At 31.4% G+C, this 72,089-nt stretch overlaps 1 protein-coding gene across 1 annotated transcript; it reads right to left on the bottom strand.

Moving 5' to 3' along the window:
* Nucleotides 1-23,555: 23,555 nt before the first annotated feature.
* LOC106717143 (glutamate receptor 1) lies at nt 23,556-71,651 on the bottom strand. The gene is made up of 18 exons (XM_014510868.2): nt 71,483-71,651; nt 65,098-65,250; nt 61,218-61,345; nt 59,804-59,933; nt 42,784-43,037; nt 42,235-42,384; nt 39,042-39,248; nt 37,501-37,608; nt 36,326-36,557; nt 36,073-36,161; nt 32,922-33,089; nt 31,729-31,860; nt 31,475-31,563; nt 30,761-30,914; nt 30,116-30,291; nt 25,505-25,619; nt 25,151-25,417; nt 23,556-23,851 (listed from the first exon to the last, which is right to left on the bottom strand). Exons 1-18 carry the CDS (start codon nt 71,580-71,582, stop codon nt 23,786-23,788), a joined length of 2,718 nt encoding a protein of 905 aa, XP_014366354.2. The 5' UTR covers nt 71,583-71,651; the 3' UTR covers nt 23,556-23,785.
* Nucleotides 71,652-72,089: the final 438 nt, after the last annotated feature.

Raw genomic sequence — 72,089 nt, 5'->3', positions numbered from 1 at the left:
TAAAAAAGTCTGCAATAATGAACGTTGAAAACGTGAAAGGCATGTCATTAACTTGAAAAAATTAAAGTGCAGTTGTTTCTTTCAGAAAACTGCTATGACTGTATCATCAAGGATATTGTTAAAGTTCACATGAATGTTTGAAAAGGTATACGATTATCTTATTTTTAAAAGCAGCAGTTACGTGCGGGCTTTATAGTGTCAATTTGCTAAAGTGGCTTTTGTATGTTTAGTTAAAGAGAGGATAACGTTTAAAAATATTCCTACCGAAAGGTTTAAACGATAATCAATTCGCCTTCGAATACAAAATGTTCATACAATAACAAGTTCCTTAGGAATAAACTCGTGAGCAATTTCATATGGTATGTAAAATAAAAGTCTTTTATCACTGAATTTTCGCTATTAAAATTTGCAAGTCACATCCCTTGCCAAGGCGTCTGGCTAAGAATGTCTACTTAGTAAATAATTTCTCTTTTCACAACGACGGAATTGCACGTGCCAGATTTTTTGTGCTCAAGTTAAGGTGACAAATGAGAATTCGGTCCACTTGCACTGAAAACGTTTTTTTCTATATTATAAATAATTATTAATGTTACATGCATTTAATGGTAATATATATTTTTTAATGTGATGAACTGAAAGCTTTTGTTTAGCTTCACCTGGTCCGATGTTTGTCAACAAATAAAAATTACAACAACATAACTCACGCCTGTAACCTTGTTAGACAAAGACGGTTTGGCGCGGTACTGACACACCTCTCTCGCTTCTTGTTGTCATCAAATCTTGCAAATTCAATTTGATCCATTACCCAGTTACAGATTGAGCTGAAACTTTACAAACATGTTGTAAATGCATGACAATGCACTATTGTGATGACATGGCGCTGATCTTATGTTGAAGCTGGAAGGTGGTTCTAGGAACTGCACAATTTATAAATTTATAGTACGATGAACACTGTTTTAATGCACTAATGGAACTGCCGCACTTAAATTCTTTGGCGTGATTAACAGAGTCGGCTAGATTGTATTTATTTCTAGCTGTCGACCTCGACTCCATTTGCACGGAAATTAACAGAAAACTTAAATAGTAGCCTATGTGTACTTCAAGACTACGAGTATCTAAACCAAATTTCAGCGAAATCAGTTAAGTTCATGTGGAGAGGCTCAACAAATAAAATACATCAAATCATCCATCAAAATATTTATAATATATAGCATTTATAATGTTACTAGCTGTCGCTCTCAACTCATTTCGCGCGAAATAAAAAAAAACTTAATGTGTTGCTTGTGTTCTTCATATATATCTATGTTCTACATATATTCCAAATTTCGTAATAACATTTCGTTTTCAAAAGGTTCCAAAATGTTAAATTAATACAGTTTAGACTTAATTACTATCTGGTGTAGAATAGCTGCAGTTAAACTAAATTGATGCGGTGTACCGCAAGACTGAGATTCAGTGAATGGCCCATTCTGTGTGTAATTCCGTCATCTGTGGCGACCCAGCACCTCAGAAATTCACGGAGGTTTGCCTTATAACACGCACTACTCGGTGAATGCAGTAAGGCGCTTGGTGTAATTTATTACCTACAGTTGTTGGTAATATCATTAACGATGCGTTTCCAATACTGAAATAATTGTACAAAAACTTTTTTGTCTGTATGCGGGCTCATTTTCAATAAGAATGAAATGCATGTTGAAAATAAAATACATTCAAAATTAAAAACAATTAATTAAATTACTCCAAAATTTGCTGGTTAATGTAGTTAGGATAAATATTTGAAATTAAATAAGTGGCAAACTGAAATAATAAATCAATAAGGACATAGTTTTTCTATAACATTTTCATACTTGTAATCCTTTGAAAGGCGTCAGTAGAATTACGGATTATAATTTTTAGAGATTATTGTGTGAAGTCTTACATCGCAACGCAAAAGTTTATTGCGCAGCATCTCACTTTAGTTTGCGTCTCACCGTTGCATGTATCGCCTAAGTTATAGTAACAAATGTTTAAATGAAAACGATTTATATGTTCTTATATACTTACATTATACTCATACTCTTGTATTCAATAAAAGTTTCTTATTTTGTAGTCAAATAAAAATAATTATTGTCGAAAAAAATATTTATGAATACTTATTTTTATTTTTCTATTGTTCATAATATACGCTTTAAAATAATGTCCAATAATATGAATTTATAAAAACAGATTTTGAAAGAACAACAATGAGCGAATATTTTCAACGTTATTTTATGGACGTTAATGTCATCATTCACCGAATACTTAATTAATTTGTTATCCCAGTAAATGAACTGGAACTTGATCGAGTATATAAATAGTCGGGTGTGCGCTCATGTGTCATGATGCTCATGTGTATAGGTTGAATTTGTATTTTCATTATAAATTGACGTCGTTAATTTAAAAATATAAAATATTGTCAAGGAAATTATCAATCCATTTTTACATTTGTCTTCAGATGTAAAAAATAGCGGCCACCCACTACTTCAGTCGCGTAGAAATAAAAAGAAAACTGAATAGCGTCTACGCTATCCCTTCTTGTAAACTTTTCTTCAAAAGTTCACTAAGAACTGCCCTTCTGGAGTTACGTGGTAACAATTATCCATCCATCCATACTTTTGCGTTTATATTAGTAAAATTATATCTACGTAGACACCGTAACTAACAATATTGTTTTAAATATTTATAATGATTCACAAAACACTTTATTTTACCTTTGATGTTCTTTTTCGCAATCCCTTTGCTACTTGTTCTCTTAATTCGTAGTCTCTCACTTTGGTTTGCACAACCTTTTCGATGCAGTTTGCTAAGAAGCTTAACTGCCTTTGTTCTTCGTTCTCCGCTTTTGAACTTTCAGACTTGTTCAAATATAAACTAAGTCAAGCATATTCGTATATAAATATTTCACCTAAAATTTATTTTGTTTATTATATTTTGTAATGTTCGGGTGGTCTGAAGGGGTTGGTAAAATGACAACCGGCAGTGAATGAAGAATTTAGTTATTTATTATTATTTTACACACAACTGAGTACAACAATTTACTAAAGTAATGTAACCTGGCTGGCCTTACTACCGCACTACTTCTTTCTGTGGTTACTACCGGACTACTTATATCGATGGTTACTACCGGACTACTTCTATCGATGGTTACTACCGGACTACTTCTATCGATGGTTACTATCGGACTAACTAACATTTTCGGGTGAAGGAGTTTATATTCAAAAATAATTAGAGATATGACATGAGAATTGTAAACAGTCCATTTGGCTTCTATAATAATAACATAAACAACACATTAAGTGAGCTAACAATTTAAGGACTTCGGATTGTACACTCATTACTAATTAGTGATAGTGCAAATAAGATGTAAATAAAAATAGTGAAAATATTACAGTTTATTAGAAATTTAATTTTTGTAAACCAAATTTAATTATTTTAAATTTCTCGGTGTTAATATTAAATAAGGAATTCGACAATAATTTGATAATTCTTCGGGATTTTTTAAACAACATAGATAGGTAAACAGAGACGATATATTAGTTCCTTTAAGAGGTTTTATGAAAGATATCAGTGCCAAAACTTAACAATATTTAGTACCTAGATTCGATAATCATACATTTTTAGAAGTTTTAATAGGAGAAAACTACAAAGACTATACAATAAATTAAAAGTAATTATTTTTAATTATTTCACTAAAACGTTTATTCCTTCACAATTGATCTAGTGACATTTATCGGAAAGAGTAAAAATAAATCCATTTTACGTTGATACACATGTTAAGGTAATTGGCGTCAGACTTAATAGTGTACAGTGTAAAAGGTTCAATTACACCGATTTATAGACCACGTAACAAATTGTCGAATGGATTGTTAATGTAAACACTCGCCGGCTGCACTTCGTTGTTTACTAAGTGAATTCTTTATGTGACAGGTTTTATATCGGATTATTTACGACTACTCTTTAAGACTTCAGATCACATAATGTTGAGAGAATAAAAGCTTCTTAAGATGTTCTTGTTCTTGTTTATAAGAATAAATCTAGGGCACGTTATACTATTATGGCACACAAAGACATTGGCGAAGTTCCTGCAATGGACTGATACATGCTGATAACTACAACGTTATAATAGTAGGAGGTAACTAAGGTTTCCACAACTCTGCAACTGACGCGAAATTTGGGTTGTAATATACTTATATTGTAAGAATGGGAGTGTATTCAAATACAACGGCTAATAGAATACAAAGGCAAGGAGTTCACGATATGCTCATCACAGGCTGTATAGAAAACTTTTTATGACAGAATAACCACAATCAACAAATTATGTCGTCAATGTAATAACTTACGTATTCATAGAAAAGTATTTTTTTTAAAATTAGAAATGCAAACGCCGCAACTTGTTAGTTAATGGATAACTCACGAAGTTGTAGAGAAGTCTATACTTACTTTCGTTCATTTACCGTGCTAAACAAGGAGTGTTTATTAAATAGTCGAAGTTTGCGGGTATTATCCGACATTTATTGCAAGTATCTGAACTTGTTTTCATCCTTCATTAATTTACACTTTAAGTAAGAAAGTCGACAGTAATAAGTCAATCATAAGTAATAAAATTATCTCAATAACCAAAAAAGTTGTCAAATGTTTAAAGATGTTATATACATATGTAACTGGTAAATTCGGATAAATCTTCGGATTAATCTTTTAAGTTATGCTCTTTTCTATAAATTTTTTAAAGTTATGATCGTGTCGTAATGCAATGTGTACAAAAAACTTTAGATTTATCCAAGATATAGAATGTTATACCAGAAAGAGCTCTTGTTCTTAACATATAGTCTTGTGTGCTCGTTTTTTAAACTGACGGCACATGGGGAATTTAATCCCAGTCCTTTATTCTCATCTTGTCTTGCAGTACAATGCAGGCGCAAATGAAAACTAATATTGTACAGATACTTTTACCTTACGTGAGTAAAATCCCTAAGAAAATGTATCAGGATTTATTATTTTGCTGGTATGGGATAAATGAGAATTTATGGAAAACATGTACAAACTATACATAACAAGGATTCAGCATAAATAGGTCAGCGTTGAAAAATCTGCAGTCTTCGTCTGCCATACACGGACCACAGTTTGTAGCCGCTACAAATGTACGTTCGCTTATCGCTGCAGAAACCTTGCAGCCGTCCGTGTAAGGAACTTACGATTAGAGTAATAACTATTTTCAGAGATAATAAAAAATATACGTAACCCTTTATCGAATACCAGTATTGTACAAAATACAATTATACGTATATTAAAACATATAGATTATGACATACCTATACATTGTATTATATACAAGTCATTAAAATTGTGTAATGTTCAAACGGCCAAGACAAACGAGTAAAAATTATTATTTAGCAATTTATTATTAGTTCTAGTTAGTTTTAATACTACTAGTTCGCTAAGACGTATATTATATTTAGGGCCACAAAAAGTTCCATGGTTATGGATTAATGACTATTTTGCTTGCGGTCAATGTTATGTCAAGTAAAACTTTGAAAAATTGAAGAGACTTAAACTTATATTTGGCGGACAACAAGATAAGTGTGAGAAATTAATATTTGTCATAGTGACACGGAGAGATCTATATTAGGGGCGAGTTTCTCTTCTTGTTCGTCATGTCAGGCGACGCGACGTCAGAAGTTTGAAATCTCTCAGTTAATAAAGTTTTAAAAGACCAATGCAAGACGATTATCAAGAATAAAGAGGTGGTTAAGAATAACAGTATATGAAGTATATGGTGATCATTAACTACTAGCGACAAGCGCTTAAAGTTTTTCTATTTATATTGTTTTCTTACTCAATTTTATTTTTGGTGAATTATATTGAATTTTAACTAATTCCTCCCAAATAGGGTTGGCGACATGCAGGCGGTCGGCTGTAAAAACTTAAGCCAAAACTTTAAGATTTATAAAACCTTATGTGCCGACCCCACGTGAGTGGTAATAGGCCAGATAAATTATATATTTGTTTGTGCAAAGTTTAAACTAAAACAATGTGGTAGATCTTAGCTTAGTTACTTCAGACTATCTAGTTAGGATTATTATGTTCACTAATGGTGTCTTAATAGAACAATATTACATCAGACAGTTAACATTGATATAATAGGCAATAATGGTGTCAATAAGCCAACATTAATTACTATTTTAGATTAGTGCCGTCCGATTATTATGCAAGCTTTCGATTATAATTGCTTTGTATTGTAACACGTTAATTAGCAATAATAATAGAGTATTTCCAAACATAACTAGTTCTCTGAAATTTCAAACGTTAGATAGATAAGATAATGTTCTTGTATGCAAATATAAAGTTATTTGTTAACCTTTGGAAAGGTTAAGCAGTTTTTTTAAGATTATCACTACAAAATATTTTCCAATAAACATCTCGTTTATTTGTTTATTTGGAACAAATTAAATTACTCTCTGAGATTTTTAGCATTGCATTCCAAATATGGTGCTATTTTTTTCAGTATTAAAATAATAAAGTCTTTAAAACTGCATCACTATTTGAAAAACAACATAAAAAAGCATAAATGAATAAACTCGCAAAACCCCAATTAACTGTAGCCTAGTTATTTTTGCAATAAAGCTCAAAAGTACCGACAATATTGCATTTCCTGGTATAAAGGGTTAAAAAAACAGGGTAACATATCCAATACGTTACTTTATACTTTTATCGATAACACGTCACACAAAAATACCTGTGCGCGACATACCCCCAGCGAGGCGATCGGGAAATAAAAAAAAATAAAACTGCTGCGAGCCTGCGGCGGAGAAGCGTTAGTCTGCGGAAAAGTCGATTGAGCTTTTTGATTTATTTTACGTCCTCGTATTGGCGAAAGTAGAGAATGTGATTTTTCTATTGCAATTTTTTACACATTGCAATAACCTGTTACGTGTTGAATTATAATACGATTGTTTTAAAATGGATAACATTTCATTCAGTATAAAGTTTTTATAAATTTTTACACATCTAACATTTAAATTATTAGCCGCATATTGGTATCTGAGGGACATAAGTTCTTTTGTAGTATCCTAAGTAGTTTTATAGCTTCTCGTATGAATTTTAACGGTTATGTTTCCGGTAAATTTAAGCGCATTTTTAATAGATACATCACAAACAGCACTTTCAATAAAAGCCTTTAAATGATTAATGTTAAATGTCTTAAAACATTAGCAACATATAAAAGATGTATAAATTAAAACTCCAAAATTTATTAATAAATTAATTAAGAACAGCTTAACTCACGTATGTTTGTCCGGTGACGGCACCGACTAGTTTCGGACCCGTCGGGGGTCCATCTTCAGGGCGAGTGTTTATTTTGAGCACTTCGCGGTCGCGTCACGTCTCGTACGTCACCGTTGTTAATTAATTTATTATTATTTCTCACAAAATTTTAAACAATTCAATTCAAAATTCATTCTTTCATATTTTATAATTTACTAGCTTTTACCCGCGACTCCGTCCGCGCGGAATAAAAAATAGAAAAAAAATTATCCTATGTCCGTTTCCTGGTTCTAAGCTACCTGCCCACCAATTTTCAGTCAAATCAATTCAGCCGTTCTTGAGTTATAAATAGTGTAACTAACACGACTTTCTTTTATATATATAGAAGATTATCGTTGATGCAAATACTTTTGAAATTGTCAGTTTATAGAACATAAGCACCTCTGTTTACAACAAGTGTAAGCATGAGGTGATTTAGTACGTAAAAGTGGTTCTTCCGTGGTTATTTAAAAGTCGCATTGCGGTATTTATCGTAGTGAAGTTTCACAACGTGCCAGAATTCGCTTGGGTCATAAATAGCGGTTCAAAAATGTAGAGCCGGTCTTATGTTTTGAATTAAACACACAATTCACCAACACATAATAAGCCAGCGCTATCAATAATATATTGTCTGTTACACTTGGTGTTTATTTTTTAAAAGTTGTGTTTTTCTTTAAGTAATTAGTTTTATATTGCACTGAATGGAATCCACGATATGAATATTTTTTTTAAATATATACTAAAAAAATTCAAATCACTCACATCTCAGGAAAAATATCTCGATTTATTATAAAAATAAATACGAAGGCTTATAATGAAAGTATTTCAGTGAACATCTCTCTTATAATGAAGTAGTGGTAAAATGCAGTCGCGTGGAAAATGAACCACTGTCTCTAGGGGTTTAGTAAAAATTGCAGTCTGCAATATTCGCCTTAGGGACCTTTATAACATAGCTCTATAGAGTTTGTTAATAATATTAAAAGTTTTTCCAAAAATGCCTAAATAAACTTTAAAACGAATTTTGCACGGTAGGATATTTAAAAACCTTTTTATCCGAGTGAACTAAATTTCCTGGATCGAGAAGTAATAATATTGTTTCTTTATTAACCTAAATAAAAGTATCTAAAGTGTAGATTTAAGGATTTTAAAAATAATACAAGTTGTTAAAGAATTAATGATATACACTTAATACACAATAAGACTTTCCAGTAACCTCTTATTATTGATTTTTATCTAAATTTTATTACAACATTTGAATTCTTAATATACCCGTGAATACTATGTGTACATATTGATACTGGTATTATTTGAATGCTGCTGCAGTAAATTTAGGTTAAAATAGAAAATTCTGTTTTGTCTGAAACTAAATTATCAAATAACATCCTTGTTCCATTATGGTTCGGTGTCCGAGTGATTTCAGAGAACTATTTTAAGCCACTGAAACAAACGTCCATTGTTGTGATGCAAAGCGTCGAGTACAATGCATTAACTGAGGAGCACGGATTATTTGTCAACAAAACAACAAAAGGCACTTCTTGTTTGTGTGCTTATTTATATCAAGTCATATTTAATTAAATTCTTTAGATTGCTTTATAGCAGTACTTGAATAAAGGCTTTCAATAAGGGTGTATTGTCTTTAGCGAGTATGAAATATTCAAAGAGCAAAAGAATTCGATTTTGAGCTAACTATCTATTAGGCTATTTTTAAATAATAATAAATCCTAGTCGGTTTCCAGTCGCCCTTTAAAGTTTTAATATAACAATTCTCGTTTTAGAGGCAGGCTAGTAATATTAGAAGTAGTTTTGGAGGAATCTATCTCTATTCATTTATGAGGTATATCGAAGCAAGTTCATTTTCATATAACTAAGTTTCATATTTGAAACACATTAGTTCTCTCTTCAAAACATAATTCGGTTCACCGCTGATTTTGAAGACGATTGAAATTTCGGTACAATTTGTACGAAGTATGCTTACGACAGGTTTGATTTGTTACGGATTGAAAACGGAACGAGTTGTTGTCGATATTTATTTTGTTCTCGAAAATAAGTCTAAAACCAAAATAAAATGTAAATGCATCTTAATGATAAGTGAGAAAAACGTTTCTTTGTTTCGTTAAAACGACGTCGCCATAAAATCCCCTTTAAGAAATAATCTTATTTCTTTGAGCGAAAAATCTTTTCGAACTCAAGTAAGATTCTTCATAAAAGAGACGCGGAATCGTTCGCAAGTAGAAAAAAAAATATTAATAAAGATGCTTTTATATGAAATATGGCTAAAATATTTACTTTGTTTTCTAAAGTAGAAACTATTTTAAAATTACACAGTAAAATGAATATCAAATAAAGACTACTTTTGATCATTTAAATATTAAAAGGACTAAAGTTTTAAGTGAACAGTAGTTAATGGGAAAATTGTTCAACTCAAACGTCATTACTATGTGAATTTTATAGTAGACAGAAGAAATCTTGAGTGCCACTTACCTCGGTAATTGTCTAAACCTAATATAAAATGCTAAATCATATATAGTTAGGCAGTTGAGCTTCCGATTCTCGTCTACGATGTCTAACTCTTGACATGCAATAGAGAATAGTTAATAAACCATTTAAGTACTTCTACTTACGTACATAAAAGCTATATTATTTGATTGTTTCTGTTGAAGGGTTTTTATTTTTATTATCAGATATTTATTAAAATAACCAGTAATATTTAGTTCTAGAAATAACAAACATAGGTTTATGTAGGTAAAGAAAACTTGTAAAATTGAATTTTGTTACATACATATTATTCAATTACTTTATATTGTCCAGTCATTCAATTATCATAACATTATAAATTACGAGGTCGAATCTTAGTAGTTTAGTGGCGGCGTGTTCGCCACAAACTTCGTAATACGTGACAAACTTTAATATCACTCTTGATGCATGCTCCAATCAAATTTCCAACTTCAGTTAGAAGTTCAACATGTACATACTTCAAGTTGTACTTCGAACTGATAAAATAAATGTCGTAAATCTTTGGTATTAACAAATATTTATCACTTACATATATTACATTTTTTAATGTTCCTGTACCATATTTTTTTAGACAAAGGTTTGAGGGTAAAATTTTTGGCGATCATATAAGTATGTATAAATGCCCCATTCGACCTGTGATAATTTGATGTTGTTACGTTTTTTTTATATTATGAGGTGTCAAAAGAACTAGCGGGCACTTGAATTCGCCGAAATAGAGAAGGGAATGCTGCCCATGGATATCCGCAACTGCAGACGCCTTTAATTAACGTAGGAGGGGAACATGGAAAGAAAGAAAAATCCTACCTATGCATCCCCTCTTTCGCGCTATAACCTTACCAATCAAAACCAATGATAACCGATATTCGGTTACTGGGTAACAACCATGTATTTTGGCACGTTACATTCTATCAGTTTGGCATCGCCCCAATTAGAGGACTAAGTTAAGTAATTTATTTGTAGCTTTATGTACTTATGCATATTATAATGAAGATTTTTTCGACTAAAAAATAGCAGCACACCGACTGTTCGAGGTTGAATGCTTGAAGCTATCCGTATACGGAAATTCTTATAAGTTTTAAACGTTACACCATAAAGCTTGACTAGTATTCATTTCAAGTTTCAAGCAGGTAATAAATAATTAATATACAAACCTAAAACAACACTTGTAATGTATGAAGATGCATTTAGTTTGAGTAAAAGCTTACATCACAATTATGTAGGTTGGGTAATATCGTATTTAGGTTAGGGACATTTTTTAGTATACCATAATTCCGCGACCTACAAAAATAATTTGTCGTAAGCTTGCGTCAATCTTGAGGAATAATAATGGCCGTGATTCATTTAATCACTTGATCGTGTTATTTATACTGAAGAGCAACCATTAAACATTAATTAAACAGACGAATTAATTGCGATGACAAAATAAAAGTAACCTTTTTCATTTCATTGCCAAGAACTTTTAGTTTATATTTTTTAGACCAAATTGGAATGTAAAAACTTCTGGGTTGAAAAAAGTAAAGCTGATTGATTCAAATCAATTTAATTATGTAAAAATTAGATGTAAACATGAAAATAATGTTAAACTTTAGTAGGGATCATTTTAACACATAATTTCTATAAGCTAAGATTTAAATATAAAGAGTAAAGAAAAAATAAATATAAAAATCTAAGATATAAATCAAAATTACCAGCACAGCATAATAACAAATTAATGTCTTGCTAACATTTCCGATAAGGTAGCTTGAAGCATATCGGTTCGTAGAACGCCAACCAAATTTACCTAAGGATTTTAATTACTGTCGACAAGATATGAGATTACTTAATCAGACTTTAAATTAGGTAGTTGTTTAAGAAAAATCATATTTATATGGAAAATTTCTAGAATGGTATTACGACTAATCTTCGAATATAACACGGAGTTAAACAGTTTTACACTACTAATTAATATTTAATTGTAATAATAAAGCAAAACATTTAGATTAATACATCTCTAAGTAAACATAAAATTTTACCATCTTCATTTTTCATTAACTAATAATCGAACATACAATCCACAACATTACTACAAACTTAGAGTCAAGACGTGAGATCCTCTTAACTAGTCTACTTTATAATAAATTCAAATATCAAACTTGTTGCCAAAACTGTGAATAAAGTTGCCTGTAGTTACTAACTTGAATTCGCTGCGGCTTTATTAGACGTAACTTTAACTAGTCTCATTTGAGATCTTCGTATTTTTGTTTATTTTAATTACTTGCTAAACCTTTTAAGCATTGTAATGACAAAGTCAAAATTCGATCACAATTATTTTACTAATTTACTATATTTTTCATTGAAACATATTATATTATGATTATTATTAAAGTAAAACAAAACAGATCATCATCTCCCTGGCCTTTTCCCCCTCACGTAGGGTCGGCACACAACGTTTTACAAACCTTAAAGTTTTGGCTTAATTTTTTACGGCCGGTCGCCTTTCTGTCGCCAACCTTACTTGGGAGGAATATTTATTTTATTTTTTATTTTTTATTAAACTCCACTTATAATATGTACAATATAATCTTATTTTACTTTGGGTTCTTAAACTGGTAGGTTTGTAAGAACCCTGCACATTCTCTATAGTTGGGTAGTTTACAATATTTTTGTTTACATAGTACGAATACGTCTTACACATTGTGATTCTAGTAACTGTGGACTTGAGCCAAGACAATGAAATATAAATATATTTATATATTTTTTCTATACATACATACATACTTTAATATATTGTTATAAATTTAAGTTAGTTAATTTATCAATAAAAAAAGTCTTTAATTTCGATTTTATATTTTTGTCGTTTAAAGAGTCTCTTATATTTTGTGGTATTTCGTTTATCAGTGTTGGTGTCAGGTACTGTGTTGTTCTTTTTCCATAGAAGTTTTTAGCTCGTGGTACACACAGTTTGTTATTTGCAACACTTCGTGTGACGATTTTGTTATTGCAATAATTAATTATTTCATGTTTAGAAAAATTTTCCACTAGAAAACTGTATTTAATTTTATCGTGAATAGGTATTATTTTGCAATATCTAAATATTTCAGTATTATCCGGTAACTGTGATTTTAAATTTTGTGGTAATATTGTTTTTAATATTCTTATTTGTAAGTTTAATATTCGATCTATATAGCTTTTGAAGGTCCGACCGTAGCTAGTTATCCCGTAGGTTATTATAGATTCTGCGAGAACTGTGTACATGTTTAGTAAAATTTTAAAAGGAATTTTATTTTTCACAAGGTAAAATTTAGTAAGAATGGTTCGTAATTTATCGCACACGTTTTCGATATGATTTATCCATGTAAATCGGTTGTCAATAATTAATCCTAGATAGGTGTGTTGTTTCACTACCTCAATTTTACTGCACTTACAATCAGAGCGTATCTTGTGGAGGCAGGAGTGACACTGGGCAGTGATTTCGATCTGTATATTATTTTTAATATGGCTAGAATGTACGTGAATAATCTTGGTTTTTTCTGTGTTGATTTTCAATCCTATGTCATGAGCCCACATGTTCATTAGTGAAAAGTCACTTTGTAACTGTCCTACAGCGATATTTAAGTTACAGCTAGCTGATAACAAGCATGTATCATCTGCATATTGATAAAGCGAACAATTTTTTATAATGTTATATCTTAAAATAAAACATAACATAAACTAAATAATTACAGATAAATAGCTAATTTAAAAGATAATTCAAAATTGCTCCTAAAAACACTATAAAACTGAATAAAAATGTTATAAGTAGAACAAAACTAACCTTTTGTCGCTAGGTATTTCATATACCTATATACTTCAGTGGTTTTTATTTATTTTTTTTATAAGAGAAGGGGGCAAACGAGCAGCGGGATCACCAAGGTGTTCATCGACGCCCATGGACATCTGCAATACCAGAGGAATCAGGTATTTTTATTTTTTACCACCTCTATATTCTTGTATTGATCTTTCGAAACTTCATACATAAAATAGATATTTTAGATTTTTTTCGAGATTCGAGAAGCTTTAACTTATCCTGTTGTCTGACGAATATAGGTTAAAGAGTAATCTTCAATGGCGAATGACCAATCGTTGGCTGGGATCGTTGCGGAAGGCAGTAGCTTTTGTAGCACCAAAAGGCAAGTCAATGCAAAAAATATAAATCCTTATTAGTTGCGCCTGTTTCCAATAATTTACACGTCCTAATACATTTTAAAACTGTTTTTATAATTTTTAAAGATTTTAGTTTTATGGTTTTATTTGATATGTCATTGATATCTGCCCAAAAAAACAACACAGATCCAAAATATATTTTACACAAAGTTAAAAGAAACACCAAAAAAATATTCATTACGTTGAAAAATTATAAACGTAACAATTTAACAGTAGTAGATCCCACAGCAACGATATTTGTTGGGTGCACGAATGGGCCGGGTCGACCGGTGAAATACCACGACCACACAGAAGACACGCGTGAAGTGGAAGCAATTCCGCGTTTAATCTGATGAGTGGTGCCGAAGGCCTAATATTAGTACTCTTTCCCTTCCCACCCTTTTCTTATTAGGAAAGGATGGGATAGAGAAGTGGATTTGTCGGAAGAGGGGACGCATAATAAAGGGATATATCCTCTTTCGGTGCATCACCTTATCCGTTGATTAAAGGTAGGCAACGCATCTGCATTTGCAGATGTCTATGGGTCAACGGTCGCCTCGCTATTTCGGCGAATCCAGTTGGCCGTCTGTTCCGTTTGCCACCAATTGATTTAAAAAAAAAAACTTTTTTTTACATTGAAACGATCAGTTCTGTCAGCTAGGCACGTTTTGCTCACCCGTCGCATTTCCCTTGGAGCACGTTTTGTCAACAAAACTGTTTATTTTCTATATGATTTAATTTATCTCGACTAATAGAAATCGCAGTTGTTTCCGTTGTTGCCCCGTCAACTCTGCAATCCTTTGTACAAATAAACGATCCAATTTGTTAATTGTTTGCTCATTGGCAGACACAATCGAATAAAGCCTTGATATATAGGAACAGCAAAGCTACGTAATAAGTAAACGGATTACGAGTTAAACATAACTTTGTTTTTCTAATAATGAATAAATTCTTAATATTGATGCATGTTATAAAAATTCTGCACCCAAAATGAAGCTAAATTATGTGCTTCCAAATATAACATATTGCGTATAGCAGAACAGTTATTATACTCGTTAACTGAATAATTAAGATGAATTAAAAAATTATTTAAAAAAACCTAGTGTTTGTCTGTGTGCATACAATTTTTATCATAGACGGAAGTGTACAGTTGTGATTGAGAATATCTTGTTTCCAGTCTGATGCGCTTAAAATGTTACTTCCGATGTTTCCGTGAGCGTAGTATTCGATATACTCTCTATATTTTTAAAAATACAAACAAGTTCTAGCAGTCTTGTCTTCCAATTTATTTAGTTATTTTGTGGAAATTGTTTCATTTTATTATTTTTGCTATAACCGTTTTAATACTCATATTAACGAAGTGAGTCAAAGCTATATTAATTATCATCATCATCGTCTGAGGCGCTACAGCCGCGGGTGAGCCTGGGCCTGGTCAAGTAAATTTCTCCACACTGGTCTACTTTGTGCTTTTGCGTCCAGCTCTTAATGCCGATATTTTAAGATCGGGCTTGACGTCATCTCAACTTCAGCCTACCATGTGCTCTACGTCCATCCGGTTTACTCTCCAACAGGTATATTAATTATATCAAAGAAAAAAACTAAATTTTAAAAATATATTTTACTAATAATCTACAATGCTAATCTTATACAAAATATGTGTTAGGACACTTCATATTCCTGAGAGCTTTCACCAAATGTCACTCAAAAAGTTATAACTGCACCAAATTACTTATTAGTATTTTTCCCGAAAAATATTGTTGTTTTTCAATAATGATTATACTGAAAGCTTATTTGAAGTTTATCAATTAATTCAGTACTGTTAAATTTTGAATGGCATTTTGAACACACAAAGGCAATGGCGATGTTTAATTTTCATCAATAACACACGTACCCGAATTTACCGTAGCGGTTATGTTAAATTTGGGAAACGTGTTATTTGTGAGGATTATGCACGGTAATTTCGAATATATCGGCAGTAATAACTATGTACCTCACTGAATCACGTACGTTTAAATACGCCTTCATACCAGTTACATATATGCATGCAATTACAATCAATCAAACAATTTATTACGAATTATTTGGTCGATTAAAAAATGGATCTGGTTATTCACTGTCGTATATTTCTTATTGCCCATTCTTATCAAAATACGTAAGCGACATAAGTACGATATAACATTGTGTAACCGGATTGCGCTTTTCATTTACAAATCTATATTTATATATGTAAAAGAAAGTCGTGTTAGTTACACTATTTATTACTCAAGAACGGCTGAATCGATTTGACTGAAAATTGGTGGGCAGGTAGCTTAGAACCAGGAAACGGACATAGGATAATTTTTACCCCGTTTTCTATTTTTTATGGCGCGCGGACGGAGTCGCGGGTAAAAGCTAGTCTATATATATAAAAGAAAGTCGTATTAGTTACACTATTTATAACTCAAGATCGGTCGAACTGATTTAGCTGAAAATTGATGGGGAGGTAGCTTAGAACTAGGAGACGGACATAGGAACTTTTTTATTTTGTGTACATTATTGCATATTGTGTGCATTTTTTTTTATTCCGCGCGGACGAAGTCGCGGATATAAGCTAGTTCATTATAATTCCTTAGCGTAATTTCTCAGTTTGTTTTAAAGGCAGTAAGAGATTACTATATTTGTCATTATAGTATATAGTATATACTAGACTTCTCTTACTGAAGTCGAAGCCTACAATAATAATGCTCACTAATCGTTCTTCATCGTTCATGAATTCGCGCTGCTATCGTACTTTAATCTGAACAGGGAGTGAACAAACGTGTTACATCACTACATAGATTAAATGCAGTGTACGCTATCATGTGTCTTACTATATGAGTCTTTTGTCACTATTGATTTTCTATTTGTTGGTCAATGGCTCGTACAGGATTTATGCATATTCACCTGTTATCCAGGACATTAAAAATATTTAATCTATATTTAATTTTACAATTTTATTTAAATTAAATAAATATTTTCTTTGTAAAATTGTATTCAATGAGCAAATAAAATTTAAATTCGTAATTCTTTTACAGTATGACTTACAGTGTAAATCAAACATAAAGAATTTTGCATCCTTTGTGTATTCTGCACCACGAGTATTCGGAATTATTAGAATCTTGTTAACTTACTAGATATCTCCAGAATTGCTGTATAAAACTCGATGAAGATGTACAATACAATCTGGAGGAACAGATAGGCTAACTAAGATCCCGGAAATGTGTACACTTCCTGCGGGATACGTTTGATTTACATATTTACTCAAAACTCCTCAACGGTTCAACGCATCTTATTCAATTTGGTATAGATATAGAACACAGTCTCGACTTACACATGACATACATTTCACCCTTTTTTTAATTCTGCGCAGACGAAGTCGCGGACAAAAGATATAATACACAAGACGGAAATATTAAAGCTAGAGTTAGAAAACCTATTGTTAAAGTTACCTTCTCACAACAACAGGTAAGCTGTTACCGCTTATCAATTTAAAATTAAATAAAATGTATTATTATTGCCGAAGATACTTCTACACCTAAAAAAAATCATAAACAAACGTATATGTAATATGCCATTTTTTTGAATAACATTAAATCGAAAGTCCTCGACTAAAGTGGTTTTGAACTGTATTTATGGTTATGGGTTCGTTTTGTCGAAAGAAATAATTATTACCTGTAATTTCGTTTTGGTGACTAAACACTATTATGATATTCAAAGTTTAATTACGAACTATTAAACCTTTTGTAACATGTAGAAGGTAGTTTATTAGAAAGTTTATAAGCGCTGTTAAACTAGATGGCACACTATGGTTACAGTTGCCGGCTTTCCTCAAACTTTACAAACTGTTTGAACAATTCTGTAATGTGCTACTGTATTATCAGATTTTGTTTATTTGTAAACTCTATGTCTACTCGTGTAGAATTAAAGAACTTACGAATAATGCTCATTACCGTTTACTAAATATAAATGTTTGTAATATATTAATGTTAAATTATTGAAAATTGAGACAAACGTGAGACATTATTTTTAACTAATATACTAAACTTGAACAGCAACGCCAATGACGCTTTGGTGTTAATCTCGTCGTCGACGTCGCTGAATTGCGCCCTAAGAGCGTAGATGCGCAGTGAGCGACGGGTCGCGTCCGCGAAATAATACCAGTCCCACTCACCCTGATGAAGGGCCTCCGATGGGCTTGAAACTAGTCATTGCCGACACCGAACAAATGTACGTGTTTGTTTGAGCCATTTATAAAATAGTTAAGGATGAATGTTTTGCATCAACATATAAATTTTGTCATTTGACTATGGCCTATTGAATTTAAACATTTGCATACGCTGGTACCGTGATGGTATGAAGAAATGATTTCAGTATCATAACCATATCGTCATTTTTACATCATTCCTTGCGAAGCGGTGCAGCTCTTATTCATGGTCTGCATCCTCACAATGTCACCAACCACGTGTTTTGCTCAACTTAAGCTTCGTAATGCATCGTGAGACATTAAACACACGTGTTCATTGTTAATATTTAATCGTTATATTTTCAACGTATAAATAAATACATTTAAATCTCATTTCACAAAGGGTACACACGAGAAACATCGGAGCTTCAAATGATCGAACGCCTTAACGCCAACGTTGAAGATTACTGAGTTTGTTTCTTTGCCTTTGTGCTGACGTGCTAGGTATTGATAGAATTACTTAGCGCATTTCGACGTTTACCAACGTTTCTGATAGAGAAAGCGCTTTGAACATGACAATCTGTTATCGAATTGTTGTACAATATTGTTGCAGGTAGTTGATAGTTTTAACGTGTATTCATATTAGGTACTAAGAAATAGTAATAACGTAGAAATTTCGTAATTTTCTTAATAGTTCTAATTCTTCCTTTCTAGCTCGTCTGTTCTTATCTTCTTTCTGTGAAGTATCACTTGTATTTGTGTGAACTGCTGAACAATGCCGATTATTTTCCAATAGTATTTTCATATACATAAGTAAAACTGTAGTTTTATTGAGAAAAAATACGATTCAGATTTTTTACCTATATTTTTGTAATTTCTAACAATACTTTATGTATAAAGAAACGCTTTAGAGGCCTATAAATACACTCGCATAGTTACCTGACTGGATACGATCTTAAAATGGTGAAAGAAAAATGCTGAAGCCGACATAATGCAATTCAAGGGAATAACATCCCTAGGTGGAGTACATACAGAACATAATTGATTGTAATAGATTAGGTATTTGATATTCTAGTATTTTTGTTCAAAAAGCCGCACGCTATTGCTCATGAATAACGAATATTGGCGAAAGGTGTTTCATGAATACTTTGGTGACCAACATAATAAATTACAACTAAAAAAGCTTCCTATAAATAATTTGTAGTAACACGAGCACGATTGTTGCACGTAAGTAATATTTTTTAAATGTACAAGAAATTAAATAATGCTTGTTAATTTTACAAAGGAACCATTGATTTTTATGTTTTACTAGCTGTCGCCCGCGACTCCGTCCGCGCGCAGTTAAAAAAAATAAAATGAAAAATAGATGTTGGCCGATTCTCAGACCTACTGAATATGCTCACAAAATTTCATGAGAATCGGTCAAGCCCTTTCGGAGGAGTACGGTGACGAAAACTGTGACACGAGAATTTTATATATTAGATAATATTTTCATGTTTTTAATTTATAAACACAATTTTAATTAAACTCTGTTTTACGATTAACATCATTTCTAACACGTTAATAAAGTTATCATTGCATTACATATAAATTAGTAACGAAAGTAAAGATTTTTTTTTAAATTCTAGTTGCGTATTGGGTATTTATTCAATGTTAATAGATTAAGTTTAAGACCATATCTGTTATTATTTTTATGGAGAATTTAGAGATAACATAATATTTTTGTGAGAATTAAAACATCTCATTCAGTAACTTCTCTTCATCTCTCTATTTTTCGCATCCCTTCCCGACGTTAACTCCATCTAACCTATAAAAAAGAAAAACATAGATTACAAAGAAAGTCATGAATGCTGGTCTTGTACAATGTTGAAAGTTTCAGTTATGTCAAATAGATGGAGCTTTTAACAATGAACTACAAGAATACTAAGTAAGGAAAAGATTTCAATGAAAGTTCTTAAGTTTTTTCGTAGATTTAAAAGATGGCAATATTTAAAAGTTTTAATTCATATAGAAAATAAATATACGCAGACACGAGTATAAATAACAAAAATAGATTGATCGTTTATGAAAAAAACATTATTACACAACAATTTATTGTATTGCGTATTCATAATGTGGATTGTCCCTTTTTTCATCTTATCCTTAACACCTTGTCACATTTGAGACAAAATTCGCCCAGTGTTTCCAGATCGTTCCTACAATACTAGTTCTAAACTAGGCTCCTTGTTCCATCATTAATTGTAATGATTCGAGGACTGACTTTTATTTCTTTAATATGTTTAGGTTCTTATAGTATTTTTTCATTGAATTTCTAGTGTGAAAGTTGTCAGTGTTCTTTGGTTTAAATAAAACAATAATCATTTGAACTAGAATTACCAAAATTTATTATAAGTTTAAGAAGATATGAACGTACTAATAATAACATTAAAAAATACAATTTACATTTAAAAATGTATTTGTATTTTTTTAATTGTTTACAAAAATGATCTAATGGCAGTAAATATCTGGCAATGTTGTACATTAATAGGGTCATTGAATATTTCAATTATTAAATAAAAAGTGCGGCAATTGAACACAATAGAAATAAAAAAATATAGAAACAATTGAGATAAGTACAACAGAATTTACATGCTTTAAAAATCATTACAAATTGATATTTTTTTAATTATCAGGAATTATACCTTATTAAGACTAAGAGGAAATAAATTATATCTAAGAAGTAATCTTCCAGAGTCTTAAGAGGGTTTCCAGAGTCAAAAAACCTTTACACAAAATAGTGTTATCATTTTTTTTGCAAACATAATAAAAGACAACTAGAGAACAATATTTTGAACAAGTGTACGTCTTATAAAAATCACTAACAATAAATGTGTTAAAAATGGCTTATTAAACGTTTCTATTTTAAATGTCATGTTTTCATACAAATATAGTAAAATATATCAAAATGAACAATTTATAATTTATCAAGGAACTTTTGTCAAAGCTTTTGTATCTGTTAAATGGCATTTTAAGGCAAAAATTTGGCACTTTGTATGGCTAATTTATATCAGAACATCGTATTGTTAAACTGAATCTAGCGCTATTTTCTAACTGCTATAACATTCAATTATAGCAGTAATTATTACTTTTAAGTTTCTTACAACTACATAATCATTTCTTCACTAAAATCACTAGCGTATATAACTAAAAAACAAAATCCTAACAAGACTAAGCATCCGCAGCATATTGTTATCTTATTTTTTTTCACAGATTATGACAAATATTTCTTCATTGAATAAACAATTAAATTAATACCTTTACGTTTTGTGCTATGTAAAATAGATTACTACTTTGTTTTGTATTTAGAAATTAGTTATAGGTGTCAATATTGATAACGTAGAAATATAAAATAGTATTAAATGAGAAAACAGTGATAATCTTCGATTGACTTTTAAACTGTGCTCTTGTTATTGCTTTAAATTGCTTTTTTTGTTTTTTTTTTATTAAGTTATTGTTTCTTAATTGATATTCATATCATATTAATATATGTTAGATCTATTACGCTAGCGAAAAACTAGGTTTTTACTACGAATATTAAGTGAATCGAAAAAATATTATACATACATTGTTCGCAACTTTAAGCATTAAATATGAATAATTTTTTTTTGACACGATATATTGATCAACCCTTCGACATTAAAAATTAGTCTTAAATATATATCACTAAAATAACAAACTACTTAAGTAATAAGAAAAAATTTCAATTACAAAAAATATCGAGTGACATTACGTTAATTTGTGCTAATCCACAAAAAGGCAAATTTGGAGTAATCTTTATATACTTAAATTTCAATTGTTTTCAGCTTATTTGTAATAACAATAATAATTTATGAATAATGTAAATACATGTAAATTTTATGTATAATACTACAATATCTAATTGCAAAAAGTTTAAATTTGAAATATTAGTAAACCTTAATTTTTAAGAAAACCTTTTAACGTAGTAATTTATTTATAATTTAATTTAATTATTATATTAATATTATTAAATATGAGTGAAGTCTGTAAAACTACATCATAGTATTTTGATACATATCAAATAGGTTTTGGCACAGAAGATCGTAAGATTACATACGTTAAAAATCAGGGAGATGTTAGATATTAAAGTATATAATGTGGTTTTAAAGACTAGATTGATTTTCAATAGTAAGAAATAGCTCCATGTTGAAAATGAATAATTTGAACATCAGATTAAAATAATGTACTTATATGAAATAATTTTGAGGGAGATCTAAGAAGGTTGACATGGATTTCAGTAGTTATACTTGATTTAATATCTCATATTACTCTTAATTTAAGTGTAGATGTTAATTTTTTTTATTCCTTGAAAATATGAGATATGTCTTGTTTGCTGGTTTATTGTAGACACGAATAGAAATTTAACTTTGAACATTATTTTACTTCACTATTATGTCGATTTCTCGTTACGCTTTGCAGTACGAATATTATTTAAACCCTTTTAAAAATTTAAAAATTATATATAATCTCAGGCACTGTAATTTAGTACATCTGTTCTGTTAGCTATGAAAAGTCAGGTTGTGTTCAATTGCGTTTTTTTTTTCGCCGCACAATCCAACAAATGTCTTAATTTATATATATTTTATAATCTATAATAATACTGATGTAAGATTGAGTTCAACATCGCAGCAAAAAAAATATACTGTAAACAATATTAACACTCAAAATCACAAAATTAAACATAACAATTTTATGTGTATAACGTCGTACGATAAAAAAAACGCAAGCACAACAGCATTATTAGCAAAAAAGAACAGAACAACTCTATAAACATCCAATTCTATTTCATAAGTGCTTGTGAATAATGTTTATTTATTAAAAATTCATTGAGCAAATGGACTTATTTGTACGGTTAGATAATAATGTATATTTTTGGTGACTATTTGAAAACGTTTTTTTTATCTTTTTATTGCTTCAATTCCAAAAGCGATACTTACTGAAGATCATTTATTTTATTGGTTATACTAAATAATCTAATCGATCATTAATATTAAAGTTAACTAGTCTACATTTAGAAGATGGATAAATTCTTAAACTACAGAGTTATAGAGATTATTATGAAAAAGCATAACTAACTTGCATACTTAGATAAAATTACAATACTTTAAATACAAACAATATCTAATCATTATTGCTATTGGTTTTTAACAATTGCTTATGTATGAAAAAGTTGCTTGGATAATTAGAAAATAGTTTAAATTACATTCTGCAAAGATTCATATTTTATTTAAAAATGACTGATTTTTACTGATCAAGAATATCGCAATTTTAATAAAGTGTCACTCATTTTAATAAAGGTTAGTGAGATTGCTGTTGTAATTACAAAAAATAACTTCCATATTGGATTCCATGTCCATCCAACATGGTAAGAGTTTTTAATTTTCTGATAATGTTGTTCGAGTATTTCTACAGTTGCAGTATACGGTTAAATAAACAATGAAATGTAAACAATTATAACTGACACAAATCAACAGCGTTATTAGGTATCTTGGTGACAGATGAGCGACGTATATTTACGTCACCCTTCTCCGCGGATCAAACGTGAGTGAAACTGGCGTGCACAGCGTCCTCTTGAGAGATCTGGTTGCCAGTCGAAAAATACTGAAAATAAATAAAAAAACAGATTACGCAACTTGAATTTATTTTATTTAATATTTCACTGAACATAAAATATAATGACATTAACGATATTTCAGGGTTATTTTTTTTTTTTTTAGGTGGCAAACGAGCATGCGATCTGTTGATTTTGCTAAAGTAGCAAATTGACAACTGCCCATAGGCATCTGCAAGAAAAAGGTTACAGATATATTGCCCATCTTTGTAAAACAGAGAAGGGAGTCATAGAATAAGAATTTTTCCTATAGGTCCTCTCCCTCGCCAAGGCCACTTCCCTTTCCCGTATTGTACTTGTTAGAAAAGGGTGGGAAGAGATAAAGACTAGAATTGGATCGTTGGTTAGTTGTGTTAAACAATATACGAGTATACTTTTATTTTTCATGGTTCAACGTCACACGGCCAACACTTATTATAAATAAAACAGCTTCAAGACATCACAAATGTAAATGATTTTGACAGGGTATAACACGGTGCTCAATGTTTGACTTACACCACAGTAGTATTTTCTTAATATATCTTCCGATGTACATTTCCCATCATTTCCCTTCCTAGGAGGAAGTCAGTGTACTATATGAAACAGAGAGAACTGTTATAGAAAAATAAAAGCGATAGTTCCTTTAATTAATGTGTTTTTCTTTTCATTCAAACATCGTAAAGCTCCAAGTATCTTAGAAGTAAAAGTTATATTTGATATGACAATCTTGGCAAAACAGACTTTTTTAATATTTTTAACTGACTGTTATACTCGTAGTAAGGCTTAGTTCATATTAACATTTCTTAAAAAGAACAAGAGAATTAAAGTTTTGATACTGGAAAACAACAGAAATATCTCGAATGTCCATTAAAGTTTGCTTATACAAAATGCAGGCGCTTTTGCCTTCTAGCAAATGTGCAAATTCGACTAAACGACCGAACAGGTGTCGTATAAACGGCTCTTTTGGTATTGTGTTGATATTCAACCTTTAATATCGTTACAGTTTTACTATTTTTGAAACCTCTATATTTGTTGCGAAACAATGGATACCTTTGTTATATTCACAATATGATTTTCGACCGTATAGATATGAGCGTGGGTGAATCAAATACGCGCTTTTACTATAAAACGTAAAAGTAGGCAGAGATTTCAAATTTTGCGTTCTTCTCAGTTCGTTTTTTTTATTCCATCTTTATCAATGGGAACCAACCAATCGATGAGCACGTTTAAAAAGAAAGCAGATTTTGTCATAAATTTTTGGCTACACTTTCACATCCAGCAGTACAGCTTAGTACAATGTAACTACTGACCCCAGCAAAAGCAGATCCATTCCATCCGAGACGATCATGTTCACGCTGTGGGGTACGTTGCGGTGGCGTCTTATGCTGAGACCGTGAGGCCAGCCTTGCCTTGGCTCTTAGCGCAGCGCGTAGTGACACATTAGCTCGAGCGGCTTCAGCGCGACCGTGTTGACAGAACTCCAATAATGCAACAGTCAAGGCAAGCGCCAATCCACCGACGAGCACGTAGAATATACCCGCAACTTGACTTAATGTCATTTCAGTCACTGCGGTTTCCTAAAAAATAGTACGCACATCAAAAACAAACTTTAAGCTAATTAAAATAAAGCACTAAAATTAATACGATTTTGTATTAATACGAACCTCATCTTTAACGGTTTCGCATTCAGGTTTATCGTTCATTGCAATCCATTTCTGCCACAGTTTTGTAATAACTCCCTCCCGTTTCATGTTAACAATTGCAAGATTTATACCTTCCCTGGAAATTTAGAATAGATGCGTTAAAATACAGGGTAATCTTATGATGTATGATTTAATAAATGCAGTTTTAATTATTAAAACTTTAAATGTATGCGGTAAAATTTAAATTATGAAAAGAAAAAATTACAGACGAGATGCTAATAAATACACGTGCTCATAAATTTGAAGTGAAGCCCGACAAAGACGTATGAATTACATTTCGCTTCGCGAAGTCCCCTCGTCAGCGTCACAATTCTCGAATCATAAAAAGGCATCCGCGCGAAATAAAATGGAAATTTTTAACTTGTTGTTAAAAATCACGTCCACAAATCTAGTACCATAAAATGGGGTGGTATAAATTCGAAATGCGAAGTGTATCCACTTTCCCTACTGACGGGCCCCCATGTAAATTTACGGCTATTCAGTATTCAACAGGGATTTACCGTATAGAGGCGAGATTTCAGCCAGATAGTGGGTACTCTCTTGCGTACTCAAAATTTACGCTATGGTTTGTAATTCCGCTTTTTATCCGCAAATTACGTCATGTTGATGTTTAAACAGTTTTGTGTTATTATTTAGAATAAAAACAAAATTAATTCATAATTCACATGCACTTTGACTAAGAGTGGTTTCGAAACAATTATGTACTACTCTGTAAATTAAAATTAAAAGTTTTTTTTTTTCAATTCCTATCACAGGTGGGCACAGTTAATCGAAAAGTTAACTTCGTTAATCGTTAATTCGTTAATTAAAAAATTAACTTCGTTAATCGTTAAAGCGTTAAATTCTCGAAAATTTAACGCAAGTTAAAGTTAATCGTTAACAGTTAACCATACCAAAATTATACATACTAATTTCACACTTATTGTGGCGACACTTGTTTAAAATAGTAATTTGACTATACATTCTATAACACATTAGTATTAGAGACAAGTATGAATGCATTATAGTATATTTCATTACGAGTGCGGAAAGGCTGTCATTGCAAAGAGTTCCGACAAATGTCTACCCGAGCCGAGGCGCAGCCGAAGGTGAGAGTTGACATTTGGAACAAGTTTTAATGACAGTTCCGCACGTGTACTAAACAACTTTTTTAATACAGTTGCTAAAAATTAAGCAATTAAATAGAATAATAAAAACACAATAAACTCAACCAACTTAAATGTTTGAAAAATGGCGCCAACCGTAAAAGTTCTTCATCCATTCTGGGTAGGCAAAGGGAACTATGCCCAAACAACCAAGTCTTCAGTAGATTATTTTTATTGATATGAAATGAAAATGAAATTTAATGAGTTGAAATAAAATGAAACCTAACCTAATTCATTGAATCAAATCATTAAATCTGATATTGTAACAAATTAGGAGCTTCTTCTTAGAATTATTTGCATGAATCATAAAAACTTCAATGATTTTTTTTTTTGTAAAAACTTCGTGGTTGGTTTTTTTCTTTTTAATAGACATCATTTTTACAGTTGGGAAAGAGAACGCACGAGTTTGGAAAAGCTAAAGAAAAACACGAGTAAAAAAGTGTTTTAATACAGTTGCTCAAAAAATAATAATGGGAGGGTATTGCAGGGACGAAGAGCGTTCGGAATGTGGGCTATTACATACTCTTGCTTTTATATACTCATAATGAAATATACTATTTCGAACCTTCTTTTGATTTTGGTCCTGTTGGTCACGTCTTTCCCGGATGCTCTGATGCATCACAGTTGCATGCGAACTTCACATATATCAATTATCAACTCGTTCGTTCACCATTCGAGTCGCCGACAGTCGCCCAACATAGTTGAACTTACGAGTGTGGCGTGGCACGTAATTTAAACAAAGTGACAGCCCGTCTCCAAGTTTTTAATTTAACGATTAACGGACTTTTTTTTAACGGAAGTTGAGTTTAACGCAAGTTAACAAAAGCGTTAACACTTTTTGAAGTTAACTTAAAAGTTAATCCGTTAAGCAAAATGTTAACTTCGTTAATTAACGATTAACGGATTAACGAGTTAATGCCCAGCTCTGATTCCTATTATTTGCTTGCTCATTGACTACATTTGTTTATTTTTGTTTCTCCAAGATGACTCCGCCACAAAATGATATATTTTATGAAGCCCATCTTAATGTCATAATTGTATGACCATCAAACACGACATTTGTCATAACACGACCATCAAATGACAGAGCTTACGACCAACAGAGAATGCTATAATATGAAAAATCCAAAATGGCCTCCGGCACAATATCAATAGAACAATATCAACTTGGGTATCAAATGAAAAAAAATTACTGACAGAACAATATGGTAAAATCCAAAACAAAACATTAACTAAAAACTTTACAAAAAATTACTAATTTGTAGGACTTGGTTTCAAATATTTTTTTTTAATATTACTTGTTTTAAATGTATAAATAATTTATTGTTTGTAAATGTTTGTTGAACGTTTTAATATATATTTTGCTTCTAACAGGAATGCGTAATAGGTGGAGTATTTGGAAGGCACTCTAAATTCCAACACGTGCTGTCTCTTCATTCCCTTTTTATGGATCGCATAAAAAAATTGGTTATGGTTATTTGATGACACCACAAACAATAAAAAGTATTATAAAGTAATATCAACCCTTTATCTTCTTCAAAAGCAATACAATTTCAAAATCAAATTTTGCTGCTGAATTGATTTTATTAAATAAAATTTTTATTTCGGTTAGGATTGGCACATGACAGAATATGAAATACATTTTAGCGTTACAATTGGGTCCAAAAAAACGTGCAAAACTGCACTTAAAAGCTAAAAATGCCTCTTAATATAGCTATGAATACATGTAAATATATAATGTTCTAAAGTGAGGCAGCTGTTTAAGATATGACCTAGATAAGAGACAGAACGACAAGCTGTTCCGATTTGCATTTAAGCATTAGAATCTATATCCAATATCTTAATGCAAATCGAACCGGCCGCATTCGATTATACCTACATAAAATTGGTTATTAATTAAAATTTGAATTATCACGAAACCAGAGAAAGATGAAGTGAATGAGAAAAACGAAGTGTTCATCAAGGGACGTAGTCAAGAATCAAATATCGTTTAACAACTTTTGTATCTAAAACATGCGTAATACCAAAGATAATAAGATGACGGCCGATAAAAATTGTGTTTTTTATTACCTATATAATAGTCGACAAAGTGCATTAATGACTGCATAATAAAAAGCTATTAAATAACTGTCACACATTCGTAAAGAATACCGTGTGATTTGTTTGCTCCTTACACAAGGCAGCCTATTTTATGCACGTCTGGAACCACTCTTAGCTATTTTAACTCGGTGCATATAATGAAACGGTGATTGCTCTGCCTGTGTTTGCATCGTATTTTTCTTATTTCCATTACATTCCAAAGACCCACTTTTCTTCGAGTTTAATAGCAGATGTAGTATTTAGAATATTTTTTTCTTTTTCTTTATAGGTTAAGTGATTTTATTTTAAGATTTACGTAAGCCATTTAGTTAGGTAATCTTTTTGAACTTAAATGTTGTTCTTTTTGTCCTCTAGTGTATATTACGTGCGAGAAAAGTATTGTTTAAATAAACGATACAAAGCAATTTTGATAATCCGACTTTTGTATTATAATTTTACATATTCATTTCTATATGTAATATCGAAAAACCATATTTCGCGAACATGATGTCTTTGTATTAGTCATAACGAAAATCTATTTTTTTTTTGTCTGTGTATCTGTCTGTCCACAAGTCCGCATTTGTTCCGTTTAATCTCCGAAACAACTGGGAGGTAGCTGATGTAACATATTGCATTAGTTACTTTTTTCTGCCCTGACGAAGTTTTGGGCGGCCGCTAGTTTGTAATAAGATTCTCGATTTATTTCGCTACCTTCTGCTATATAAGGGTACCAATGTTACAAAATACAATGAAGTTCATGATTACGTTTTTACCTTTGAAAGAATTTCTTGACTTTGCATTTAAAGCTGATAAATTGAATTTATCTCTGATACATACGCCTCATTTTCACACTAGTCGGAAACGAGTTTTGCCTTCGAGCTGACTTCCTCACAAATCAAATAGAAGTGAAGTAAATTGATATAAATACAATTTTCATCACAGCTAGGCGAGGAAAAAATATCTACTGTTATTGGTTTATTCGATTCTTCCTCAATTCAGTGAAATGTCACCTATTGAACGATTAGGGAATAAAATGCTAAGAGAAAATTTTTGTTTCCATTTTAAATTACATAAAATAACAGATTTCAACTCTTTAATCTTTTTTCTCTTACTTCTGTTATCTTACTTCTTACTACTAAAAATGCGCATGTTTGGATGGATGGATATTTGTTAGAAGGTATCTGGAGAACAGCTCAACGGATCTCGATGAAATTTGGCAAAGATATAGAACATGTCGGAAAAACACATAGGTTACTAAGTAAGTTATTTTTGTAATTCCGCGCGGATGGAGTCCACTAGTATTAGTAAGAAATATTAAGAAGGAAATATAAAACAAAAATTCTTTTACCTTAATGGTGACCCTTTCGGCATTGCGATTGCAAAATTTACATGTCTGTATCGACATATGCGAGTCAATGTTTTACAGTTTTCATTGTTTACGTTGTAATTTTTTTGAATTACAGTTTCATCGTTTGGAATAAGTGCTGGATCGTTAACTAAAGTGTATAAAGCTGAAATATAATTCTGCAAAAAATGTTTAACATTAACGTGAGAATAATAACATAGAATTAAACAACTAACTTATATTTAAAAATATGGCAGTACTTAACAATGACATATTAAAATGTTCCTATATTTTTAATAATAATAATACTTTTGACATGAAATTACAGTATTCACTGTTTGTAAGACTACTACTTGGAGATTTTTTTTATCACATTAACCTTGCATTTACACACATTTTAGAGAGCATTATCAATGTTGGTGTACACTTCGGTGGTCATCAAATAATTTAAACAAATAGAAACATGAGTTAAAACAATTGAATTTATACCTTTCGAAACACTCGTATGAAAATGTTTTTTTTTTCTTTTTGCCAAAAAACATTTTTTTAAAATTAACAAATGACAATTACTTCGCTTCAGCAGTGGCGCTTCGCAAATTCATCACCAATCGGTTACCTGTATGTTTTAAAATTGTATGTCTCGCTTACTTCGGTATGAACTTTCGATGCGTATTGTATGGCTTGAGCTGGTTCCGCAATACGTTCTACGATCAGATAGGCAGCAAGATTAGCGGTGTACGAACACACTAAGATGAGAGCGAAGAACCACCACACAGTACCAACGATCCTCCCTGATAGCGACCTGTGAAGTTATTTAACCTGACAAAACGAGTTTCACTATGATTAGACCAAAAAGTGTACTCATAAAAAGATAATAGACAATTTGGAGTCACATTTTACTGAAACGATAACCGAAGAACTTACAATGTTAGAGTGTCAGTGAGAATAAGAAAGTAAATAATTAAAAATATTTCATTTATGTTGTTATCATATTTATAAGATGTATGTTATAAAATATAAAATGATCCATAAATTTAAGCAGTAAAAAAGTAACAGAATTGTATAACGAACAATTTCTTACGTTCCGCTTGAGTACACATAACAAGGTGATTATCAAGCATTCTCCTTACCCCGCCTTTACTTGTACACACAATAAACTGTCCTATATCTCAAGCACGCACGATTTAACTCAAGGCATGGAATTTAATCTAGGAGTTCCCCGTCGGTTTCGCAGAGTAATATTGACCGGCTTACTTTAAATTCAACAACATCGACAGCGAACATTGTTGTAACGCTTCTCAAATTTAGTCACGAGAGAAATTTCAGGGATCGTAAAGTTACAGATAGATTTTATCGCCATACCTTGGTACCACGTCGCTGCCTTGTTGCATAAACGATCCAAGGGAGAACCAGAAGGAATTCCAAATGCTGAACTCGTTGTGCAATATTATCTAGATCAAAACAAAAATACTTTTTACCACTCTTTGATTTAAAACCGTGAAGCGATTAAATTTATTGACAGATATGATACAAATTAAAGATGTAATGGAAAAGGTGTTCCAATTATTTTGCAATGTTCTTTCTTACAATGAGAAAAACTACATTGTTATACTCACCTCATTGGTGCTGGATAATGGTTGTTCAATATGAGTATCCGAAATCGATACAGAGCGCCACTCGTTAGGTGAAAACCTTGATACTAAGAATAATACAATGCTTACAGCGAAAAAGCTGAAGAGTATGCATAACTAAAACAAAAGGAAACAATGAATTGATATAGGTATTAATTTTTAAGAGCATTTAAATTCATTATTAGTCAATATAACGATAAGTTTTTCAGAATAGTCCCTATTTATAATGTTGTAAAGAGGAAGGATTTGTATTTTTGTATAACATGTAATGAATTTACTCAAAAACTACTTGTCTTGAACATAGGCTAGATTTATTACAACTAAAGTTTAGTTAACTTTTCTAATGTGTTCTTTATCAGAAGAATTTAATTTTGATTATTAAAATTGCATTTTGCAGTCTATAAATCAGACAAATAGTTTACAAGATTAAATAGAATCACAAACAATAATCGAAAAATCAGTTCGCGGACCGAGTGTGGTTGGTTACAACAGTGTTTACGAAGTTTTTAGTTCTTAATTAATAGGACATCAACGTCAAGGGTGATATGACAGAAAAGAGATTTGATGGTCGCCAGTTGTTTCCAATAGTTATGAAAGATAAATTAAAAAATAAATGCAGAAAATGTACGTTTACTTGTTTACTAGGTTCATAAATGCAATAAATCAATTATCATCTTACTTCTCCTCCCTCGAAGAACTGTCACAAACAATCTTGTGTGAACAAGCTTTTATCGTAAAATGTTTGGTTACGCTTCAGGCGACAAAGAAAGTTAGTTGTCGTGTATATCGGGCAGGAAACTTTTGTTCACTACTACCGTATTCTTTGTTATCTAACCATTGTTGAATATTAACCAGTTTACGTCAAATAAATCTTGTAGGCATATATGCCGGAGGCCAAATTTTAGACATCTTCGCCTTCCCACCGTTTTCATGTAAGGATAAGAAGAGGAAGTAAATTTGGCGGTGTAGGGTGTACAGGAGAGGAATATTTTCTTTTTCTGGACATCATTAAATATAAGAAACGCATTTGTATCCTTTCAAACTATTGCTATGGGCAGTGGGAACTTCGTTAATTAACAATACCAAGTGACCGTTACCACGTTTGTCGCCTTCTGTTATAAAAATCAGAATTTCTTATAATTCTATAAATTAAAAGATAAAATATTTGATTCACTTACCCATATCTCCTTTGACAGTGGTTTTAGAAAACTGAACGTATCAGCTAGTTGCTTTGGAGCTCTTGTATGGACGACGGGATTGTCGATTGAAAGAAAAGGTTCACTAAAATCAACCAATTTTTCTCTTTCTATTGTAACCGCTAAAGGTGCCACTGCTAAATCCGCTTCCTACGGAAAAGAATATATTTAACCTCTGTGTAAGATAATTCAGATTAAAAATCTATCCATCCCTTTACAAATAATTTACATCCCTTTTAATAAGTTTGCAGTGTATATTTAATTTTTGCGATATCTACAAGGAAAAACAAATTTTCAACAGTTTCGTCTGTGTGTAATCACCGGAACACCTAGGCCGATTGCACACGGGCATATTATAGGCTACATTTTTTTAAATTCTGCGCTGAAGAAGTCGCAGACAACCACTGGTTTAATATAAAATTAGCTGTCTATTATATCTAGATAATACTATATCTTTGTTGAATGTCTTTACTCATAATTGTCATGTTTAAATCCGACACTAATTGGTAATCCGAGCGCACCGAGTAACATACCCGCTAACGCGTGTTCCCGGTTGCGACCGCTTTTCCGAGTCGCTGCGGCTAAAGTAATCAAATTCTAGGATTACCAAGTTGCAGTACAGTTGCATATAAAAAGCAATTTATTTGTAAAGCAAATTAACACTTGTGTACTAGTCGCAGCTCTAATTCATGTATGTCTAATGTAAAATTAATAAAAACAATCACTCTGCCACATTGAGTTTAAGGAAAGTAAATTTATAACCGTTTAATTATACAACTTCTTAACCTTTTTTGGTTAATAATAGTTTCAAAAAGCTTAGGCATCGGATTATATTACGTTAATCTTTCTTTCAGAACATTTCAAAGATCCAATTTGCTTAGTATCTTCTTCGTATTTCCGATATCTTTAAAGAGAAAATACGACCGCTCACTGTAAAATTCACATAAGCAAATTCTTTTAAGTAAGAATACAGTTAGAGAGAAGCAACTTATAAGATATTACCTTAACGCTAATGTTTAAAATAACTTTAACTTATTTTAAAATACAGTAAAAGTTATTATCTTTGTTGCTATTTAAATATTAACTTTATCATAACTTCTAACAGATTTGGTAAAATAAATATAATACAATTATCTTCCCAAGATTTTCCATACAGATTGTTTTTTTTTATCGATTTACGGCATTTTTGACTTGCCATTTTCATTTTAAGATGCGACTTAGTTTTTCTGATACTCATAGTATTGAAATAGTGATTTTTAACTATTTTGAATTTTAAAGAACTCAAAGACTAGATAAAAAGTCACAGTATCATTTGACATAAAGAAGAAAAGTGCGGATTTGAATAAAAGCGCGATATTGGTTTACGGGGGCATTTATTCTAACTGTCCAATTTGTATAATGGAAAATGTTACAACGAGATAAGGAAGTAAAAGTATTAAATGTTTTCTTGGACGAAGTGTATGTAAATTTAAAAAAATAAGTAATATTATCAACATAATTATCATATATTATTATAATCGTATGATAACTATTCAGTTTATATTAAATGAAATACCAAGGATGATATTCAACTAGTGTATAAAATATTTTAATAATATAGTACACGCGAAAGTTTAGATGGATAGTTGAATGTTTGTTAGAAGGTATTTATTATGCGGCTCAACGAATCTGAATGAAATTTGGAACAGATGTAGAACATAGTCTAAATCAGGTATCCCCAAACTATTTTGGACAAGTGACCCCCTTTTCCTAAATGAACAGTTTCCACAGACCCCCACGGCCAAATTATCTACTTTTAAGATCAATTATTGTTATTATTTTTCATTCTGACTTAGGTCAATAGAAGAAGACAGAGTGAGAATTAGTTCTTCCATTAGAATTAGTAGTTTAAGTTCGATATCGACCCCTTTGGGAATCCCTGGTCTAAACTAACACATATACTTATTAAGTTTTTTTTAACTCCACGCGGACGTAGTCGCGGGTGACAGCTAGTCATTAATAAAAACATTGAAATGAACGTTATAATGTTGAAATTGAATTATATTAAAAGATTCCATTGGAATATTTCATCAATTACGGGAAATCTAAAAAGGGCGAAAGGGCGAAAGCCCTAAGAAAGGGCAAATAGCCAAGTACTGGTATGTTTGGCTATTTCGAACATTTAGTAATCAAAAAAGTAATTCCAGCATAAAATCATCGCTTGCTGGTGCAGGACAAATTAAAATATATATACTGACAGTTTTTGGAGTACATTCATGTATGCGGTGACACTTTACATAGTATACTTATGATATTGTTATTTATATTTTAATTATATAATAACGTCCTTATTTTATTACGTGATTCTTAATGATCATATTATGTTAACTATCCAACTATTCGTTCATTAGTTAAATCAGAGAATAAAAATGACTCTTTATCTCTCGTTCTCTTTTATACTGGTACTTCGTAAACAAAAAGAGCATTTATGTCTTTGTAAGAAAATTTCTTACAACCTGACAGTAATAATCAGGTTCAATCAATTTTTATGATTTATTCCCGTCAACGTAAGGGTATTATCCAAGAACAACTGTGACGGTCATTTAGTATTTATAGGCCATGCTTTATTTTATAGGTAATCGATATTTCGAAGACCTTTGCAAAAAGGGTCTTATTTTAAGAGACTAAGGATGTAAAGATATTTGTGATGCTCATTTTATGTTGGACTCAATATACATTTTGGTAAATAAATAAAAAACGCGTAATTATATTCGTCGTCATACAAATCAAGGCATATTTTAATTGTTTTAGAGTTCAAATTTATAAACGCTTTTTAGAAAACTCATATCCTAAATTGTATACTTTCTATATTAGACTCGACATATTTGTTCGACACGGTTACGGTTTAGTTAGGCACAAACTGTAAATGGAACCCAGGTGTGTTGTGACTTACGTAATTTAATTACTGAGCCTCAAACACATATGGGAGTCTTATCTTTCTGTCCACTTTGTGAGTATGAAACTGGTGATGGTTAGGTATGAACAATATACGTTTTTACTTCATATCTGAGCATCAATTCAGGACTTTCTAGCTTTCTATGATTTGTTATCATGAATTATATAGTTGTGCAATATTAATATATGAATTACTTACCTTTTTAACTACTTCTGATATTAACCCGGACCAAGCGTCAGAATCGCTATTGCTCCCAATTTTGTTCTCCTTCACTAGTCGAAGTTCATCTAAAAGTAGAGTGGCAAGATTAGTTTGGTTATTATTTTTTGAATGTTTTATAACATTTACTTTGGAATAAATTCCATATTTATTGTAGTTCAAAGCTATTAAGTTATAAAAGTAAATTAACCATTGGGACAGATACATAAATACTTTCAAACACATTTCTTACATTTTATTTTGAGTCTCTTTGCAATTGAGTCAAATAAATCTTTACAAAATCCATGCAGCTGATCTTCTTTGCGACTATAGCCAATAGTCTCATGTTTTTGCATCATGTAGGGTTCTTGAAGGATGGTAGTTACGATGTACGTTTTATTTGGATCCAGAGAAGACGGCGAATGTAGTTGAATATACTTCGGCGATACTAATGTAAGACCTTGTTTGTCCGTCCATGTAGCTACCTAAACGATCGTAAATTAAAGATAAGGTTGTCTTAAAAACAAAGTTCATATGTCATTATTGCTTTCATACTCGGTGAATTTTTAATCCGTGATATGCATCTGCTGAAAATATCTATCTATTCAAGACCTTTTAAACTGAAACCAACACAGAAGTCCATAAAACATCTTATTAAAGCGACACCGTGATCCAAACATTTAGTGGGTGACGTATAGATTACAAACAAGTTTAGATTTTAATTCATAAGAGAGTAATTATTAACGCAACAAATTGTTATTTTATTAAAGATCCAACGAGAATTGGTACTTTACTTGGACCTTATTTGAAAAATTTCCATTCGTAAATAGTTTCTAGTTTGGCTAGCGTAAGATTAAACGTTAGTAATCTACGGGATTATATTGTGTTCCATATTTTTTTTTTTTTTTCGCAAATAAAACACGTTATGGTACCCATTTATATTAAACATTACAAATGGTACGAAAACATATCTTTATTGAGGCATTTTGAAACATATTTTCTAAAGTATAGGTAACGGGTGTGCAAAGTATTGTATCACAGAGAACTTTATAAAACAGCAAAATCTGAGAAATGATTCATATTAGTTATAAAGAAACTCCGGTACAAGAAAAATTACGAAACGTCTGGTAGCAGTAAAATTTATAAACATCGCTGTTTTGTGCACAGTCGTAAAATTTATATTTTGAATATCACAATGTAACGCATTAAAATTTATTTTCCCTGTTTAGGATCCGAGATATAGACTCTACTTAATTTCATTAGAAAACACAAGTCATAAAATGTATCTTATTTATATAAGACAAAAATACATTAGGATTTTTTTATACAAATAAAATAAAACAATAAGTTTACTTGGTAATGATAGGTATGAACTGTTGTGAATTTTAATTTTAACACAAAGTTATTTTAAGAAAAAAAAATGTTTACCTGGATCATTGCACTTTCAACTGTCATTTCCACAACTTGTAAAGTAAAATTATATCTGTGACCTTCTTCGTCGAATGAAATATTTCCCGTAAGACCCTCGATGTCCGTCTAAAATAAAAAGAACTCTCAGATTTTTGTTGTCTTAGGCAAACATAATATTGCGTCCTCCGAGCCTACTCTAAATTAGGAATGATTAGCTCTTAGTCAAAATCGCTAGATTAGTGCGAATTAGTGCAATCTGTAAATTTCTTTGCAAGTATGTGCAGATTGTGTCATTATGTTTCTTTTATCGTAATAACGTGGCACCACGGGGGTTGAGCACTTGATTTGTAATCTTAAGGTCCTGGGTTCGAATCCCGCTATGTACCAAGTTGTTTTTTGTTTTACATATGTGCATTTATTTGACGTTCTTACAGTAAAGAAACCTACACATATTTGGGAATAAATTCAAGGATATGAGTGAAGTCAACAAATCTACACTGGACCAGCGTGTTTGACTGTGGCCTAGTCACCCCTAACTTTCGGTAGGCTCCGAGCCCTTCGATGGGGATGATTGAGCTGATAATGTTGATGAATAACGTCTGATAAATGTACATATGAAATTTCAAAACCGCAAAAATAGCAGGCATCGAACCCAGGACCTAGAGTACAAGTTCAATGTTTAGCTACGGCAAAACTGACGCCCGTTCACTGTCTTAATTCACATTTATATACATCATAAACCACAAGTGTAATATAAAAAACACACGTATAACAAGTGAACTGTTTAATGTTTGAAACTGAAATACTCAGATTCAAACATGAAATGGCGAAATAGAAACAAAAAACTACTGTTATGCATATTCCGAATGGCACAGAACATTGTGTGGGTGATTCTATGCCCACATATCAAAGCGCCGAGAACGTTGACGACACAAAGCTAAACTTTCTTTAAATACGGGCTTGAATACCACATTATTTAAAACTAAATAGATATTTGAATTAGTATTTCTCATTCGCAAAAATCTTTCAGAAAATAATATTTTAATGATACCATGAAAGTTAACTATATTTGTTATTCTCAACTAACTTTAGTTTTAACTCTATTGCTTTTATTGTAAAAGGAATCTTTTACATTTCACTTCTTTTTCTATAACATCAATTAATAATTTTCTCTGCCAAGTCTTAATTCAATAAAAAAAATACAAAGTATTCAGGTTTAAAAAATTCGTTATTATTGTCGTTCAAAGTATTCGGTGAAAGAAAAATATAACTAAAAAAACTTGAGAGGTGTCAAGGGACACCCGGATGGAACGAAGTTCCTTTCGATTAATTAGTGAAGGAACCAATGGAGTAATTTTCGTTATATATTGTCATGTCGTTGCCATGGTGAAGTAGCGCTCATTCGTCGTTAACATACTTACTATAGCAAAAAGTGTCGTGACAACTTTTCGTAAGAATTTTTTCCGTCTAGCCCCCTTTCACAACGCGCGTTAAGGAACTTCGTTCCAATAAATGTTAAATCGATGTAACAAATTATAAGTACCAAATAAAACTCTTACCTTTTTTATTAATCTTGATATCTTATCACCATGCTCGAATGGTATAACCCAACTCTTACTAGGATTGCAGTCTATTACTTTGGTTAAGTTGGCTTGCGCTGCTGCACGGCGTAAAGCTGTTCTGAACGCATCAGGTTTCTTTCTCATCAGTCTTCCCAGCGCGTCCATCAGCACTTGTACACCATCGTACATAAGAGCAGTTTGGGCCTGTTATCAAAGTTACAATGTTTAGATCTCAATTTTTGAATTTCACATATTAAATTGTATCGATTTATTTAGATAAATTCAAAGTATTGCCATTTTTCTTACGATATCAATTTTAAAATTAATTCAATTATTTATATGAATAATATTCAAATAATCATCCTTAACTGTTGATATGATTTAAAGCTTTTTTAAACACAGCTTTTGTTCGTTTATCTAACGTTTAATTGTAAATTAAATTAATTGACCATGCCGAAGAATATTACGTTTATGTTTATTACAATATAAAGAGAAATCCAATTTGTAAATGCATACAGAATAACCTCTGTCACGGTTTCTCGTACGAGTGGCACAGATTGTAACTGAGGTAGTAATTTTGGATAGAATCGTAACAGTGACGAATGACATTGACGGAAGTCAATCAATCATTCTCCATCTTCGAACGGTTGTCAGTACAGTGAACACTGCGGATTATCAAATTGACTTCGGTTATTTGGTGTTTGATTTTTTATTCCTCTAAATTTTAAGTTATGTTTGTATCTTTAATTTGAACTTTAAATACTATTATGAGTTATTTCAAATGTCTTTTTTATTGTTGAATTAAGTTCTAGAATTACGTATTTCGAAATTAAAATCATTTAAGTGCGAATTAAGTTTAACTTACAAATCAAGTGAGACTAGCTTACGTTGAGAACATTTTTTTATTAATCATAGAACAGATAAATTATAATAAATAAACATAATGTTTAAGTTGTCAAGATAAGAATATGCAGCAATATTTCGAGCGAACAATTTTGGCGAATGTTGAATAACTTAAAAAGTTTTTATTAGCCATTACAAACATAATATTCCAGTGGATCACTCAACGCATACATTATTATATATCACCATGAACACATTACCAATTTCTCTGAAACAATTCTCAAGTGAGAACAATGTTAAATCTAAAAAGGCCGAAGTGTAACTCGAAACAGAGAGATCATAATATGAAGTAATAATTTATGCCGGGTAACCACTTACGGTTTCATTAGGGTGCACGCAAGTTAGTGAAATCTACATAAACGCGTTATTACTCTACGTCGGAATTTTCTTTAAACGAAATGTTATTTACCACCTCGGTGCTGACTTTATGTAACGTTTTGGGTTTGTCGTAAAATTTTGTTGATACTTTGGATGAAAGAAGATTTATTAATATGCTCCTAAGCCTTAAATTAGTGTGGAGTTTATGTTTATATTAAAATTTCAATGCTTTGCGCGGCTTGTAATTCTTCCTATAATAGTTACGTGGTTAGTATAAACTTTTTTGGATACACTAAAGTAAGGCTATGACAGTTGCTAGATGATGAAGTTTGTAACGCTTAAGTACAACCTAGTTTGTGATAACTTAAAAATATGATGCAAATAGTTTAGCTGATCGGTACTTTTTGACCATATATTAGCATTAAATTATGTTAATCTATATATATAAAAGAAAGTTGTGTTAGTTACACCATTTATAACTCAAGAACGGCTGAATCGATTTGACAGAAAATTGGTGGGCAGGTAGCTTAGAACCAGGAAACGGACATAGGATAATTTTTACCCCGTTTTCTATTTTTATTCCGCGCGGACGGAGTCGCGGGTAAAAGCTAGTCTTTTATAAATTAAATTTTTACGTTAGGCTAAGGTACATTAATAATGTTTAACTTTAATTTTATTAAATTCATAGGGATTTTATTAAAATGAAACTTGTAATAAAATACGCTAGAATCATTTAATATTGAAATTTAGATTCATTACAGAAATTTACACCCCATGGAGAAATCCATCGAAGTTATAAAATGGATAAACTTGCCTGAGGCAAAGGTTCTATCACTAAACATTATGAACCTGGAATGGAAAGGGAGGGGAACTGGACTTCCCTTGGAATATCCTTTGTGTTTGTCCTTTTATTTGATGATTAAATGTAGAAAGCGCATGCGGATGCTTATGGGCAGCGGTAACTTCGCTATTCTGGCAAATTTCGGTCGCTGCTTGCTCGTTTGATAAAAAATAACTTTGTAAAATTATAATGTCAATATTGTCAAATGTATTATATTTTTAATAGAGTATATTAGGAGTATACTCCTTTAAAACGCTACGACTGTATTTTTACTGCACAAGGTTTATAGCAAAGTGTCCGTGAATTCATATTTGTATTGTAAAACACTAAGCTGTATCTTGCGAAGGCATATACCGTATTATATTAAGTGTCAAAATACAAAACTATAAGGCAATCAAATTTTAAACTCCATAAAGTACATTAAAGACTATCTAAGAATAATAATAAAAAAATAATAATTTATGAGTTATTTTCTGATTCATGAATTAGTGTATGATTTTCTCACAAAAAGTGGTCAAATCGTAAATTGCAGCTGGAAAAGTGAAGAAAAATATCTAAAAAATTCTTTACAGTATAAAGAGAAATTGTCACGATTTACTTCAAGAAATTAAAAGAAAGAATCGCGCTATTGTTATCGGAACATTTATTTAGGTCAGAGTTTTGCTGTTACATTTTATATCTCATTCTATTTTTTATAACTTTTGCATGTTTCATAAACAAATACAACATAAACCAAAGGTTAGTATTTTTAAACGCTATCTAATCCTTAGTCTGTAATTCTTGCAATAAAATGTTGATTTGTAATATAATTTTATTTGCCTTGAGTGCTAGTTTTCTCGTACATACAGTTTGTACTGAAAACCTCTGCATCACTAATAGCCTCTTATTTTACGTACAAAATGAACGTGAAAAGCCTTTTCAAAGGATTTCTGTACAGTATAATAGGCAGAAGTATAAAGTAGATATTGGAAAGATGTACGGAAATGTAATTTGAAGGAAATGCCATAGGTTTTGAACCGACATGACTGCAGTGCTGTAAACTCAATCGTAGTGTCGAACGCGTTAATTAAACTGCCACTGTCAGGCAAGGCATATAGAGTTGCGTTAGATCCATATCAATCCACTTACCGATATGGTACCCTTGAAACGTGGGTCCATTCTTCGCAAGCCGTCCATGAAATCGCGTACGATCTTACGTGAATGATCCACAATTCTGAAACCCGTGATGTTAACAGCACCGTATTCTGTTACTTCATTCTCCCAATGATCGTCCATAACCTGTTTATTAAAGAAAACAAAATTAAAAAATTCCATAAAACAGTAGCTAACTAGATACAGTTATTTAAAAGATAAAATAAACGTGAGGTTCAATGTATTTTAAAATATTTAAATAATTTAAATTAGTCACAATATAACGTAGAAAATTGTATTAATTAATAAAAACTAAAAAAAAATATAAATCAGAATGGATCAAGTTCAATCGGTATTTCGTTAAACTTTAAAATGGAATAACTCCTCCATAAAAACGATGTGTACGTTTCTAAATCGGCCAAGAGTGAATTGACCTTTTTTTACGTACTGTGACTTCAAAACGATTGACAATTGAGATCGCCAGCAATTGGATGTTACACGTTCCACGTTATTCGGCGTCGGCTCAGTGAAACAGAAAAAGCTTACCAGCCCACTGAGCATGTAGTGGTAGGTCCTACGGCCCAATTGTACTTTTCGCACATGCTCCACGAGTATGTTTTTCGCATTTTTCGCGTTACAATCGAGCACTATGCGTTTATTGCTCCATCGGTCATACTGTTCCAAACTCAACAGAAATTCCATTGCATCTGATGCGTTATTAATTCGCTTCACAAGCGATATTCGAAACGTTGTTCGACCCGGTTGCATGGTCTGGTACAGTTGTTGCAGCCGAAGCAAACCTAATGGTAAATAAGTTTAAAGTTAACTAGTGGACTTCTAAATTTATGTTCGTGATAGTTCATATTATTGACTTGTGACTGAATAAGTTATTAATTGTTCATTTTCTTATGGTGAAACATGATAATATTAAAATGTATTATCACCAAAGAGATAAAAAATTATTTAACTGTACGTAGTTATATAAATTCTACTATCCAACTATTTCAAATCCTAATAATACTAAAGAAAAATATATCATGAGAACGAAAGTGGATCGGCGTAAGTAAAGTGTAATAAATTAGTACAATTCCTTTCGTTTAAGCGGCTCCCGAAAGGGAAATAGTTACATTGACATTGCCAGGAACATTTTCATGCCGCTCTATTTTCCAACTCTCCTAAACCAATTCGAGTCCACGCGAATTTTATCGAATTAAACGCCCCATATAAAACAAGCCAAACGAAAAAAGGACAAAAGCGAGCTTAGAAGAGGCAAAAAATAAAAACTCTTTTGATTGGCCGGCTAGAGGGAGAGACGCGGGGGCTACACACGTTGTTATAATATAACTGTCTAATGAAACGGATAAAATACGAAATATGGTGGGTTCGTGAATGCTAACACGCCGTGAAGGCAATTCAGTGCAGATAGTTTTTGTAAGCTGTTATACTTTATACTACAATGGCTTTTAATGCATATAGGAAAATTGCATATTATACCTCTATCTTTAATACTAAAGAAGTATTTAAATTTTCTAACAGATATATTAAGAATTCTTATTACGAGTATGTTTAACTTCATCTTTAACTTATAAATAAAACCCCCATACATAATTCACAGTAAAAGTGTCTTATTATAGTTAAATCATAAACATCAATATTATTATCATAATATTTTGTACCTGGCGCATTGTTCGCAAACTTTAACATTCTACGTTGACGAAGTTGTAACAATTCGTAAGAACGTTACACGTCGACTTACAGGTCTAGACAGATTAAACCTCCAAATTACTGACGTAGTAGGGTTGAAACTTTGCAGTGGATAAATCTGTTAACATTCTCGACTCGCACAATACTTCAATTCCTGCATAATTTGAAATATTTTATCAGCTTGGAAGTCCTTACTAACATAATATTTGGAATAGGACTACAAGAGCATCTAATTTATTGTTTTTTTAATGACGTTATATTACGACATAATTTCAGGCTACAGAAAGCATTTGTGGAAATCGACTGCAATGAATTCGTGAGAAAACTGATATTAATATAATGTTTAAATCTAAAAGTGAAGTTGATATTAAAACTCACTAAATTTTAAAGAAATGATTGATCAATTTGACATGTAAAAATAAAGATTCTATACGTTATGATGAATTATTTGGAACCAATAGCTCTGAAAGTAACTTTATGTGCGGAGTGCAATGTATTTTTAAGTAGTAAAAACGCTAGCGGTGGTCCAGCACTCGACTGGAGTTGTTTGAATGCATCAAGTACTACAACGTGAACAGTTTTTTTTTTTTCAAAAAAAAAAAAAGAAAACAGAGCTGAGGGCGCTTCTCTGTAGCTTTTACACAGTAACTTTCCCTGCCAGTCTTTTATGAGATTAATCAAATTTTCGTATATTCAAAAAAAAAAAAACTTCGTCAATTTGTTTCAAAAGCAAATGCCGACATGGATTTTTTTACGCTTTATTTCTTTTTAACGTATCTTTAAAGAGGACTTAGGAAATGGTTTGAATGCCGTGTTTTGTAAGCTTAGAAGTGACATATATTTGCTTTTGACGTGTTGTCATCCAGTTATCTTCCCGTCAAGTCATGAGTTAAGAAAACATCCTTCTGTGGTTGAAGCTTTTTATAAACGGCAGATTTTGTTGCTATGAAGAATATGATGCATTGAGAAATAAATATTACATGCAAAAATATTTTTACCGTATTTGTAATGTGAGAAAATTGTAAATCTAATATTCAAAAGTTGAATATATTCTTTATTCGTTTTCGCATGTTGATATTTTATAAGTAATTTAATAAAACGTCCAAGTAATTTAATTAGAATTTGTTTGAAACATTTATTAACTCTGCTGTAATTGTCTCACTGAGTTTTCCTTTCCATATCATATATATTAGTAAATTATCGTTTATACAACTAATGTTTATGTGCAAAAATTAAAATTTCAGTTAATCTGACGTTTTATTCGCAAACAAAGCGGTACTTAAATCATGGTATTTATAAAAATGTCACTGAGTGCCAACTCAAACTTTAAATATTATTTAACTATCTAATATGATTTTTATAAACAAATTTGGCTACATAAGCCACATGCTAGCACATCAACGTCAAATCCGGAGTTAAAGACAGTCGCCGTGGCCGATATCGGCCGGGATTACATCAGCATCTAATATGACCAAGATCGAGTGATTCTCTTAACTCTTAGAACTTAACACCTTGACTAACATTCAGGTAAATGGAATATTATTGTCAATCCAGTGATGTGGAGTTACGTGGTTTATTACATTTTTTCATTCCCAAATTATTTTCCTTCTTCAAGTTTTAAAACAAAACAAATTAAAAGTGACAACAAACTTGACGACAGGGTCGCAATATATTGAATCCCTACATTCCTGTTTTGGAATTAATTAAATTCAAAGGCTATTACCCCTCGAATAAAGTATACTTTCATTTTACACCATCTTAAATCTAAACAACATTAATAAAGAAAGGATTTTTATATTCGTTAGTTGATGGTTCTCTACTGCGTTTTTCAGTTATTCTGCACATGCTAAATTCCAAATTAAATCAATAGAAGCATTATAATATTTAATGTCTGCTGTCAAATATAATCCCTATAATGTAATACGTTAGTTTAATTAAGCCGCGTGATCCGATTGGCGGGGTAACACTGTTTAGAGATAAATGTGCGGAGGTTAGATGCGGTCAAAGTTTTGTCTGCGAGGGTACAGATTCCCGCATGTCCGTTTGAACTTGTGACCCTTAAGGTTTTCATCTGTCGCCAGTCGACTAATGACGTGTGACGCTAGTTACTCCGAGTATCCTATATCAATCTATCATCTATAAACTTCTCAAATATAAAAGTTTCTTACATTAAAATTACAGTTTTTTTTTGTTATATTTTGAACATGTGTTTATAAATCAATTTGATGGTGATTTCCTATATCCTAAACGGCATGACTAATTTTAAATTATGAAGCATTAATCGATTCTTTTTCTACAGTAATAGGAAACAATCAGTATAACTTCATCATTACAATAAAGAATCTATTAATGTAAGCCTTACAGTTTATTTCAAACAAATCTTTTGAATCTTTATTTTAAAGCTTACATAATTAGAACAAATCAACTAACATTAGTACGACTTAAATATACTGTTCTGTTCTCGGTAGATCATAATTCGTGTGTGCAGCGCACATAACGGATGAACGTTAACGATTTGGTAAGTCTGATTAGCTCACCACCATGATATACAGCTGCGCTACAAACCACAACAGAATAATATGTTTTCGCTTCATTTTAACTCGCTTTCCACAATAACATATTGCGACAGATCGCAGACAGTATAAATATAAAGGTTGTTATAATTATAATTTATACTTCTATTTACTAAAGTGTTATCTTACTAATATTATAAATGCGAATGTTTAGATGGATGGATGGATGTTTGTTTGAAGGTATCTCCGAAATGACTCAACGAATCTTGATGAAAATTGGCACAGATGTAGAACATAGTCTAGAAGAACACATAGGCTAGTCAAGTTTTTTTTTAACTCCTCGCGGACGAAGTCGGGGGCGACAGCTTGTAATGTATAAAATGTTCATTACATAATAATCATTAATTTTTTAAACAATTAACTGGTTATCTAAAATCGTAATTCTGGAATTTCTATGAGTACTAATAGACAAAAAGCATATCGACTTACTATGTGAATTTTTTTTATCTGTGCTTCTACAAAAACATTTACACTGTTATATTATGGATATTACGTTTGTATAGACTAAATAAAACAAGGTATTCAGTGTGGTTTTCTTTATAATAGAAGATAGCATCGGTTACAGAAACCCTATTAACAAAGTGTCGTTGTCATTCCGTCTATTGTGTCCCATTGGAATGGAATCGAATGGCTTTTAGATCACTACATGGGACAAAGGACAATTTAGTCGAAAAACACTTCAAAGAAATGTTTCAAAATAATTGCGCCCTGATATACGACTCTGCTCAAATTATTTTTTTATGCTTTGTATTTATGTAAAAGAAAAGTAAAATTAAGAAAGTAAATATTTGTAGCTACAGGAGCTAAAAATCATCACAGAATGAACAATTTTTCGTAAAAAGAAAAATTTCTGCAATTTAAACAACACGTCTTAGATTTTTCAATATTTTTTGGTAACAATTATTGTTTGCTCTATCACCCGATTCCCGCTTGACGTCGACTTTTGGAACATCCTATAGAATCGCAATAAAGTCAGTATCTAATAAAATAAATATAACGAACTTAATCTCTCGTATACAATGTATAACTAATTCGAATTACGTATTCTAATTTATAAAACCCTTCAGAATGTAGAAATCAAAATCGATCTTCACTACAAAATTAATAAGAATTGTACATACTATAGCCCCTAACGTAGCTAAAGATCGAGCTCCTCGGTGGGGACGAAAAGCTGACGGCGTATAATGCCATTTGTACAATACACATATTTTTTAATTTAATTTATTCGAAGTTCCAATCAGTACAATACGTATTTTTTCAATTTCCATGTATTGGCCACTCGCTCGGAATTAACGAAGCTTTCATAAACGTACTAAGCGAGGATCACATGCTCCTGAGTGTCAAATGAAAATAAATTATTGAGCGAAACGTGCGGGTGTTTCAGTTCGAAACGTTAAATGGAAACTCTCCGTCCCTTGATTAGTCGTATCGACTTTTATATTGGTTTGTATTCGCAGTTTGTGTGTCGCCGCCTCTGTATCTTCAACAATTTCGTTTGATAGGATCCTTTTGTTCTTTTCCCTTCAACCCTATATTCTCATATTCTGGCTTATAGGATACAAATTGGATTAGAAATACGCGATCTGGTGTGCTGCAGAAATTGATTTTAGGTAAGCGAAACGTTTTTTATGAGCATTACTGACAAATTGAATTATCATCTCTTCAAATATGTAGCTGCTCAAGGTAAAAATAAAAAGATCTGTGGATGGGTTTGCATTTTCCTTATCTATTTTATACATCCATATTTATTTTAATAACCAGGATATTTAAATATAGCATTTTCTAACTGAAAAATATCGTCTTTTTACTTTACTTAGGCATTTATGTTTTAATGATTTTGTCACAGAAATAGTAATTGCCAGGATTTATTTATGATGGAGTCTAGAGTAATTTAATGAATTGGAAATCATTGTAGAAACTTTACAAGAAAAACAGACCCAAAATATGGTGCAGTAGTGTGAACAATACAACACCAAGTATTGATTTCTGTATTAGTGTAAATTAGCCAATATCCTTTAAGCAAGATTTTAATTACTTCAGTCGAAAACTTGAGTAAGATGAAACACCAAAACCTCGTTGAAATCAATTATACCTTTGAAATTTAACTTATCGAAGTTTAAATTCAATTATTAAACCAGAGTCGAGCTAGACTTTTCTATGGACCTCTTTAATATTATATATGGATGATGCGGGAATTGATTAGTTTCAGATTAAGCTGATTATATTTTCGAAAATTTTAAAATATAAATTAAAGTCCAACGAGGCGCGACGAAACTCCGAGGCCGCAACACACTCCCCCGTGTTGAAGGAATCACCAACAATTACTGATGGTGGATTTTGTAGGTGGAATTGGCCGCGCAGGCGTCTTTATACTCTTAACGATAATAACATTCTTTGAAAAAAAATCATCTATTTTATAAATAAGCCTTTGTATAATAAACAACTAAAACTCTTAACAAATAAATTCATTACGCGATTTACATTTACTATGAACTTTAAATTCGCTTGCGAAAAGATTTTGTATGCTTGTAATATCAATTAAGTAATACTTACTTCTAGCGATATCAAATTGACAAACATAAATGATATCAGAGGGACTATTAATTAATGAGTATAAACTAATGAAAATTATAGCGATTTACTATTGGTAAAGTTCACGTGAACGATATATATGAAAGAATAAACACCAAAAATACAATAAACTTTGGTGAAATTCGTGGTAATATTCGCCTACTTACTGAATTTAATTTTATAGCAAAATGAACTGGGTCGTAACTGACGTCATTAAAGTATATTAAATTTCAATATTGTCTCATAATTGCCGAAGAAAATAAATTATTTTAATAAACCTACAAGAATAAGTTAAGGAAAAAATAAGTCAATATGCATAAATAGTTGAAAATAAAAAAAAGGTTTTATCTTGTACCTTCTCTACATCTACAAGATTATTTCCCTTGATGAAATGTTCTCTCAAATCTCAGCTATACAAAGTAACTTATGGTTTTAAATTCCTTTTAGAATATTGTATGGTTTTCCATTCGTAGGCCGTTTTACATATGATAATAAGGGAAGCATTTCGTTCTGCGACGCATTGGAATTCGATTTATTCAATACATTACCATAAAGATTCAAGAAATTAAGTCATGGTTCGAATAAAAACGCATTCCGAATAATGGTGTATTGTTCATAAAAATTGTTTATGGTTTATTTTGAGTGTAAAAATTGCTATTTAAAAAAGTTGTGTTTTGTTTCGATAACGTATTATTGGTCGTATATAATGAATAAGTCAAAAAGTTTTCTAAATAATGGCATCGGAAGGACATATTTTATAAAGTATCTTAGGGAAATATTTTTTCTTTCCTTGAACTATTGGACTAATGCCATAAATGTTTTACCTATATTTTTTCACAATTTGCATAGATAAATAAAAAAATATATCGATCGTACTACAATATAAGGATTTACATTACAAGGACTAAACATATTTAAATTTTATAATAGTATTTAAATTTTAACAAATTAAATATAATTATATCTCAATGTAATAGATTTGAAACAGTAAATCATTAGTTGGAGCTATAAAAACTGAGTTTTCACCACCAAACAAATTGTTAAAACTTTCAAATTGCATTACAAGGGTTTCGTGGAATAAAATGTTCAATAGTTACGATTCATGAGAATAGTATGTTTTTATAAACTAGTTCAGTTTGATTGTGCATTACAAACTTTTTCACTAACTAAATAATCATTAGTGCGAAATTCTGCGGAAGTAGTTTAATGAAGTACGTTTTCAAAATTAAGAGCTACCGTGAGCTGTGTTCAATAATGATGATGGTTGATAACCTTCTTTAGGAGATAGCACCAAAAGAAGAAATGCGATTTCTTCATCTTATAAGATTTTTAAATGAAATTTAAATAAATATAAATATTTTAATGAAACATATGCATATTGCAGCATATTGTTGTAAGCCATAGCGGATTCCATGAAATAAAAGTACATTTAACATTACATTGATTCACAGCGAAACAATTTTATTCCGTTCAGTAAAAGCTACATTACAGAAGCTTCAACATCAGAGGCTCTATCACGAATATTTGCGATATGCGTTTTCGTAACGTCATCGACAAAATATTTCATAAACTTGTATGAGATATGTTCTTGTACTTTAAACCCGATATATTTACTTTATGGCGCTGTACATGTACATGTACGCTGTGATCACGATACGTGTACTTTCTCGCAAATTTTCGGGCCAGGTCATCTGAATTTTGTTCATTCTCTAAATAAAGTGATGAAAAACTAAAGGTATTCTACGGTAGCAGGTATCTTAATTTGGACACGGAACCCGCTTAAAAGTCATTGTTGCATCTTGGAAACGTTCCAGTTATTTATAAAGTTAAGTTTAATCCGGCACAAATACTGAAAGTCTAAATTATCTTACGTAATGCTACACAGTACTCGTTAATGGTTTATGTAACTCGTGTTAATAAACCGCCCTGGTATTGCACTTAACCGTTAATATTAAAATGTTATATCACATGCCTTTATTCCTTTTACATATTTACTGCAATTCAAAAATTAGAACTAGTTGAATAATTAAAAAAAAAACTAAGTTGTAAGTCTGACTTAACTTATTCAAATGACACCTCACACTACAAAATTACAATTGGTCAAGCCGTCAAGAATTGAAATCCATATAAAACCATTTATGTTGATACAAAATATATTTATATACCCGTAAAAACCATTACTCTCCGGCCAGTATTTCCTCCAAAGATTGAGTTTTCTATTTTTGTTAGAACACGTAGAATTGATGCCGAAAAACACAAATTTAACTAGGTCTTTATCTTCCGACATTTTTCGCTCGCTAAGCCTCCATAACATCCAGCCGATACGCGGTTCGTCCACATAAGTTATATTTTTATGTATATTGCGGTAATTCAGACTGACACCAACATAAGTATAGAGAAATATGTGACTTAACTAACTTAGGTTGATTTAAAACGGCGGTTAAATAGTAACATTTTCTCCCAAACATACACAGACAAAAAACATACAACAACAAACATGTACAGACATGTACAAACAAAAATATAGCTTTAACGTTAAATACCTCTTTTAACGTTTACGAAAAATAAAATGAATGATAAATTCCGAAAGACAAAACTGACAAATAAATTTTTAAACGATACGTATTTTCCAAATTTCTGCTACTTTAGTTATTGAAGTTAAAATAAGAGATGAAACAATGTTTTATTATGAATTCTGTCGTGATTTCACTTAGTAAAACTCATCATATAATACATTTATTAAAATTTATATTCTGCTGTATTTTGTACTAATAATTGAGCAACTTAACTTTAAAACTGTGAGATGTTACAAACAATTCTACATTCAACTTTAATTCGTGAACAATTAACGTAGCGTGCAGTGAAACATATGGCCAACATGAGTTCGAAAATACTGTAATTACATGATGTTGCTAAAGCAATATCCGTTGGATATGAAGCGGCGCCAAAGCTTTATACATTAACATTTATTTTTTTCACATTTTACATTCACGCTCCCCAACTTTATTTTGAATGAAAAAAATGTGTATCAGCATTTTTCGCACTACATGTTGAAATATTTTATCACGATAATATTATAAAAACCGGCTTACATTGCAATGCTAAAAAAAGAAAAAAACATTCAGTGAATTTCAAAAAAAATATCAAAACAAAGACAAAAGCAATAGCAAAAGTTCTCAATAAAAATGTCAGGTTAGATCTTTCCTAACTCTCTCGGACATTTTTACAATACCCTGCGACAATTTCTTCACAATTATTGGTTTAAGAATGTGTTGGAGACGATTGAACATCTCCAGAATGGTTCAACGAATCTCGATGAATTTTGGAATAGATATAGAACATAGCCTGGAAGATCACATTGGTTATTTACTAACTTTTTTTTTCAATACCTCGTGTACGGAGTCACGGGTAACAGCAAGTCGTACGTTTATCAATACATCAATTAGTGTCATAGAGAACCAACGTCGATGTTGATGATCGAAAGTTCGTTTTTGGAACCTTACTAAAGTTTAGTTCGGGTTAATTTTCCGTACGAAGTAAACGTCATTAATATTCATTATTGTTTATGAATTAAAATTAATACAACTTCTTGAATAGCCCTTCAGCGAGTTGTAGCTCTTGAAGAGCCCTCGAACCAACCAGCTGAAATCCTAATAATTCAAAGTAAATAACGATTTCATAAACTCTCTGACTCTCATCAAATTAATTATGAAACTGACATGTAAAGAACAATATTGTACAGCTTTCTGGTTCTTAACAAAGAGAGTTACTTTAGACTTATTTTATAAAACAAGTAATTAGCTTTTGTTTAAGATGATTTCGTTATTTACTAGAGACGACTTACTTGATATTTACAACTTCAGTTTCCCTTAATTCGGTACGAACATTATGTACTAACCTAAACGATGGACAAAGGTCCTATACTTAGGATAACGACCAATAACAGATCTTCCTCGTTAAAGTTGTCCAATTCTTACAGTATAAGTCCTTCGTCCGTGTTCACAATCAAGGTAAAGAAGCTCGTTTCCCTCTTCTCAAAAACTATGCTTAATTTTTGGAACGAAGTTCCTTATCGCGCGTTGTGAAAGGGGGCTAGACGTAAAAAATTCTTACGAAAAATTGTCACGACACTTTTTGCTACAGTAAGTATATTAACGACGAATGAGCGCTACTTCACCATGGCAACGACGTGACAATATATAACGAAAATTCATATAAATAAAATGTACTTCTTGTGAAGACTTAATAAGTTTTTTTTATTTATATTTTAAGTTTATTTATATTTTTATTTATATTTAAGTTTTTATTTATATTTAAGTTTTTTATTAATATAAGTTTTTTACTCATAGAATAAACATTGGTTCCTTCACTAATTAATAGAAAGGAACTTCGTTCCGTCCGGGTGTCCCTTGACACCTCTCAAGTTTTTTTTATTTTTAAATGTTGAAGTATTAGCATCTCTCTAATAACATCCATTAATTAGAAATAAAATTAGGATAGGCTTGAAATCCTTCCACTTAGTCCAAGAATCCTTAACTGAATACAATCTTCAATTAAGTATGCATTTAAGTAATGAATTTCCTTTGTCCTTTGAAAACTGCCACATTAGTAATATTGATTGTTTAGTTGAAACATCGTTATTATTCTGTAAGTATGAAATAAGTACCTATTTTATGCAAATGAAAAGGTTCTTCACATGATAGCATGTTTTTCAATTATCTTTAACTTATTTTTTTTCTTTTAGCTCTATAACCCTTTGTGAGCCATGGCTTTGTCCAGCAATTCTTTGTCACTTATACTGAAATTAGAATCTTAATACACATTTAAATTGGGAGCTTTTTTAAATATATTAATTGAATTGAATTTATGATGTAAATTTATCACGCTTTATCGTACCTAGCTTAGCAGCTAATCCAATGAAAACGGGCTTTATGCCGCACCTAAAATATTCTTTTGTTTTACCTACTATCTGACGACAGATTTGGGTCAACAATTTTTTATATCGCACTAACTGGCATTCGTTATATTGCCCGATTAGAATTATTAAAATTTTAATAAATGAATGCAATGATTTGACTTTGGAAACTAAGCAATATTGTGTATTATAGATATTGAGTGCCTTAAAATATGATCTCGCTTTAAATCATACATAATATAAGTACTGACTTGGTATTCAAGCGGAATGGCATGATCCAGGCAATTGGATGCATAGCTAGTGCATACAGTAAAACCATGAATATATTATGCCAAACCTTTAAAGCCTAGCTATAAGGTTAAGCGGGGTACCAAGACTAAGTGTAAATGTTTAATGTCTTAAGTAAGTTTGGCACGTTTAAAACTAAACTATCTTTAGTTTTTGTTGTTTAACATAACAAGGCTTTCAAATACTTAGAAATAAAAGATATGTGACTCTTTTAAGTTCGAATATCACAGATCAGTTGTCATACGAGCAACATAATTCAGCACGGTACATTGCTATTACAAGTTTTTGTTATTATTGTATTTTGAGAGTCAAACGAAGGTTCAATGAATGGAGTAGAAAATCCTATACTCAACAATGTAATGCGCGGCAATAATTTTTGCTAAACACGAGTATAGAAGACTAAGTCAAAGTTGCATAACTGATAAAAAATAAAATGAAATTGAGCCAAAACGATTTCAATATGACCTCAAACATTACCGTGTCACGTAAAATGTGACAGTTGGCAGTGAATAGTAATATGTGATATTCAATGGAGCCGTTATCCTAATATGCTCGCGACTCTTCCGCAGCTATTAGTGACTTATGCGGACTTCCAGCACAGCGGACGTCGGAGTACCCGTACAGAATAAATTGAACGGCGATATCATCTAAGTGCTCCCTTGCTTCGCATCGAATTTATCTTCCATGTTTGAATATCGAATGTTGCTTTATCTGTGGCTTATCGAGTAATGAAATCACACAGCGCCGGTACAACTCACCGAATGCGCTGAGAGATGTTCTCTGCAGTAGTGTCATTTCCCATTTTGAATAAAATATCGTTGCTGGTATGGTTACCGAAATTAGAAGCAATTTTTTTAAGATTTAACTTTACTGTTTAATGAAGATATAGAATATTAGATATAAAAAAATTCAAAGACAATTTAATCTAGTATTCAAAACGACTTCGTAGAATATACTGAAATTGTTGGTTTAATAAATTATAAAATCACACGATGTTTATAATTGTAGAAGATATAGAAACAAATCTACTAGCACAAATAATATCTATTCTTAGTTTGTTGTAATTTTTCTAGTTCATATAAGTTGTTTTAACCCATTGAATGAATGAGAACGGTACACAAAGGAAAATCAGTTGTTGGGTCATTATGTGAAGTGTTGTAGAAGAGGCGTAAACTTTGAGGAAGCGAAACTTTGCCTCAGTCGGAAATGAACGAGACCAAGTTCGTGTAACTAACGTGTAATGAGCAAGAAGAATTGGTTTGAACTCGTGTATTGTGGAATGTTATCAATTTATCAATAATTATAAATTACTTCTGTATCTCTGTAGCTGTTAATTCTAAAGAAATGTGCAAATATACTTTTGGCTGCAAAGTGAATCTCCTAATACTATGAACAACATCTTGATAGTTGACATTTCACATAAGTTCAATAAAACAGTCACTATTGTAGAAAATATAGCTAATGTTTTCAAATAACACTTCTGCTATTTTATTCTCAAAAATACTAACAATTTCTATTTTTATTTGATAAAATGATAAAATATGTATTAATAATTACTAGCTGTCTTGATTCCATTCTCCCTGTGGTCGGTATAACAGATTTTCGGCTTCCATATCTATCCATCATATTAGTCATTACTTATATCTTAAACTGTGATTATTATTTTATTTATTTATTGGTTTATTATAACATATTACATACATAGGTACACAAAAATGAATGAAATTGGATTGAAATTACACAAATTTAGGTTTACAATATATTCATTTTAGGTACTATTTTTTGACTATTTTGAAATTATTTAAAATGATGAAAATATGCATCTTTCTGTATCCATATCCAGATTTGAAACTATAATCCCATAGAATTCTACACTCCTCATAACATGACATTTTTACAATACAATGCAATTTTTTTGCTTTTAATTTCTCTTGCACTGGTGGTACAAGTTAAAACATTCACAAACTTTGATATACCAAACGAAGTCAAAGCAATCAGTCATACGTTGCAATATCTGATTGATTATACGTCTCAATCAGCGGTACATTTGCGTGCATTGAGATACACAGCGTTGTGTAGACACAGTTAATTAACTATGAACCATCCATCTCATAAATAATTTGCATCTAACTTACGTACTTTGCGATAAATATTATTTTCGACTCATTGATAATGGTGTTTATATAGTTTTTAACTAGTATGTACACGTATATACGTATGTAGATTAGCTTCTACAACCTTCTTCAATGAAATTGGAGAACATTGTGTGATTACTTAGACTATTATAGTAATAAACTTTTGTATAGAAGTACGATGTCTGATAGTGATAGTTAATAAATTTTAAAAAACTAACGTGTTATAAGCAGTACAAAATACAAACAGACACGTCTCGCCGACACATTGCCAAAGCCAGTGTTAAGCCGCTCAATAAAAGTTTGGTTGTTAACACACGACACTTCCTCTTTCGCTTTGTCACTCTTACATACATAAAATTTAACATATTATAATCCTATATCAAAAGTCTTACTTATAAATATCTACATATTATATTTAATAATATTATTTCGACGGCTCCTACGCATATTGTACAACCCCAAAAATTTCAGACAATTTTTTAGTCAATGACACAAGTGTTTCCTATGTTAAGTTTATAATCCATTCAAAATGTCATGACGAAAGATCATAATTATTCAATCTGATTTAAGGAATATAAAGATCTTATTGTGCTTAGAAATCGATAAAGAATACAATGTGAAGTTTAGGAAGTTTCCAATGTAATTCAATCATATTTTTATTATTTTATCGCCCCATTTGCCGGGTATTAACGAAGTCAAACTGCTTTGTTGAGTTAAGTTAAATACTTAGTTATCTATTATTGCATTCATTGCCCAGACAATTTCATTCGAGAGTTGGCTCGATACGTACATAAATGTAAGCCTCTCACGTGTAAATCGGAATGGACAGATACTGAACGAGGCCAGTCCTTTGCTGACATTTCATCTAACTTAAGGTCATCGATTGAAGTCCATTGCCAGATATTAGAATAACCTTTAGAAATACTAGTTGAACTACTACTATCCTTAAGTATTATAATTGTGCTTTGCAGTGTTTAGTAAAAAATACAAATTCAAAGAAATGTTTAAGAGCAGATTGATTTACAAAAAGCATGTTTTGTAGAAATATAATTATTTGGGCCAGCAAACCACGAATGAAGAACGAAAACATTTTTATACACGTAAACTCTTATGAAAGAAATCAATAACAGTCTTGAGTTTAATTCAAAATAAATTATTTTTTGTTGTCTAAAATATTTTACCTTTGTTATATTTATATACTGCACAAAAGTTGGTCTAGTTAAGCAACAAGTACATAGGTTGGCGTTGACTATAAATCCAAGGAAGTTTCATAACTCGAAGCAATAGCTAAGCAACGTAGTCCCGAATGAGATGTTCCACCCCTTTACTATACCTAAACATTATTTATGCCTCCTACAAAATCCCTGGGAGTTTGGAGTAAAGGTGAAATATCCAAGTAGGTCGAACAACTATGTTATACATATACGTATTCCATATTTGAAATTTACTGTTAAGATAATCGTATAATTAATTTGTTTTACATTTCACTGAAACATTTAAACAAATTTTATCAATCTAGATGTTAATATAAAGTCATAAAAACTATTTGAACTTTTCATACGATTTGTATTTACCTATAAATTGAAAAGAAAAATTCCTTTGCCTAAGTATTGACCCCACGGAAGCATTAAAACACTTCTGAAAGGTTTCCAAATATTGTACACAGTTTAGAAAACGGAATGGAACGCTGTGACGGTATCAATACAATCTTACATCAAGATGTAATCATAAAGTATTCGGTCAAATTAAACAGAATTGCTAGTATTCAATCGAGGCACCCTATTAAAGGGGGTGGTGGTCACAGCAGAATTATAGCAGAATATTAGCAGAAGCCCGGCAGCCGCAATCTCTTTCGTGTCGACATTTTATTATCGGACAAGTCGGCCGCGCTGTAATCCCAAGCGAACGGTACAATTTACGATTTATAAAACCGCCGTTTCTGTTGTAAAGCGAAACGATAAAGAGAATGTTACGAAGCCGACAACCGTGCAACGATCACTACGTACCCTGACCCTTATCTTAATATTCACTGATATTAAAAAGTTAATAAAGGTAACGATAGGATACGTATATTACAGACCCGTCCTGTTCATTTAAACTGATCACATAAGTACACCGATATTGTTTTTAGTCGCAACGCTTTCTAAAATCTATCTTGATATCTTTTTAGGAATAATTTGTATTTTAACAAGAAAGAAATTAAAAAAATATTTACCTTCGCATAAAGCACAAGTGAGAACAATAGAAATAATATTGCATTATTTTTGGAACGAAGTTCCTTATCGCGCGTTGTGAAAGGGGGCTAGACGGAAAAAATTCTTACGAAAAGTTGTCACGACACTTTTTGCTATAGTAAGTATGTTAACGACGAATGAGCGCTACTTCACCATGGCAACGACGTGACAATATATAACGAAAATTCATAGAAATAAAATGTACTTCTTGTGAAGACTTAAGTTTTTTATTCATAGAATAAACATTGGTTCCTTCACTAATTAATTGAAAGGAACTTCGTTCCATTCGGATGTCCCTTGACACCTCTCAAGTTTTTTTATTTTATTTCGTTCGAATATACTCAACGAGTCGATAAATAGAATTCCGTTCAAAATATGCGGATTAAAAATATATGGATTTGCACGATATATATTCAAATACTAAGCGGAAGGCTTTACTGTAATTAATGTACATACGTTTTTGGATAAAGTTAACAAGTTTATTTTCTACAAACTCAATTTTCCTGCTTGTGAAGCTGACAACGTGCAATCACTTGATTATCAATTAAGCAAATTAATCATGTTATGATATTAGGCGTGCATTCTAAAGCAATCACGTCAAAACAGAGCATTTATAATACAATACTAGCTATCGCATACGACTGCGCCCGCACGGAATTTTAAAAAATTGGTAGCCTATGTGTTCTTCCAATCTATGTTCTGTCTTTGCCAAATTTCATCGAGATCCGTTGAGCTATTCTGGAGATACCATTAAACAAACGTGTATTGCGTTTTTATAATATAAGTAACATTGATTATATAGAAATTCATGAGCTTAATGTGTAACCAAACATGCTGAGATTACCTCTTAATCCTAATTATAATGATAAGCTTTAAATCTCCTTTAAAACACTTACTAGTTATAATATAATATCTTTATTAAGGCCAATTAAATATTATTTTGCTCTGGCAAAAATTATTAAGGAAAATTATTATAGTGATTATTCACGGAAATTGAATTTAAATAAATGTTCGCTTCAGTAAAGTCAAGAAAAAACGTCATTTTTTTGTTATAATTCATTTAGAATACCCGAAATGCTTAAGTTTCAAGGCAAAAATTTAAATCACTATAATAAACACCGATTTAAAGGTATAAATTCTACTTACCATCATGTGAGTCGTACATGTAAATGATTTCTTTCCATCCGTAGTACAAAATAGTGTCGACTACAGCTTTGTGATAATCTGGTCTCATGCTAACCGCATGATCAATTAGCCCGGACGATGGAGGTATAACCTAATAACAGAACAATTGTACTTTAATTGTTAGGTTATCGCCATTGTTATGTAATATATTAATTTAATTTATACGTCTCGCAGACTGAAACAAGCTATGAAATACTCATACATAAGCATATTGCATAATCTCGCTCAAGATGATTTAATTTTATATTATTCATTTATTATCTAGTGTCGAGTGTGTACTATAGGAGCCTAAGCAAAGTCTTAGTACGGACTATAAATTTTAGTCTAAGTAGCAAGAACTCATTGTCAGAGAAGAATGTGGTTGTGGAATAGTTTAAGTGCTATAAAAAAACAGTTAATTTTTATTATTCGAAATTCGAATTAAAGCAATAAATTAGGAGAAACATGCCAGTGACAACGGCAACGATGGACATGAATGTAATGAAACTGAAAACTCTTGGAAAGAATTTTTTATTTAATCGGTTACGATAAACAAATTCAGACACAATATAAGTAATAAAAATATTTTTTTACAATTCCTAACAGTAGATAGATATATAATTAAAAAAATGGTCTTGATTAAAATAATTGTTATTTTCCTACTTTTGACATATCTCAGAGGATTTTATAAATATAAATTGTTACCGGGTAACCAAACTACACACGAAACCTTAATTTTTACAAATCGTTCCCGCAACTTAAGCATCGAAATTGAATCAAAAGAATTACTGTCAGCAGAATCCGGTAGACACTTAGCGAAATCGACTTTTTCCACAGTCAGAACATTTATATTCATCAAAGCTAACGCTTGATGCCGACATTCTGCTTTAGTGAACGTGAGGAAAAATGCCATTTCTCGGTCCTTTAATAACACTTGTATGACTCTATTTGCTAAGTTACGCAGTCGGTAAAATGCTTACTTAAGAGTCCAGTCGTATGCCGAATATAAAGAATTTTTGTGGATATTTAATTAATTACACAATGTAATTTTGTAAGTATATACTACAAAAGGTTAAAAGGTTATGCATTACTCAATATTGAAGTAAGATTACGTTATAATCTAATTAACTAGGCACATATAAGCATTTTTGTCGTATGTTATCTTAAAATTAATTTGGAATCTCTATATACGTAGTTTAGGATATTTCTTACATAGTTGAATAAGTCTTGTGTGTTAGTAAAATTATTTAAATTATTATTCTGCAAAAAGTTTTTCAGCTTGTGTGTTTTTATAGCCCAACAATGACTTCCACCTCGGTCTATTGGTAGCTATAGTCTTCTAGTTTACTAATGACAAAGATTTTTAATGATAAAATCTAAAAACATATTACTATACCTTTTCAGGAAACCATGGCGTGACAAATGGCATTTGGAACGTATTGGTGTAAGAATGCAGCGTGTCAAAAGATTCCGGAGTCACTGCGCCCAGCATCGCAAACACACCACGAGCGAATTGATTGCAAACTGTAAAGAATAAAATTGTAAACACACCTCGTAACAAAGTATACTATTACCTTAACATTAGTAGAGCCAATAACAGTTGCACGAATATGTCGCCTCGAGCAATAAAATAACACCTCACAAAATGGTGATGTACATCTGCGTTTCCTCTGATAAGAGTATCTTTGTCTTCTTCCCCTTGCCGTCTTGGATGGGTAATAAATAAATAAATGATGGGCAATAATCATATATTATAAGACTATTACATATGCCTTTAGTTTGTAAGATTATGGTAAACATAATTGAAGTAGGAAAAAAAGTAAAGTTGCTTCGTGAAGGTCCATAAGTCGTATCGATTTGAAAACTTAGCTCTTAATATTTCATACACTGCTTGATTACTGATAATGAATACTTGTGACTGGCCATAACTTTAATTAAACTTAACTTAAAACTTAAACTTTATAGAATACCAGATTGAAATAAAAAATGTTATAAAGAGAAAAGAATGCAAGTAAAAAGAAAATTTCGAATATAGAAATGAGCTACTAGTGTTTGATATTGCTCTTTATGACTGGTGAATCCGTTGTTTTTACATACAAAATTATCAAAATCGGCATTTTTTCTAATATGATATTTGCAATTCGAAAATGATTTATTGAAACAAAACTAAAGAAGTATTTTTAAGTTTATTATGTTAATAAGTGAAGCGGAAACTTTTTATCCACTTTTTAGTGAATTGCGTGAATAGATGTACGTGAAATTAGACAGAGAAGAAGTGCATTAAGCCATTTTACAAGCTTATCTTAATTAAATGTATAAATAAATTGTTTTTGAATTATGGTTAAACTACGGTGCTAAACTTGAGATTGTCAATAATAAACATTAGCCGCAAACTCACTATTCAGTACGATTTCGTGTAATGAAAACCGCGTTGTAATATTGTTACCGCCACCCAGTTTTTTTTTTTTTATAGGAGAAGGAGGCAAACGAGCAACGGACCGCCTAAAGTTATTTGATCCGACGCCCATGGACATCCGCAACGCCAGAGGAATCGCAGATGCGTTGCCGGCAATAGTTCCCGCGTTGAAGATCCAATCGTTCGTACATGTTAAATATTCTGGTACTTCTTAATACCATTTCAATAAGATCGTTCTATCCTCTCAAACTTTTTTTCGATGTCTTCTATTTGCATATTTATAAATTTGTTTTTTTCATATACCAAAAGTTGGAAAATGTTCCAGCGATTATTTGGTATGGTATGGCCCGTATACATCTATATATATAAAAGAAAGTCGTGTTAGTTACACCATTTATAACTCAAGAACGGCTGAATCGATTTGACTGAAAATTGGTGGGCAAGTAGCTTAGAACCAGGAAAAGGACATAGGATAATTTTTACCCCGTTTTCTATTTTTTTTATTCCGCGCGGACGGAGTCGCGGGTAAAAGCTAGTATGTAATAAGTATAAAAGTTGAAAATACATTTGCACATATTTAGTACTAATTGGGAGAAGATACATAGATACATCCCCACCCCTACCAAATGTACCTTGTATTCCCATGCTTTCCCTATTAAGAAAAGGGTTGTAAGAAAAAAGGATTCAATTTTTACTACAATTAAATCTAAAAGACAGTCATAGAGTAACTTGAAAACGTTTTCCACATCTTTAACGCTTATATCATTTAAGTCGGAAACATAACGTAATATTCATCTAGAGTCATCATCATCAATTCCCACAGTGCCAGAGTTTCTTTGTTTACAGAGTTCACAAATTAAGGTTGAGGACAAATTTCCTACTTTAAAAACGTAAATAGGTAACTTAAATAAGAAAATTCTTTTACTTTAAAGTATATTAAATTTAGCCCCAATGACAGGCTTTTAAGGTAATTGCGTTAGGGTGCAATTACAATGGACGGAGGTCCCCAGAGCGGATGTCTATCAGTGAAGATGAAATAATATCCGAGATAAAATGAATGAGAAATTTTAGTTAAGAATCATTTTCAACGCTTAAACTTTTAAGTGAACCATCATTTTCTTAGCAACTCCTCTATTGAACAGAAATGAATTTCAATGAAATTGTGGAGTAACTTTTTACTATGTAAGTTCTTAATATAAATAATATTCTAAATATCAAGTTATGTTTCTTTTTAAACCAACTTTATGCAGTTTTAATTGCTACATTAGAATTTATTGCACATTGAACAAATAGAATTGTCCATTTGTCAGACAATTCATACATCAAAGCTTAATTTACATAGATACGAAATGTCTAAGTATCTAGTTACATAGATAGTGTTATTTATATCTATATATGTACATAGAGATTGTATAATTTATTAATGGAAGCGACGTACGGCCTAATCATAGACGTGCAATGGAAATTCAACTGCAGATCTCAATCTACAATAGCTTAGAATAAAGCGAATTTCAAATCAGTCCTTTATAAATTTGCATAACTTAAATCGTGTACGGCTTCAAACAATTTTAGTCGCCGCCATAGATTCTATATTAATAACCAATTCATTACAATGACTTTGTACTCGTACAGATGAAATTCCGACAAGCTAAATCAATACGCGAACATACATTTTTGCATTAATAAGAGGTATAGTATTTTATTAATAAATAATGTGTCACCATACACTAGGTATGTCGTAACTTAGTTAAGTTTAACGTTAATGTTCGAGAGATTGGAAAACTACTTTTTGTTTATTTTTCCACGTTAAAATTACGAATCACATTTGGATGAAATTTCACAATATTTTAAGTTATAGATACTTCACGATTGTTATTAATATTTCAGATATAAATATTTAACAACAGAGATTGTACAAACAAATATGATTTAGTATATACTGTTTTTTTTTTTTTTCGTTTTTAACCGTTATATAATGTATTCGTGGCCTTTAGCTATTTTGCTGAAAGGTGATAATTCTCAAAACGCTATTAAGAGCGATATTTTATAAAACAAATGACATTAAATGTACCTAACCCAGTTCTGAGTAAACCAGACGACACAGCTATCAGGAAAATACTCGTCATTAGAGCAAATAGGCAAGCCGACCGCGGTCTGCGCTCATCCTCTTTCACGGCCAATTTGCTTTTGTTTCTCCTTTTAATTTCCGTGTCAGTATTTTCGTATTATTTCCTCTTTTCATGACACGAAATATGCTTCTATCTATTGTTCATGTTTTTTTACAACTAAACGAGCCGGTATCTCGTCGCGAGACGAACGCAATGACCCCCGCGATGTCGTTCCACTGTAGCGATAAGTTTGATGCCGGTTTTTTTAAGAAAAATGTCTCAGAGGGATTTGTCTTTATGTTCTGAGAGAAAAAATTATTAACAAACTTTATGAATAACCTTATTTCGCAGCTCTTTGCCTGTCGTCAATGTTCACAATTTTAGTCCCACGCGCCGCCAGGGATAGGTAAATAAGAACATAAATGTCAAAAAGGTAGGATTGGGTATCACTTTCTACTCAGTATTTTAGTTTTACGCATTTTTAGAAATCATACTTAAACTAAGTAGTATATACATATATATATATATATATATATATATATCCCGTGCGGATGAAGCCGCACGGGAACAGCTAGTTTTTTACATTTTCTTTACAGTTGCTAAGTCCACATATTTATATTAAAGTCGTCGCTTTGGCTTCACAGATTTAACTGACGGTATTCATTGAAGTAAAAATGTCGTATCATTGAGAAGTGATATGAGAGAATTCCAGTTGACCTGTTTTTATGTGCTAAATGACGTCCAATACTCACTGAGCCGTGACAGCTTGAATGCATCAGCTGTATTAATGACGTCTACATACGCCTGCAGCTCCAACCGTTTGCTACTTATGTTCTGGTTGTGCACCGTCAACGCATATTTGAAGACATTTTGTATTTCTTCTGTGTTTTGATCGAAGATTGCACCTGAAAAGAAAAAAATCTTTACTTCCCATAATCTAATATCACTTTTAAGGACAACGTAATATGTTTAGATTCAAGGTTTAAAGTTAAAGGTACAATCCTCGGTGTTCTAACTATATATCGTATAAAAAATCATATGATTTAAACCATCGTAGTCTAATTCTACTAATAACTTTCATTATTTTCAGAAAAAGTTTGAAAGGTCTGACTTAAAACCAATGGAGTATAGGAGAGGAGCACTTTATCATCACAGATAAAGCAAGTATGGGACGACCTCATTCTCGGAGATGTCATAGTCTTGAAATATAGCCGCTGACTGTAACGTTTATCGGAATCACTGAAGCAACCATTCACTTGCTCCTTAAATGTGAACGAATCCTTTAGTTCATTTTGCTTCACTTGAAAACTATCGCTGCCTTTTTTTACTTCAACTGTGTACAGACATACTCTCCGAAATCAATTCTAAATGGCTGGGGTAACTACTAATACATTCATTGCTTTATACGCTTTTATTTAGGCCCTCCTTTACTCTACGTAGGTACTATAAGATTTGCTATATGTTTTTGTACTTTGAGTTCTTACAACTTTAAAAAGTTGTATCTACAGCAGGAAAAAAAAATTATGACTTTCTTTGTCCACCATGACAGAACCATAGTTATGTTTTACATAATATAATTCCCAGTTAGTTTTAGTTATCAACCGTTATTTTTTAATTAACAAAGATTGTAACATTAATTGTTAATTTTCGAGAAAAAAGTTCTTAAGCGCTAAAGAATCGCTTCTTTTGAATGCTGGTCTTCATAATTTTTCTTTATAATGCATTTTATTATAAAGCGGATTTGTTTGTACTACGAAGTATCTTACCTGACTGCGCGAGTCCAGCAACTTCATTAAAAAAAGATTAAAAGAAACTTTCCCAACGCTACAAAAGTGTTTTAAACCTCGGTCGTCCTGTACCAGTGAATTTTATGAAGCGATATAATCGCAACTTGCAATATTACTGCAGTGGCCAAAAGTTTATTTGCGCATTATCTTTGCAATTTAAAAGTCACGGTACTTTTCAACTTATTCGTATATTAGTTAGCAATGTACGAAAAAATCCGACCGAATATCGAAGTATTTCTGGTTTTTCGCAAAATATTAAAAGGTTTCTGAAGCCATATGAAGGTAGTAATCAATCAGTGAAGTTTCTTTGTAAGAATGCGTAGGTTTCTAAGTGTTGATACGTAGAAACGAATAATTTCAAACACAAATAATTTTTGATTTCGTTTTTTCATTAAAAAAAACATATAATTCTTATCTAAATTATTTGATATAAAATTGTAAATATGAATTTATGAATAATATTCTGATTGGTAATTAAATTTTTCATAAGCTTGTTGAAATTGGCTGTAAGCTAAAAATATACGTAAAATTCTTCTTCACTTAATTACATTTTATGTCATACTAGCTATCGGCCGCGACTCTGTCCGTGCGGAATTAAAAAAAAATCTTAGTAGTAATAATAAAAGTAGCCTATGTGTTCTTCCAGACTATGTACTGCATCTACGCCAAATTTCAGCGAGATCCATGCCGCCATTCTGGAGATACCTTCTAACAAAGATCCATCCTGCCATCCAAACATTCCCTCTTATACTCGTAATATTAGTAAGATAAATAAGTTGAAGATTTAAAATTTAAGGCTTGCAGGCGCTAATAGTAGAGAAGTTTAATATTAAAAATTTCAGCTTAGTTTTAGAAACAAATGAATTTAGTTATAAAATGTGAACTTTGTCTGAACTGAATCTCTTACTAATGAATGCATGTGTTATCTGAAGACAATATGCTCTATACATATGATGAGGATATAAGTTTATGTAAAATACTATTCTAATAAGAATTTTGTAAAAAGACACAGAAATACTGAAAATAACTCGGTGCTTAGACTACCAAAGCTCATAATTTTTTCGTGAAGATTTCTGAGTTGATTCTGACTGATTCTTCGATTCTTTTCAATGAACCTAATATAAATTAGTGAAAATTCGAGCGCAGAGATGTATGAAAGGGTGCCTTATAGCTATCACGACGTTTTTTATACTTATTCTGTGTTATTAGTCTAAGATCCCGTGGGTTAATAAAAGTTGATCGTTACACTTTCAGCAATATACGTCGGCATCAGAGGGTAACTGGTGAGATAACTTTCGAAGCTGGTAATGTTACAAACTTTATTCAAATATTGTTAAAACTTTTCTTGCTGTTGTTTCGAGAAAACTCAATATGCTTGGAAAATTCAAAACATTACATCGTTCACAAGATTCTGTATATGCCAGCCACATATTCATATTTTATCTATACCGAAATCAATTAACTATTATAATTTGTTCCTTGTATGTGTATTATGTTTTATGTTCTTTGTGGTAATTATTTATGTTATAAAGTGACTTATTTATAATTAAAACCAAGAAATGAAATGATTAATTATAGTAAAACTATATACTGAGTGTATTTTTAGTAACAATCTAACGTGACTTGCTTTGAATTGAGTAGTAAATAAAATGTTAAAATTATATTTAACAGTTGAAAATTGTACATAAGTTACTCACGTAACACGAAAAATAAGTCCAAGCTACTCGAAAGTGAGCTAAATGGCCTCTGCCTCCTAATCACTTGGCAAAGCTCAATGCGAAAGACGTTGAGAAAACGCTCTTTCTAAGCTTCTGATACATTGCTATGTCATTTCATGTTAACTATTTGTCTTGAAGGTTATTAACTCGCCTGAATTAGCTTTAAAGATGTATTTAACTTTTTCAATTTCAGTCAGCTTTGTATTTCCGCCAATTCAAAAAGTCAGTTTAAAATGGAACTTTCCATAAGTTTTGTGTCCACGAAGATCCTTGTGAGGGATCTTGATAATAAAACTATATCTTTTTCTATCACATTTCAGGTTTTATTGTGGATTCATGTAGACACACATTTTTTCTTAATAGATCTCTAAACTGACACTTACATAGACATCTTTATATTTCTACATATTTTTAGTTTCAGTCAGTGTACTCTAATCTACGAAGGTTATAATCCACAACAATCCTGATCATTTATTTTATTTTTATTGATTAATATTTTAACTTCGTTAATAGTGGTCGCCGTCCCGTCGACCGAGCCAGATACCGCTGTCGAGACGCCGTAGTGCTGCATCTGCGGGAGCCACAAGCGATGGACTGGCAGGGAACAGCGCAGGACGACTTTAGCGATCTCTTGTGTCGGGACCAAGACCTAATTTGAGTAACTGCGCCAGCGGAGTAAGTAATATTGGATAACACCATCTAGTAACAAATTATTATGAAAAATTTCGAATATCGCTTTTCGCGTATTTTTACACTGAAGGAAAATTTTTCTCCATACAACCATATTATGAAATATGTATTCAATAATTTGTATTGAAATGTATTCATTTTCATTTTTTTATTGTAAATGCTACAAAGTTTAAAACCTTTTTCAAATGTATGTGAATTCGCCTTTACTATTTAAACGTATCGTTTGCAATTCCGTTTCTATAGAACAACAAAAAAAAATAACTCCAATTGCTTGCAGTATCAAGCTTGAAATTTTATGTGTATCGCTTAAAAGTATTACGAATTTTTTTCGCATCAAATGTTTTTGTTTGTTTTATTTGTATTCAAGTTTTTTTATGCATGCAGAGCTTTGAATATATCATCGTATTAGCTAATTCTAATATAGTTTTTATTCAATTTAATATATTTAATTGCATTGCGTACTAATTAATCCGGAGTTTTTGATATTTCGACAAAGTATCAAACTGTAAAATGAAATAAATGTATTTTAAGGGTTTTATTATTTCTTTTTAAGTCTACATTCTTTCTAATTAACAAAATATGTTTTTTTTACATGCCTGACGTTAACCTGTTATTTATATATACATGAACATTAAAATGCTTAAAATGATTTATATTTCTCGTTTAGTTATAAATTAATGCAATTTTAAAAACAAACACATTATTTTAACTTGAAAATTGGTATAAGTGAAGAAATAATTAGAGATCATTTATTATGAACAGCGAAATTAATATATAATTTGGTGTTCTTACTTAAATTTTTACCATAATAATATCAGTTATCGATTTAATGTAGGAATCATTGCTAACAATAGAGGTTGATTTAATTTCCAGCAGTACATGTAGGTATATTCAAAATTACCACTGATAACATAAGATTAAGTCCAGTTGGCGAATGCCTGAGAGAATACTTTCCTTTTTCTCTCACTCGTCTTTAATTAGGGATGGCACTTCGAACGCAAAGCCTTAATTACGAAGTATCTTGATTGCGGAAATACGTATTAGATGAACGTATTTTAAATGTATATAGATACAATGCATATGTACAAACATTTTATATTATATCCAAGTATGATTAATGTAGAATTGTCTCAGTATAAAAAATGGCTATGGAAAAATGAAGTGTTGGTCGTCGAAAATAATCATGATTACGTAAAATTACAGAGTGAAGTGTTCCTCAACACTAGATGTGGATAAAAGTGTACGGAACTAACCAAGAGAAAAAGGAGTAAATCAAGAAGTTATAAAATGATTTGGTAAATAATCTATTACTGAAATTTTAAAAAGACAACCATAATTATATTTTAAAGTACTAGATAAAAATACTATCTCTAAACTTATTCAGTGGTAGTAGGAACAAAAATGTTCCTATTTTAGTATGAACTTAGACATAACAATAAACAATCATGACACTATGTAACTTTAAGTTTTATTTATTATGATGAGTTTACTATTCAATTTATTATAATTTTTTAGCTGTTCAAGGAGATTTCCACACTCCTCATCGACAGCCTCAGGTGATCCAAGGGCTAGCACGCATTTCGAACAAAGGTTGAGCCTGGCCATGCAACGGGTAAATGCCGATAGCCTCTTGAGAACCCTGCCCTGCGAGCGCAGCGATTTGAGGTCGATTTTTTACATTATCTTGTTTTATTTTTAGTTTGGAATAGGTTTATAGTTTATTTAGTAGTTTTAACCTATTACATAATAATGTCAATAACTTAAAATGTATTTATTACGTTATCTTCGAAACTGTTTACAGCAAGCAATAAAGGGTGATTAATATTCTAATAGTGCTGAGGGTAGTTTTATGAATTGATAGTTTTATATTCAATTAGCAGATAATTGTTGCCACAATGATTTTATAAGGCTATTGAGATAAATGTCTTCTTGACATTATTTAAATGTTATAATATTGAAGAGTAAATTTTGAAACAAAATGTTACACCATTCGAAACAAAGCCGATGATCGGATTTTGACTTCCGAAGTTTCCGAGTTCTTCAGAGTTAATCTTTGACAGTTAAAATATCATTACTTTTCATTTAAATTTCCCCCTTACATTGCTTAAAGCTCATTTAAGGATTATTAATGAATATTTACACATTTTGAAAACAATACCTTTTGAATTAAAATTAATCTCATTAATATAGACATGTATATTCAGGACGTATGTCTCCCATCGAATTGGATGACATTTTATAACATTATTTTAATGTTACCCTTGCGAAGTCGGGAGACTTCAATGGTCTCAATGAATTAAAAATCTACCCCCACCTATGTATGTCAAAGATAACTCAATATCAATCAATGTGAAATTTCGATACACAAATTATATTATCCAAACTTTAACTTAACTATTGTTGTATTAAAACAAAAGGTATTATAGATTCCAATATTAATGCTTCTTATAGATCTACTTTTCTTGAATAAAATATTCCAGCAGAATATTATAAAACTTCATCGTACTAATGATGCGGCTTAATTGTTGTTCATAATCCATTAAAATTAGTTACACATTGTAACCCCCTACTTTTTGTAGTACGCGTTAATGCCTGCGTAGCGTCGTAGCTAATCTCGTAGCAGGAGGGAGTAACAGAGACAAACGCATTGAGGTAGAAAGGGAAATCGATATAGCACATTCTGACTGAGCGAGAGGTTAACCAGTTAAAGGGAGTGCGCAACAAAACATACAAACGATATTATTTACGACAATTTTTTAAAATTACAGTAGAGTTATTGAAATTAACAAAAATGCATAAAACCAAATTTTTTGAAGTTAAGATTTAACTCATTAATGTAGGAGCGAATAAAAATACTCAATTAAAACAAGAAAATAAAACTTCAAAATATTTATTCGTAAAAGTTTAAAAAGTACATTACAAAAGTAAATAAAGTGACTTACCGACTACGATCTTCTCTGCGGAAAAAGGCTGTGCCGACACCCCGACGTAAAACAATAAAGAGCCGGCGATAATCAAAAGTGATGTTTTTTTTCCTACCATCTTTTCTAACAACACCCGTACGTATACAATATATATTTATAATTTCAATTACATACTAGGATCATCGTAATCAAAGTGAATTGAGTGATAACTATGAGAAACGTGAACGATTAAATGTCGGGATGTTGCGCGCAAACCTGAGACTTAGCGACTGGTGGCGAGGCGGTTCGGGGGCATGGGGCGCGGGGAAGGGGGCGGTCCACCCCGCTGCAGCTTCGCTCCCGCTCACAGCCTTGTTTCACCCCGCAACAATAATGCGAAATTTATATTAGTCCATACCAATTTTTGCAATCTTTTATATAAAACAATCTTTAAAAAAATTACACACGTATCAGGATTAATCTATTTTACCTTTTTTTTTCTAAAATTTCGTATGAAAGTTTAGTATAAAGTGATAGTGATGTTCACGGAGGCCGTGATATACGTAAGGCTCCTTTCAACCTCCCATTTACCCTCCGGCCTTTTCTCCCTCACACATTAGCCAAAATTCTCAGCGAAACCGCTGAT

Source organism: Papilio machaon, chromosome Z (genome assembly GCF_912999745.1).
Source record: "Papilio machaon chromosome Z, ilPapMach1.1, whole genome shotgun sequence".
NCBI lineage: Eukaryota > Metazoa > Arthropoda > Insecta > Lepidoptera > Papilionidae > Papilio > Papilio machaon.
This window is presented reverse-complemented; position numbering and strand designations above follow the sequence as displayed.

Bases quoted from the DNA above. Each gene is read 5' to 3' on its own strand.
- LOC106717143 (XM_014510868.2), bottom strand. From the start codon at position 71,582: ATGGTAGGAAAAAAAACATCACTTTTGATTATCGCCGGCTCTTTATTG. The intron at 37,609-39,041 runs GTAAGAGTTTTA...TTTTTATTTTAG, and splicing joins TATCAAGATTAATAAAAAAG to ACGGACATCGAGGGTCTTAC. The intron at 25,620-30,115 runs GTAAAAGAATTT...CTAAATTTCCAG, and splicing joins CCGAAAGGGTCACCATTAAG to GGAAGGTATAAATCTTGCAA.